The following is a 60,948-nucleotide window of genomic DNA, read 5'->3' as shown; positions in this document are numbered from 1 at the left end:
TTGATCAGGGAGGTTTTAACCCATACTTCTTGAAGCTAGATCACCATAGATACCTCATGGTTGATTTTTATGATAGAGTAGATGAAATAGTCAAAACCCAACTCATTTTCTTCTACCTACCTAATGTGTTAGAGTAGATTCATTCATTTTGATGAAGTATTTAGGATTCATTCTATACGGTAGCTTCTTAGACAAGGAAGATTTCCCTCTATGCTAATGGGGATCCAAAATATAGTATTATTAATGGGCAAAGTCGGTATAGAAATGAGATAAAAATAAATAAAAATAGCCCACATTTGAGAATTTAACAAGTGAGTCGCGTGCTAAAATTGAGTACCCCATGAGTTAAGGTCCTTGCCAACAACTTGCCAAAAAAGCAAAACGCAACCACCATTGACAACAAAAAGTAATGTTATCTTTAAAACCACGTGTTACAAAAGTAATAAGCATTGGAACAAAATAAGCCCAAAAAAATATAAAAACTTGGACTCCAAAATCTCCAAGATAAAGAATAAACTAAGTTATATATACTTAAAATAATTCCAAAAACGCGAAAAAGTCTTGTTAATAAGCAACTCCACAACAAGTAAGTCTTAACACAAATAGATAAACCCACATGTGAGACCAAGTGTCAATGCACAACTAAAAAGTACTCTCTCAACAACCAAAGAATAACACAAAGTTCCTAAAAAACAAACTGTCTTTCCTAACATGGCATTGCTCACATAACTCATATGAAGAAGAGCACTACCACACCAAGCATGGTACAGATCATAAAAAAAAAAACACTGCAACACCAAGCATGACAGAGCTCCCTAAAAAAGAGAGCACTGACACACTCAAAGTGGCATAGCTCAAATATAGCTCCTCTCCTCAAGATGGCGTGGCCAGGAGAGAAGTAGATTTTTCATGGCTATTCATTGTTTTGAATCGTATTGTTTATGAATCAATTCCTATTCATTAGTTGTATTTTTTTGCAATTTTTTGAAGAGTCACAAACCTTAACAAATAAATAGCTTCGAATTAACAGATTTGTTAAAATATTCTGTAAGAATAAGATATGTACCTACTGAAACTATCCCAATATATAAAAAACTCAAAAAATGCAAATGCTAAAGCATCAATGTAAACTTGAAATTCCTAGCAAGCACCATAACTATTTTGAGTTGTTCAGTCTTAATTGGACCTAAACTTTTTAAACACATCACCATTCAACAAACAATAAATGTAAAACAAAGACAAGCCCAGATCTGAGCAAATCTATCCATTATCTAAGCTTTGAGTCTCTACTTTTACACATAGTTCAAATCCTTATAAATGTTCATGAAACAAACAGCTCTGCATACAAAATTTCTTATGAATGACAATGTGATGACCATATATTACCTATTCAATCTTGGTTTATATATGATGCTCTCCCAAACTTAAAACTGCCATGATGGAGAGTAATCAACCTTCAAATTAAGATTGTCAGCTATATAATGATAAAAAATGATATTGATGGATGCAAAATAAATAAAGAACCACGTCTCTTCAAGTTTAGGAGTCACTGACGACCATATGGAGAAGCCATGTTGTTTTCGTGTTGGCCGAATGGAGGTCTAGGTCTTGCATACTCTGCAAATATGACCCAACCATCAAGAAACTGCAGAGCACAAGCAAACAGAAAATAATCAAACATTACAGGAACATTTTCAAAATATATGAAATACTTAAAAAAAAAAATCTTCAACTATATAAATAAGAACGTATTTATTTTATTAGGCCATGTTTGTAGCTGTAACTGAAATCAAGAGAATTGATTATCAGTGTTAATTCTTTGGTATTGAAACACATAATTGAGGGTTCCAAATTTCTAAATTTGAAGTTTATAAGGACTTGTTATAACGGAAGGGTGAAAGGATCGACCTTCAGTAGAGCATGTGAGGTCGACTCTTGTGAGTCAGGAATTGTTTAAATGGATCGAGTATTATATCACACCTTTAAGAACAACCACGTGTTTCTCTTTTTTGTTTCGTTTTTTTTTTCTTTTTTCCATATTTACTTTTCAAGAGAAAAAGGGATCATATTATTTAAGGGGTAACAAAAACTGACCATCAAAATATTGCAAGCAACTGGGTAAGCTGTACAATCCAGTCAAGTGTAATAATTTTAAAACTGCGTAATTATCGGTCTATACAGTAAAAAAGAGCTAACATGGATGGATGTACTATTTATGCCACAAGATGCATTTTCTATTCAATAGTCCATCACTTAAAAATTCTAAAGTTAATCATGCTTGACTTTGAGCAATGTTAATCAAACCAAAAAACATGTGAAGACAAAGCATGCTAGAAAACTCCAGTTGGTCGTAAAATCAGTCATCATTGCAGGAAGCAGCACCCGTGTATATACAAGGACTTAGAGTAGAAATATACACTATCAGCTATAACCCAAAATAAACACTAGTTAAAAAATGTGATAAAGTTACAATATCGAGCTTTCACCAGGCTCGTTTCTCCAAATTCCCAATCTTTCGAGAGGATTGGTCCTCCACATAGAGTCTATTCCTATTTAATTCCAATCTAGTTGAAATGAATCCCTCACCCCTATATTTATAGGGTTCAACCATAGTACAGGGTTCAACCATAGTACAATGGGACAACTCAGCCCCTTAATTTTAAAACAACTACTGATACAAAAATAGGGAAAAAAAAATACTAAAAGACCAGAATGCAAAATAATTCCATGCCAAAGCCATTCCCTTGGTCTCCTAGAGTAAACAAAGTGTATTGTGGCTTATTAATACCCCAAAAACCTTCATTTTGTCCTTAAGGTAAAAACGTGGAAATTATTCTTTAATGGAAGAGATATCTTCCTCTGTAGCTTCAAAATCTAAGATAGAGAGAGAGTGCCACTTGATCAACAATCCATATATTTTCGATTTGTATTCTCCTTTCTATTGTTTTTCCCTCATCAAAAATCCATTGAATGTAAAAAAACTCTCAGTGTATTATGCACCCCATTCATACAAGTTTCTTGGTCGACAAAGATCATCAAACTCTAAAATCTTAGCAGTTGTAGTGACACTACCAGTGGCATCTTTCTCTCTTCAAGCAGCAGCTGTCCATTGCAGTGCTACTTGGTAGAGAGCAAATGTGTCTTTCTTGCAACGAACAAGTGCTTTATGAACAATATGCAGGGGCATAAGCTGAGATAAAGACTTAGCTAGTTTGCGGCATGTTTTGTGTTTATGGGAACACTAGTGTTGTATGGGACACTGTAAGCCGAATGGTTCAGAGAGCATAAGCCGATGGGAGATAGCGGATTGGGATGACTTCAAGTCTGAAGAGTAAGACTTGGTGTTATCAAGTTTGTTAAAAGTTAGTGAGTCATCGGAGAATGAAAGGTTGATTTTGGAAAATGGACTTGTGACAGTTTTGAGAGCCGACACAAGCAGGAGCCACAAAGCAAATTTGTGGTTTTGGGTGATTGATAGATCATTGACCACATGAAAGTAGCTCAGAGGAGCGAGTATGCAGTTGTTCAAAGGGGCCTTTTGCATGAAGCCATGTGTGTGCGGTAGGACAGGAGGGCCAATGTTGAGAACTTCGCGAAGAGATTTTGTACAAGAGTGCACTTGGTGCTGCATTGGGTGCAGTTGGCTTGCAAGCCTCACCCATGTGGGACACACAATTTTATCCTGCCATCAGAGTGTCTTGCTCAATTGTCATCAGAAGGATGGTGCGCCATAGAGTTGGCGTGTGAAATTTCCGAAGGGACTTGGCTTCAGTGGAAGCGTGTTCTGTAGGTGCCGTTGGGTACGGTTGGTTTGCGAACCCACCCCGAGGGGTACACCATACTTAGTCCTTGTCAAAAGGAGTATGCATTGGACAATTGGCGGGTGAGCGACTAACAGAGGATGTGTTAGCTTCAAGGTCAGTGTTGCAAGGGCTACTTGGTTGATTGGAAGGACGTTGTGATTGACTCGGAGGAGTTCATGTTGGGGGAAGTATTCTAGTGCGGAGGCACTACTCCATGGGAGATTCTGAATAGTGACAGTGGCACAAGTTCTATGATCGAGTCCAAGAGTGAGCGAGGGAGTTCGCCACCAAGAGGGTGGTTCTACGGAGGTAGAGGGACAAGTGCAGAATTAGGATTCGGGTGAAGCTTGGAGTAAGCTTAAGAGTCGAGATCAGGTGGATTTGCCTGCGGTCCGTCGATGAGGGCATCGACATGTTAAAGTGGGGGAGAATGTAACGTGCATGCCAAGACGGCACGTTACAAGATAATCTACAACTGTACAGTATTGACTCTCGAAAATTTGGTTTCGATGGAGAGAAATGATCTAGATTTATTCAAGACAAGGAGAAATTAAAACATAGCTATTTTTTGGAAAAGACAAAACTTTGGATCGTTTTTTGGCTCAAGAGAGTATAACATTATTTCATTCTCCATTTCTGAATTAATAGGGGAATGGGAGTTTTTGTTATAGTTTGTTTATAAGCTATTTCGGATTCTGTTTTGGTTTTCAATTATGTTCGTAATCCTGAGAGGTTAGATGTTCGTTGCTCAAGCTTTAGGTTTAGGCATGCTGCCTAAGCCAATCTACTTTGTTTGTCACATATCTATACAATTCTTAAAAAAATCAGTCTCATTTGTTATAATAATAAAAAATAATATTAAATTAATGAAAGGCATAAGGAACGCTATAAACTCACCTTTCCATCCATACCCTCAATACCTTTCGCGGCATCATCTAAGGTAGCATATTTTACAAAACCAAAACCCTTTGAATATCCAGATACACGATCAGTCACCACTCTAGCTATAAACAGCAAAAGATTGGTGATTAATAGTTAATAAAAATAATATTGGGGTAATAGATTCGAATAAATGAAAGAATTATATACCGTGCACAACTTCTCCAAACTGAGAAAAGGCTTCCTGCAGTTTTTCTGTTGTTGTGCGTTTACTGAGTCCTGGATGAAAGTAGATAATAAGTTCCAACATTGAAAAGACAACAGCAGCAGAAAACATGTATTGTCAACATATTAAACAAAGAAAAAACATATAGTTTACACTCTGCAGAAGAAACTTATGAGGTTTACAACTAAATTTTTATTTAAGTACTGATTTGATTGTAATTTGGGCTCAGCAAAAGGAGAGTAACAAAGGAAAACTTGAATGTGAAAAAAAGTAGCATTAGGCTCAACTCAACCCAACCAAAGAAAGAACAACTTAACACTCATCCAGCTATTAAACATATTATTCTAGATTAAATAAACAATAATTTAAAAGAAAATTACATAAGAATGAATATCTAACCCAACATATAAGCTGGTGGGACAGAAAGTAAATGGTAAGAAAAACCTAACACTTTGTACTATGGACCTACATAAAATAAAACACCATGGTATGTTATTATGCAGTGTACATGAAATGGGGTTGTATGCGTCCTAATCACAGATTGAATGAGAAATATAGCAAAAGAAAAACAAAATACCATCTTTATTTATCTTAATACTATCAAAACACACAGATAGCCCAAATCAACGAATCACAAAACAAAGCTTTGAGCTATGTTTATAGAAATAGAATATTAAAATAACAATGACCCAGATAACAATGAACAGCATCAAGTGAAAGGAAAACAAAAATAGTTAAAAGGAACATACCAGAGACGAAGAGGTTGGTGCTGGGCTCAGCCTTCTCCCGAGCCTGAGCGGCAGCAGGGGACGGCGGAGGAACGAAATGAGAAGTTGAAATCGTGGAGAACAACCGTGATATTCCGCGAGGTGCCGCTGCTGCCGCCGATCTTAGAGCCATCTATTCTGTTGTACCTGGGTTTAACCTTAAACCCTCTCTTCTCTTACCACCTGATTGTCTAGAAGAAGATTTTGTGTTGTGTTTGGTCTGGGCCTTGGCCTTAGGGCCTTCCAATGAGCGGTGGGGAGAAAATATTAAATTACAGAGTTCCCTCTCTTTAAAAGATTTTAGCATAAATGTCCCTAATTTTCGTCTTGTTTGGCAGTTTAGTACCTAAAAAATAATTTGGTAAAATTGCTGGAGTTCCATATAGCAATTACGTCCTTTTTGTTTATTTTTCTTTCTCGACGCTGGAGGTAATAAAATGGAATAGAATGGAAATGAAATAATCTTCATTCCATTTCTTTATTTGGTTGCATAAATATTGGAATGTCATTCTAATGGAATAGTTTTTACACTATTTTTGTAGAATAACTATTTCATTTTGAAATGAAAGAAAAAATCATTCCAATGCATGATGAGAAAAAAAACATTAGTAATTTTATTTGTTTTTTTTTTTTGAGTATCGCGTAATGGTTTTTACAATCATATATTAGCTTAATAACTTAAAGGTCCTAGGTTCGAACCCATGACCTCTCCCTTTTTCCCATTCCTCCCTCACCACTAAGTATAGCGTAATGGTTTTTACAATCATATATTAGTAATTTTATTTGAGTTCATTATATTCCTATTCTCATTCTCTTTCCTATGTTTTCCTTCCTCTCAATCAAATGCCACATAAAATTTAGTTTTTCAAAGATTTTTTTTTTTTACTTTTCTATACAATATAGGAAATCTATGATACAAATACTAAAAGAGATATCTGTTTCGACATCCAATTTTTTTTTTATAATCATGTATGCTTTAATTATTACGATCACCTGTAAATATTTTAAAAAATTATGAATAGTTTATAGTGGTAAAAATAAGTTTGAAACAATTAATTTCCACACGTATAAGAAAAAATAGTTATGCATGCAATAAATATTTGAACTTTATTCTCACTATAAGTGATGCCTAGCTCTCACAAATCTAAATAGTTTCACTTGGGAACAGGACAAAAGTCCTGATCCGATAGGGAAATGACCATCTTAGCGAAACACAAAGCAGTAACAGCTAAGCTCACTGTTGAACAGATAACCTCTTGGAGCTTATATTTCCAAAAAGATTACCACCAAGCGTGGTCCCCACCAGTCAGCGTGGAAACAAGAAAAGCATTATAGCTTGTCCCTTTTGTACAAATGGCAAAACAAGTTTCCCATAAAGCAAAATAATCATTGGGATTCGCATACCCACTACTTTGACACACACCTTACCTATGTGCCCATAGGCGGCTCACACAGTCAACTGTCATATCATCGACGAGAAGATTAGCTCCACTCTGTTACGGTTATAGGATAATTTAGATATTTTGTTCCCTATTTTTCAATTGTCTTCTGTTCATTACATTCTGTCCCTTGTCTATCGATTGTGTCAGTTATGACAGTTATATTAGTTTTGTTAGTTACAGGTCAAGGGTAGTTTAGTCTATTCAATTGAATTATGTATCTATATAAGCTGTACTCATTTCCCTCTTTGATTAATGAGAAACTATTCTTGATAATTCATTTCGTTTAACATGGTATCAGAGCAGTATGATTCTCATTCTCCTTCTTGAAATTCGTTGATGCATAAACACTCTCCTTCTTCCTTGTTGATCATCCATGGAATCTTCTCCGACTCTCTCATCCGCAACCAGCCAGAACAGAGCAACATGTTCAGGTGATTCATCGTTCACTCCCGTTGTATTTTCACACAAATTAGCCACCAAGCTCGATCACGATAATTACCTGTTATGGAGACCTCAAGTTCTTTCCGCCATTAGAGGTCACAAACTCCAGCAATATATCTCTAAGACTTTCACCCCTCCACCACAATTTCTTTTGGAACAAGACCGAATTACTGATAACATCAATCTTGCGTTCATGGACTGGGATCAACAAGATCAACTCTTGTATTCTTGGCTTCTGTCTTCTATGACAGAACCAATCCTTACTCGGGTCGTCACTTAGCAAGATTATGGTCTGATCTATCCACATATTTTGCTTCACAAACAGAGGCGAAAATCGATCAATTCACCACTGAACTTCAAAATCTCAAGAAAGGTGCTCCTGCTCTCAATGAGTATCTTCTAAAGGTGCGTTCTCTAATAGATAAACTCAATTCTATTGGGCATAAAACTTCACCAAAAGAACACATTGCTGCTATTTTTTGTGGTTTGCCGTCTCCAGATTACGACACTTTTGTCATCTCTGTAAATTCAGGAGTTGAACCTCTCGATGTTACTGCCCTTGAAGCTCTTCTTCTGGCTCAAGAACATAGAATTGAGAGAAAGAATAGGGATCTTGATTCAGCCTCTGTCAATCTTGCAAACTCCAATTCTCGATCTCGAAGCAACTCTGGCTAGCCGGGAAACAATCATTGGAATCTGTTATCCCAAATTTTACACTCTGACGTGGCATCACGAGAATGGTGACACGTGGAGTCCACTTGGAACATCTGCTCGGGGAGATAGGCCGAGCAGGATGCCTCGCTGGCATGTCCTGAGTAAGATATTCAGCGATTTGTGCAGAGCAATCAACACTTAGCGAATTCAGCTTTCGCATCATGAGTCATCAGCTCAATCCCTATAACTCAGGGATCAATTTACGTGGATACGACATACACACGATCCCACTATCAGTGTACTCAGTCTCAATCCCACGATCCTTGCATTCAGCATTGATCCCACGATCTTTCTATTTATGCGCATTGTAACGAGAGAGGAAACTCTTCCTCCTCAAGTTTCCCAGCCCTATAAATAATGATACATGTTCACTGGGCAAGGGGACCGGGGGATTGAAAGTCGATACGCAGCTAAGCTAAGACTATATTATTATCTAAGAATTATATATTCAGAGATATTTTTGTAAGAGCTATAAGAAAAGGAATCTTCTTCCTTGTTCTTAAGTCAATACAAATAACGAGGATTAGGCTATTACTGAACTACTCGGGGCTGCACCTCTATAAAATTCATGTGTCTTATTATTGTTGATCATAGATATGGAATCTATAGCTTCTATAAGTATTTAGAAGTGAAACGATAATTTCTTTCGAGCTTGACTGAATAGAGATAAATGATTGAGATCTCATTTCAGTAATTATATTAATTTATTGAAATATCATTTATAAGTAGCTAAGTATTTTAATGATAAAATACATTGAAGGGTAGAACGGTAAATTTGTCCTATTTAGTGTTGATCATCTATAGAGGATCTTTGACTATTAGGATTGTAACAATGGATAATCATAACGTATCTATATCGTGGTACATATAGAGCGTTCTATATAATTGAGAGTGCTATTCAATTCCAAATCTATAGTGGTGCAATGCAAAATTAATAAGTTAGGGAATTTACTTGGTGAATTCTAAATCTACTTATTAAAATTCAAGTTATATAGACCCATGGTCCCCTCACTAGTTGAGATAATACTGCTTGCAGACTCAGTTAATTGATTTTAATTCATCAATTATAATTCTAAAATTAGACATGTCTTATTTATGAATTTTCACTAAGCAAGGGCTTAATTGTGAAGAAAAGAGGTTTTGGGGTTAATTTATTAATTAAGAGACTTTGCATGGTCTAATTAATAAATAATATAAATGGCAATTTTATTTAATAATTAATTATAATTATTAAATAAATAGTTCTGACATTTAAAGGATTGAATTGGAAAATAGGGTATTATTGAAAGAAGAATAATTCGTTGAAAAAATTGTGGCAAAATTATAACTCGAAAGTGGTCCAATATATGGCCGGCCTTAGAAGTTATTTTTGCCCAATAATTTATTCTTTTTTAATCCATATAATTCAGCCCTAAGCCCTAGTTGAAACACTATAAAAGGAACATGATGCTCTCACTCATCCAACTATTTTTTGGCTAACTATGTCTACTCCCCGAACTACTTCTTTGAGCTTTATAAATTCATCTGCACTGTCTAAGAATTCTCACATCGAACCCACACTAAGCCTCTTGATATCTTTCCACAATTCTCCCAAGGGTTCAATTCCTCCTAGGATAGCGACCAATCTTCCTTTTTAGTCAACCCCTTCACTTGTGTAGCCTTGGTAATAAATCTACTGAGGTATTCCTTTACAGGCTCCCCTGTATTTGATTTACTTCAACCAGGTCCTCTAATTGATCTAGGAGCTGCCTAGAGGAGGATAATTGTGCAACTCTGCCATAAAAGAGTTCCATGGATTGAACTTCCTTGGGGATAACTTGAAGTACCACTATTGGGCGGCCTCCGCCAAGGTAGCTGGAAAAATTATACACCGTACATAACCTGTTACAACTTGTAAATCCATTCGCATCTCAAATTACTTGATGTGAGAGAGTGGATCTTCTTTGCCCGTATACATTTTTCATACGAACATTTTGAACTTGTGCAGTAGATCGAGGTCATTGACTTGTAGTGAGAATGGTGATCCTCTTATTCGGTCAAGTTCTATGTTAGTGAGTTTTGGGCCAGTCGGGCTTTGTACGAGGCTCTTAAGTTAATCTAATTGGGCTTGCACCATTGGATCAACTTAACATGCCTGTTGATCAACCTGTGTCACTCGTGGACCCCTTAGAACTTCACCAAGCACATAGTTATCCACATTAATTGGTTAAACATTAGAAGGGATGAAATGTTCATCCTGACCTCCTCTTCTACGATTTAGATCGTCTCTTAAGTCCTGTACAAGTCCCAACATGTTGAAGGCTGATTCACTTGGAGGCATATTTGGTCGTTATCAACAGTTTATTGGTTCAGTATAACCGTCTAAATAAAGAAATTATATTGACCATTCCCCTGAGATAATGGGCTGGCAAAATGTTAGGCTAAAATTAGTCTAAGTTTTGGGACGTATTTTCGGTTAGTTTTCACTCTTTGTTTCTAGTTTTAGGACTATTTTACGCTTGATTCTTTTGTTTCAGGTCCCCGGGTGTTCAAAGAAAGTATTTACAAGAATTGAGGACAAGTGGTGAAAGAATTGAGAAGAAAAACCAAAAAAATATGTTGCTGCCAAATCCCGTCGCGACAGGACAATATTCCTGTCGTGACGGGGATTGGCAGAGAGAAGTTCGTGACAAAGTTGCTTAACCCCGTCGCGACGGGGGCATTGCCAGTCGCGACGGGGGCATTGCCAGTCGCGACGGGGACCCAGTGACGACGTTTTTGGGTAGTTTCGTAATTTCACGAATTTTAAAGATGAGACTTGGTTTAAATAGAGAGAGCTCGTGAAAATTAGGGATGATTCAGAATTGGAGCCCTAGGAACAAAGGAGGAGGGTAGAAGAGAGACTTGTGGCGACCCGGATCAATTGCTTCAACTAGTTCTTTCTCTTCTCTTTAATTTTTCTATGTTTTTTTCTATTTCAATGTTAATTATGGATGTTTTGAACTAAACTCCTATTTAGGGAGAATGATGAATGTTGTTTAAGTTTTTCCTAGTTAATGAATAATTGCCATTCCTCCATCTTGATTGTGAACACTATTCATATTTGTGTTTAATTTCCATGTGAAAGATTGATCACCTTTTACATGTTTTATGATCTCAATTCGAAATCTGAAAAGTGAGAATTGAGAATGCTAAAATTGAGTAGTCTAGGTTTTGATGTGAAACGAGAGTATTTACATAGCCTTTGTGACAATTAGATTATTGCTTAATGGTGATTTCATGTTAGTTTAATTAAGAGATTAATTAAAGAGCATGTGATTTAGAACCTAAAAGATCTGAAAAGAGTTAGGTTAATTTATAATCTGTCATTCACTTCAAGAGAAGGATAGCAATTAGACATTAACATTGGTAACTTAACAACAGGATTCGTCTTCCTATTTTCTTATCTTGATTAATCTTCCTTTGTTATTTTTAATTTTCTGAATTGTCTTATTTAATTCATTAAAAGTATTCTTTTACCAGATAGAATCATAAGTATAATTTAGTAGTAATTAGTCCAATTCCCTGTGGTTCGACCTCACCTGTGTGAGTTTACTACTTGATTGCGTATACTTGCGTAGTGATCATAATTTTTGTAACACAAAACTTGCTCGTTTACCATGTGGCCCACAGTTCAATCCAGTGGCCTTAGATTTAACGGTCCATTATCTTGGGTCTGTTGAGTATACTTGGTCAGATGTTCTTCTGGCCCATACTACGACATGTTTAGGTATAGGTTTCTTTTCCTCTGTTAAGATCCCGTATGAGTGGAGTGTATTCCATTGATTATTGTCCAATTAACTAATAAGCTCGTTGAATCAGCACGGTTGCCTACCTAGAGCGATTATCAATCGCTGCTTGTTGGGCTCCCATGATCTCCATCTGTTGATTCATCCACTCTTGGAATTGGCATTTTTACTGTTTGAATGCTGGATTCACAACTGATCGGGTATACTCCTGATCATGGTGAAGAGTGTTGGTATGTTATTTCATTTGCCCTAAGGCATCTCGTACGTTTTGGAACTCAATATCATCACCGATCACCACTCGAGGTTCTCTAAGAGATGGATCACAGGTACCCTGTCTAGTCTCTCCGCTATGAATACTAGTGGTTCTAGTATCCTCTCCACCTAGAGTGAACCTTGCCCGAGGGGTTGTTACTCCCTGTCTTGCTGATGGTGGAACTCGTGGTGGCAGACGGGTGCTCGGATCAGGATTTGCCACCATTTTATCATTCCTATTAATAGGATTTTTCACATTAGGATCCGTAGCCATCAGAATAGTTATTTCAGTGATTTGAGACCTTCTGGTAGTTACAACCATCTTTGGAGAGGATCAAAGCGATACGCAGTGTTCTTTTTGCTCTCAATGAAAGCACCAAAATATTAATCTCACTTTTAGCCAACGACGTCGAATCAATTAAAGCGATGAGAATTATAGATACTAATGAGAATAATAGATAATAATTAATAATAATGAATACTTAAGCAAATTAGAACACATAAAAATATAGAGGTTCGGCCCCGTGATAATGGTAATAGCCTACTCCCTTTTTTGTTGTATTGCTTTAAAGAATTAATAAGATCACAAGGAGCTGGCCAAGTGAGTTACTTAAGAGTTCTCAAGAAAAAGCTTACAATTATTTTACAACATAAGAGTTCTCTAGAAAGTATAATTTTGGATCCCTGTACAATGGAATTGCTCCACTATGTATATGAAAAAAAAAATACAATAGTTAGATTTCTCAAAACAGATAAAAGTAAAAAAAAGTAAACTAGGAAAGTTTCTTATTATTTCTTATCGGTGTAAGTCAGTCCCACAAAATTAGGGATGTGATCGGGACCTAAATGATAGAATATTTAAGGGAGGTATCTCTGAAGATCTTCTTACGCTGAATTACTCTACTTGAAAGACTCGGCATTCCCAGATAATATGGATCTGTACGGGAAATCACGCACAGGTTCTGCTCAAATGATCTCTATTGAAGATGTAACCTTGACAGATTCAAGTAGAAAGTTCTCTGGCCAAGCCATGAAGGTAAAATCACCCATCCAGATTTCTCAATGTTCTCCACGTGCCACCATGCTAAATGCCACATTACCCTAGTGAATTTGGGATAACAAGGCTGATCTAGAAGATCTGGTGTGGATTCTTCATCAAGCCCATAAAGTTGTGGATTGGATGTTTGAACATTTATACAGAAAGATTCAAGGATCCCCTATTAGACATCAAGAAGTAAAATCCTTATCCCAAGTAGTTAGATTTAATTTATGTTATATTGTGTTGAGATCCGGGGTTTATGCTTCATATCGAATTCAACAATTTTTTTTTTAAAACCTTAATCCAATTTACCCTTCCGTTGCGACTTTGATATTGTAGCAAATTTTCTCAGGGAGTATGGATAACTTGATTGATGCTCTCCCTCATGGATAACTTCCTTTGATTGGATGACCCTCCAATGGCATATTGTCTTTTAGAGCGAAGACTATGCCATTAAAATGACTTTAATATTGTAGCAAATTTTCTCAGGGAGTATGGAGGATTATAATCAAATACATAAGATATAAATAAAGTATTACATCAAGATTACAAAATAAATTAGAGAAGAAAAAGAAGAAGAATAAAACACAATAGGCTTGACCAAGGCTCAAGGACCTATGTCCTAAAAATTATTTCCTCCCTTGAATGGACACTTAGGAAAGCTCTAGAAATACTCTTAAGGATTTATCAAGCCTCGTATGCCTAGCCTTGCGTTTAAGGATGAGCATATCCTCACAAGCTTCTTACCACAGGAAAAATATTTCAAAAAAAAAAAAAAGTGTATTACAAGTGAACAATATGGCCTCTATTTATAGAGTGTTCACTCACATATGAACATGAATAACTAACATAAAGCCTTTGGATGTTACTAATCATAAATTAGGCCTTTATGGTATTAATTAGGTGATTTTGGGGAATTTTGAGCTATTAGAAAGGCTCCCATACGTTCAAAAATGCATTCAATTGTATGCTAAAAAACAGTAGCTAGTTACTAGTAACTATTTTTTTCAACTTTGGTCAATTCTTCTTCAAAGTGTTCCAAACCACTCCCACTTAATTTTAAACCATTTATACACCTTATAAATAATTAAATTAATTCTCCAACAACTATATTTTTAGTGACTATCATTCATTCACATCGAAATCCAATTAGTAATATCTTTGACTAATTTAAGAGTGATAAATGTGAAAACGATAATTACACAATTTATGATCATCATTTCTCAAAAATTTGCAACTCCTTTGTTTATGATTGTATTAATATAATGTAAATCCTATTGTTTATTACTATTTGATAAATTAATAATTTATCACACTTAATTATTTGTAACTTGATTATTTAATTTAAATATTATATTATATAAAATAATATAACACTACGAGTCAATATCAATATTGGTGCATTTAAGTATTGGATCTCATATAAATAATGTAATAACTTTTAGGGAGTATCACTAACCAATTGCAAAATGACACATCTAAAATGTGGTAGATACTACTTGTGCCCAATAGCAATGCAGTTTTATTAAAACATAAAAGTAATTAAGTTCTGATTTTTACGGTGCCACTCATATTTTGTTAGCTCAAGTTTGAGGTGGCGTTTGGTTGGAGGTAATGAAATGGAATGGAAAAGAAAAAAAATTAGGATTTTTTTTCAGTTTTAACCAAAAAAAAGTAATAATATTATTACAAAAATACTTCCAGCTGGCCAAATAAACAAATATAAAGCCCAAATAAAAATAATTACACAAATATCACTTACACACACCTTCAACCTAGGATCTATACTTCTTGGGAACTATCGTGCAATCACGTAGCAATCCAACGCAACCGAAACAAAAATTCAACCAGATTGAGAACCACTATTAATTTCGGCGACTTCACCTAAAGACGACTAGAATCAATCAAAACATGGACTGTTTTGAATTCATAAAAAAAGTGTAGAAAAACTACTACGAAACTTAAATTGAACCAAAAATTCAGTTTAATTGGCATAAAACTAAAGTCCTGACTTCAATTTTCAGATCCATAAAAGGCAGATCTCAAAAAGTTGAACTAGAGTTCCCACATAATCCAACTCAAGTATAATCTAAAAAAAATTACATCAATACTATTGTAAAATGTTTATCCTGGTGTATTTTCATTGTTTTCTAAATTTTTAATGGTAACTTTGTTCATATTAAATCATAAAGAGACATGCAGATAGAGTTACGTATGTGGAAACATTGTTCTGATTTTTAATGTTTCACAATAGTTGCATTATAATTGCATTACAGTTGCATAAATATTTTGCTAATAGTTATTTTGTCTTATTGAAACCTTTGTCTGATACAACCTTCAGCTAACCATCCAGCAACCACTCAGAAATTTTTGTCTGATTGAAACCTTCGTCTGATGCAACATTCGGCCAAGCACCCAGCAACCACCCTACAACCATTGTTTGATTGAAACTTTCGTCTGAGGTAACCACAACGCAACCACGCAGCAACCACCCTGCAACCATCGTTTGATTGGTGTAAGTGATAGTGTAAGTGGTATTTTGGTAATTAAAATCACATAAAAGGTATAAATGTTGTCCACACCTTATGAAAGTATTTTTGTAAATAAAGTGTCAATTTATATTTTTTATATAATAATTCTAAAATTTTATTTCATTCATTTATTTAGTTGTATTTCAAAATATTAAAATATTATTCTAATGGAATAATTTTTCTTTCATTTTGATAGAATAGTTATTCTATTTTAAAAATAAAAAGAATAATTATTCTAATATTAGATGAGAAATATTTTAATAATTTTTTTTATCAATTCATTGTATGTATTTTAATTTTGATTTTATTTTGTCACCATCAAAATCTGAACTTAATTACTCTATGTTAGCTTGCCAAATATACTTCCGCAAGCGTTGAAACTTAGAAAAATAATCAAAGTCAGATTGAAAGAAAAGGAATTGTACGCCTTTAGTTCTTAAACGTGTCAATCTATTTTTATTCCTCCCTTTGTGTCATGTTTCTTAGCAAACACCTATAAATTGAGTCTTCATAACGTGCAAACAAAGACCCTTTTGCCTTTTCTTCACTAACTCACCCTCTCAACTTCAACACCTTTCAATATAATACAAGCTCCATTTCTTCTTCTACAAAATTCGTTAACTTTACAACTAAGATAACTGAAACATTTGCTGTATTTGTTTTGCCTTAACAACTCACCATCTTGTATGGTTATGTAGAATTCACCATGAACCTATTGTGCTTGACCCTGTTTCTGATCATAGCATGTTTCTTGTTCACAAGTATAGAATCTCTCAGCAGAGCTAATTTCCCAGATGAGTTCATTTTTGGAACTGCTTCTTCAGCTTACCAGGTAGTACCCTTTTCTTATTTTTTTCTATTTTTTTATTCAGGAAGCATATTGGAACTGGAATAAGATTATATAAGAGTATTGTAGTTCAAGAATTTGATGTCTGTTTCAATATGGTAGTTTGAGGGAGCTGCTAATGAGGGAAATAAAGGAGTTAGTATATGGGATACATTTACAAAACAACCAGGTGAGAACTTTAAAAAAAATAAAAATAATAATAATTGTTAGCTAGCTTTAAGTAATGCATAATTGTCTTTTTAAGCATTAAATGAAGATATAGTGTTTGATGATTTGTTAATTGTTTGTTACAGGAAAAATTTTGGACTTCAGTAATGCAAACACAGCTGTTGATCAATATCATAGATTTGAGGTATAGTAAATTTTTCAAAAAGGATGATAAGAGTTTTAATGTCACAAGCATAAGCTGATTATTCCATTTTCTCTACTTCTATATTTTATAATTACATAAAAGTCAAATGTTGCGTGGAAAAGAAGTTTCAGCAATAAAATAACATGAAATTTGATTATTTCTTTTTCTGTTCGAGAATAATTGGAGCTAATTTCCATTTGCCCAAAATATTTTAAGGGCCCAGAATCTCACGGATATGAAAATTTAATGGCATTATTGTACTGTTAGGTGATGATGATGATGTCTTACTTACCCGACATTCTGATTATTATTGAAATAAAGATCATTATATATTATATATATAAATATGTGTATAAATAATTTTAGCTATCTCACTGACTGCATAGATATCAAAATTTGAAATGTACAGAGTGACATAGACTTGATGAAAGATTTAGGAATGGATGCTTATAGATTTTCAATATCATGGTCAAGAATTTTTCCAAGTAAGCAAGACTTAATCTTCCAACATTATCCCATGGCACATTTTCTTTTTCTTTCCTATTTTCTATTTTCAAATGCTATTGAAGATCAAATCAACAGATGGAACTGGAGAATCCAACCCAGAGGGGATAAGTTACTACAACAGTCTTATAGATGCTTTGCTTGAGAAAGGTCAAGTAATTGAGAATATTTTGAGTATTAGATGCAGTTTTCCCTTAAAAATATTACAAAATATATATTTATATATATTGAAAGGTTAAGTGTTCATTTCAATCAGGAATCAAGCCCTTTGTGACTCTTTATCACTGGGATCTACCACAGATGCTTGAGGACAGATATGAAGGGTGGTTGAACAATCAGATTGTGTGAGTATGAGGAAACCCTTTGAAGTCATTTTTCATAATATTGGTCATTAAGATTAATTTGATCTACCATTACAGAAAGGACTTTGAGCATTATGCTGTGACTTGTTTCGACGCTTTTGGAGATAGGGTAAAGCATTGGATTACCTTCAATGAGCCACATGGTTTTTCAATTCAAAGCTATGACTTAGGCATACAAGCCCCTGGCAGGTGTTCTATTGTTGGTCATTTGTTCTGTAAGAAGGGAAATTCATCTACTGAACCTTACATTGTGGCTCACAATATCCTTCTCTCTCATGCTGCTGCTTATCATACCTATCAAAGAACTTTCAAGGTATGATTTTTCTAACATTTGAAGAAGACATAAGTAAGAAATATATAAACTTTATCTTAACTATCTTTGATCTAACTCTGTCAAACAGAAGGAACAAGGAGGTCAAATAGGAATAGTCTTGGATGCCAAGTGGCACGAACCCTTATCAGACACTGAAGAGGACATTGATGCAGCAAATCGTGCAATGGATTTTGCACTTGGATGGTATAACTTAACTCCATTAATTTTCAAGTTTTTTCTTGAAAGTTGAAAGATTTAACGACATTATGGTGTAATAAAAACTTATCAAGCTTTACAAAATTGTGGGAATCAGGTTTCTTGATCCACTCCTCCTTGGTGATTATCCTCCTTCAATGAAGAAATTTGTGGGGGAGAGGCTACCAAAAATTTCACAAGCAACCTCAAAACTCCTTGTTGGATCATTAGATTTTGTTGGCATAAATCACTACACCACATTGTATGCTCGAAATGATAGGGCTAGAATCCGGAAGTTCATATTGCAGGATGCTTTATCAGATGTTGCTGTCATAACAACGCGTAAGTTGTTCATGTTCCAATTACATATTCCCTACACCTTAGAAATAATCTATATGACCAGTACTGATTGTTACTAAAATTTTCTGCTTCAGCATACCGAAAAGGAATTGCTATTGGAGAAAAAGTATGTGATCAAAACCACTGAGTAAGTATTAGATATCGATCATCACTTAAGAGATTTTAATCTCAGTGGGCTGAGTTGTTCCTCCTTTAGGCCGCTTCACGATGGTTACGCATAGTGCCATGGGGGATCAGGAAGCTGACAAGATATGTGAAAGACAAGTATGGAAACCCTCCAGTGATAATCACAGAGAATGGTAAGTAGTTTTAGTTTCAGGAAGTTCAACACAACATTTAAACTAGGTTTATAAGTTATAATCTTCATTAAGTTTTTCTCCACTAATTCTTTCACAAGTAAAGTTTTGAAACCACAACTAATATGAACCCTTTACAATGTCCTTGATTTATAAGTTCTTTTAGCATGTCCAACTCTTATTCTATAAATCTCTTTATAAGAACCCCATAATGTTAAAATTCATAACAGGTATGGATGATCCAAATAAACATTTCATTTCAATAGACAAGGCATTGAAAGATGAAAAGAGGATCACATTTCACAGAGATTATCTTTCAAACTTATCTGCTGCTATAAGGTGATCATGACAAATCCAACTACTCTCAGTCCATAGCTTACTATTTAACATTTCTTATGCTTAAACTGAATTTATAACAGGCAAGATGATTGTGATATTCGAGGATACTTTGTTTGGTCACTACTTGACAACTGGGAGTGGAACTTGGGATACACAGTCCGATTCGGGCTCTATTATGTGGATTACAAGAACAATCTAACCAGGATTCCAAAACATTCTGTTTATTGGTTCAAAAGGCTGCTCAGTTCGGAAGGAGATTTGAGTCACCTGATCATGTGATTAATTCTTTGTTTACAAAAATTTTAAAGAACGAGTTGAAAGAGAAAATTCATTGAAAATAATAAACAAAATGAGAAGTTTAGGCAAGGCAATAATTTCTCTGTACTATCTGATGCAACTCATACGTTGTCCATTCTTATATGCCAATAATATGTAATTGTGACTAGCAAAAATGAGTTTTAGATCTATAGATTTAATGCAATTACATATTACAAATTATGTTGGTTTTAAAGTAGATTGCAGCGAAAATAAGTGGAGGATTATTGTTAAATTTTAATCAATATGATAATGAAGAGGATTGCAACCTTGGTTACATGTTAGCGTATCTTTACTCTTCGACACGTAAGTCTTCTAATCCAAGCCTCACCAATGGATTGACATGCAGGAAAGATAATAGTCAGTAAAATCCAGCTTTTTTTTTTGTTGGGTATTGAAAGTAAAGAAAAGAACTCTATTAGAAAAATCAATTTGTTCCAAATATATGATTTCAAATGAAGGCCATAAAACCTCCAACACTCATGACATAATACATTAAAAAAAGATCTCTAAACTTCAAAAATCTCACACTCAATCGAATCAAAACTCTTAAATCCTCTCTGCAAATCTATATGCCAACCTTAAGAATTTTGAATTCCTAACAATACATTAGATATCTTAAAAACTTGCACCAATAAACTGAACTTCTAAGATTTTTGATGTTCTCGTACGTAACAAAAGGCCTTAAAACTTTCACTATATATTTGCCCTAATAACTTTCAGTTTCACCTAATGAAATTGAAAACTACAGACCTCGTTATTGAATTGCTCTACCAGTCACTGCTGCATAATTTTAGTTGATGTTATCCCAAAAAAAAAATGTACATTTGTAATTTTATAGTAAAAGGCTAAGAAACATACCTAATCGAACTCTTTAGCATTAGTGCCATATCTAAGAAAGTTCCTCATCATTGGATTAATTTGAAGTGGTTCAATGTGCCTTTCTAGTTATTTAATATATATATATATATGTATATTTATATATGAACAACTGATACATTCAATTCCATTTTAGAATAATTATATAATTGAAGTACTCAATCATTTTAAAAATCACACGTGTACTTCCACAAACAGGAATCAGTATTTTCTGTATATAAGCAAGCATACTAGGTACTATTCAAGTGTCTCATACCAGTCATTCAATACAAGCAAAAGAGCTGATTGCTATAGTAAACTAATTTCTGGACAGACATCATCAGAGCTTTACATTTCTTCAAAAGCTGAAAGGTACGTTTCCAAATATCAAGGTAAAAATCCCTTCTTAGAAAAACAACCACTTATATATAGGTAAACTCGACAAGTTTTAGAAAAGAACAGATCCAGCAGCACTAAATACGTCTGAGCATAATCACCATAACAGCAAGGGTCGCCAATCCCATGAAGGATGCTCCAAGGCTCATATCAACAAAAGTTGCTTTGGCGTCTCCCTTAGCATCTGAAGAAGGTCCAAATATGCTTTGAAAATAACCGGAAAGGCTGCTAACCATCTCAGTCACACTAAGCTTTACGTTCTTCAGTGCGTCCAAAAACCAATTTCCATCCTTAGCTTCCTGGCTCCCAGGAGAGGAAACCTCACAACTCTCACCAAAAACTGGCTCTTGAAAGTCAGCAACTGCAACAGAGCACTTCAAGTAAAAAATCCATGCAACAAGCAGCAGAGAAAATTCAACAATTTCTGTTCAACATAATAGATAATTATAGGAATCTTACTGGATTGGTTTGATTCCATGAAATCTTTAAGCACAGGATTTTGCAAAACAGCATTCCAGACATTGGGGTCACAGGCAATGGAGGCTACAACATTCTAAATATGGAACCCAAAAGAGGAAAATTAGTCAGTGTCTAGGTAGAGTCTAAAACAGAGATTAATTAAATATTACAAAGATCTCTAATATTTTATCTTCATGATAGTGAGATTGTATGTACGAGAAGAAAGTTGGTCATTCATTACCTGTGCTTCAGTGCTGGTACTTAAAAGCTTAAATGCCTTGAGAGCATGATTTGGTACAGTAGGGCCTCTAACAGTGTCAACAACAAGACAAGATTTAGTCTCCAGCTCAGGATTTGAAAACAGAGATAGACCAGACACCTGATCTCTAGCAGCTAGTTCCTCAGATCCAGAGGATTTAGGTGAAGACAGATATACCCTAAAACATCACGTATTCAAATATGCCATAATAGTTCTTCACAACAACATAAGTAATCGTTTTCGTATCAGTTCAGTAAAGAATGTAAACGATCATTTATGAAAACAAGTGCAAAATCTCAATCTAAAAAGCCAAGAAACAGTGAAAAGCACAAACTTTTCAAGCCATTCGAAATATATTTCATCCAATTCCATGGCTACAACCCTCATTGGCCTAGATATTATAACACCCGCTTATGACAATAAATGAAAGTTCTCAAAAAGAGCAATTCAATATTACATCTCTTAAAGTATCAAAATCAATCGACCGCACTATCTATTACTCACAAATTTATCAACCCTATATACACAATTTCCTTTGATAATCTCCGTTACGCCATTAAGAACCTTTCCACTCAAATTTCATACCACCATAAAATCATTCCTTTTAACTTTGTAACAAAAAAAAAAACAGTATAATTTTCTCAAAAAAAAAAAAAAAAAAAAAATCCAAAAAGGAAAGCACTTCCCAGAAAAGAAATCAATTACGAAATTCGAAATAATAATAATTTGGATAGGATACATACTTATCTAAAGCGTCTTTCAATTCAACGGTGGCCTCCTTAGCTTCCTGGAAGCTAGGGACCGCATCAAACACAACTCTCGGCAAGGGTTCACCCACCGCCATAACCATATCATCCTCGCCCCCGGCGAACTCCCAATCGTTCATCTCCCACGCCGGCCTCTGGATCCCCACCATGTCAGCGGCCGTAGCCTTGGCTGTCTGAGACGACGACGTAAGGATCGCGGAGACTGGAATTGAAGAATTGCGTACAGATTGCTCGACAGGCGGAACGACCGTGGTGCCGCGAAGACCGCCTTGATTGATGACACTGACGCCAACGCCGGCGACCTTGGAAGCGGCTCTCATAGCTGCTCCTCCTCCCATGGTCGAAAAAAAGAAGTTGAATGAAGAAGAACTCAAGCTTTTGAAAATATACGGGATTTTATTTCACAACTCGAGTTTTTGGGTAGAGAAGTAATGATTATATAGGCAGAAATAATCCGTACTACGGAAGGCGGTAGTACGCAAAATTAACTATTTTTTTTTTAATTAATCACGACATTTATTAATTAATAAACTCCCTCAGAATAATAGAACTCACTTCAAAAGAACAATCTTCCAACTAAAGCACACAACTTTTAGAGAAACAATAGTCTCTTGCCAAGTAATGAGCCAACTTGTTTGCAGATCGTTTAACAAAACATAACTCAACAAAAGATAAAGTCAAAAGTAAATTCCTAACATCTTGAACAATAAGACAAAATTTTGAGGACATAAAGACTTTACTTTGGACTACTTGGACGCACACCAAACTATCCGTTTCTAACACTACACTGTCACAGACTCACAGGGATGAGTCGCAATCTAACTCAACGCTTCTTTGATGCCTATAATCTCAGCGATTTCGGGTTGGACATACCCAACCTTTCCCTTCTTGCAAGGTTCTACCATAGTTCTATGATGATCTCGAGCTACACAGCCCACTCCAAATCGGCCCTCTTGTGCAAATAAAGCCCCATTAACATTAACTTTAATCTTGTTTAACACAGGTGCAATCTAACGCTCACAGTTCTGGCCCCCATCATTCAAAGGAGATAACGAAAAGCCCTTCCTTTCCTGAGCGAATTTGTATTGATCAAGCATGTTCCTAGCTGATGTTACAATATTTGAAGCAAGCCAACTCTTCTTTTGCCAAACAAAGTCATTTCGCGCACACGAAATAGCCCAACGCACCATTGCTGCTTCCTCTATTTCAACTACGTGCTCCCTGGTAAAAATTCCCAACAACTAGCTGCTGAACGTTGCAGCCCCAGCCCCGACGTCCACTATTCTGCGATGCCAAGCAGCCTTTGCAAACGAGCATTCCACCAACGCATGTTGAATAGTTTCAGTACTAGAGTTTCACAAAGGGCAATCGGCATTGATAGGAACATGACGCTTTTGGAGTTGAAAACAAGTTGGAAGCACACCCGAAACAGCTCGCCATAAAAAATTACTGATCTTAGGAGGAATTTTTAATGACCAAAGTCGCTTCCAAAAATTAGTATTAGCATCTCGACACCAAGTTGTTGGAATTTATTTTACCAGGATCTTAGATCTACTCACAAGTATGTTTATTAACACCCTAAATATGAATTTTCTAAAACGATGAAATAAACACGTATAAAGTTTAAGAAACCTTACATTGGGTGAACCGGAATTAAATGACTCATTCCGTTCAGATCTCTAACCCTTGTATCCTTTCTGTAGCAGAGTATTATCAAGATCTGAACCTGGATCTCTTTCTCTGAATCATTGATGCTGAAACTCCTTTGCTGATGATCTTTCTTCACGATCTTCCTCACTATGATTGAGGTATTGCTTGCTGTGTGTGGGCACTACTCTAATCACTAAGGTGTTTCGAAATTCTAAGGAAGAAGAGAGAGAGAGAGGGTGGCGGCCAAGGTAGAGAGAGAGCCTCAGGTTTTCTGATTAAGAAGTGTGTAATTTTCCTGAAGCCTTCACTATCTATTTATAGCATTCCACTAGAATTAGTTTTGAATTATTTAGCATTAAAATAATGAAAATATCAGTTTAAAATGCCTACAAAAGTGGCTGGCCATGGCTTGATGGATTTGGGCCTTGCTTTTTACAATTTTGCAATTTTAACACTTTTGTATCCGATTTTCTCAAAAACGCCAATTTTCTAATTCAACCATTTAAATGCCAATTCTAACTATTTAATAATTATTAAATAATATTGTCATTTGTCATATTTATTAATTGAACCATACAAAGTATCATAATTAACAAATATGCCCCTACTAACTCTTTCTTTACAATTTCGCCCTTACTTAGTGAAAATTTGACAAATAGAGATAGTCTAATTTGTGAATTATAATTGATTAATCAAAACCAATTACATGAGTCTTACAAACAATATTATCTCAACTAGTGCGGGGACCATGGGTCTATATAACCAAGCTTCCAATAAGTAGATCAAGAATTTAGCACTAAAATTCACTAACTTATTAATTGTTCGTTGAATCCACGCATAGAACTTAGAATTGCACTCTCAGTATATAGAATGCTCTATATGTTCCACCATATAGACGCATCATTAGTTATCCATTGTTATAATCCTAATGTGATCATCCTCTATATGAATGATCTACACTGTAAAGGGATTAGATTACCGTAACACCCTACTATGTATTTTATCCTTAAAACACTTGACCCCGTATAAATGATATTTCAGCTTATGTGAAATGAGTACTCCACCATTTATGTTCGTTTGGTCAAGCTCGAAGGAGATCATCCTTTGCTTACTATTTGCCAGATAGAAGCTATAGATTCCATGTTTATGCTAGCGCTCCCACTCAATTGCACTACCGTGTTCCCAAAATGTACGTATCACCCTGACCTAAAATTAGGCTTAACTAACAAATCAAAGAACACGAATAGCCTTTCAAGATTGAGCCTAATCATAACAGGATTAAGAACATTTGATCTAGGATCAACTTGGCGATATTGACTTGAATAGATTTTACGGTAAGTTTAATTAAATCTAAGTCAAAGTTCAATATCGGTCCCTTCCAATGCATACTCCATGCATCCAACCTGAGCTTTACTTTAACCAATATTCTGGAAAGAACATAGCATTTCTCCAAATGCAAGTAAACTCTTGTTGTAGATTATCATATCAGTAAAACCCTGTGTCTGATAAATCTAGGAAACTTTATTCACATAGTCATGTTTACTTTCCAATGTGATGACAACACAATAAACAGGATCAAGTATGTGAAAAGGGTTTAAGATGAATTTATGAATCAAATAGAGAAGCAATTGATAAGGTGAACCAAAACATACACAAATGAATGAAAAATACTTCTGTTTCTTTATTGATGTTGAATAAAATAGATTACATTGAAATGGAGTTTTATTTAGGGCATAAAACCTAACACAAGCACCCTTAGTTTCTTGCAAGAATTTATATGCACTCCTAACCGAATAATTCCCGCAAGTCTCAAAAGGCCAACTTTAACCATCATTAGCGGCCAAATCACTAAGCTAAATGGACAAAATAAGGTCCTAATCATGGGCAACAAATAGGTCCCTCACAACATCCGCATCCCACGCACGAGCACCGACTTGGAAGAGGCAGCTGGCCGACTTATTCACAAGAGCAGGGTGTCGTGAGACAACATAGTTGTTTGAATTATGTGGAAGCCAATGATCATTAAGAATGGATACATTTTCCCCATTAGCTATTGTTCTTTGAGCACAGGTGTAACGCCCTAAATAATTAGTGTAATACCCTGGGATTATGAAATAGATTAGCAAACAGGTCCCTCACAACATCCGCATCCCACGCGCGAGCACCGACTTGGAAGAGGCAGCTGACCGACTTATTCACAAGAGTAGGGTGTCGTGAGACAACATAGTTGTTTGAATTATGTGGAAGGCAATGATCATTAAGAATGGATATATTTTCCCTATTAGCAATTGTTCTTTGAGCACAGGTGTAACGCCCTAAATAATTAGTGTAATACCCCGGGATTATGAAATGGATTAGCAAAACCCTAATTAGATAATTATGTATTATTGTGAAATTATATTAGTATATAATTTAATATGTGAGAATTTATATGATTTATGACATGTTAAGGCCCCTTTGGTGAGCTAGGGGCATTTTAGTAATTTTGACCCGAGAAGGGTAAAACAATGAAATTAATTTATTTACGTGCTTATGGAACAATATTACTATATAGTATGTCTGTTTTGTATTTTTCAAGTGTGTTCTGAAAAGTTAGCGCGGTATAGTCACAACCGGATATTTCAGGCCGAACCGGATTCGGGCCCGAAATGCATTTCCTCTCTTCAAGACTTGCCTGGAAATCTGAATCAGTGTAGCCTATGGGATTTAAAGCACCACCCTTGTAGACTAACACAAGATTCCTTGTACTCTTTAAGTATTTCAAAATATACTTAACTGCATTCCAATGTTCATGTCCTGGATTAGACTGATACCTGCTCACAATTCCAACTGCATAGCAGATGTCAGGTCTAGTGCATAGCATTGCATACATTAGACTTCCAACTACAGAGGCATAGGGAATTTTTGCCATGTCCTCTATCTCTTGAGGATCAGTCGGAGACTGTTCCTTAGATAGACGAATACCATATCTAGAAGGCATGTTTGCCCCATTGGTGTTGTTCATGGAGAATCTCTCTAAGACTTTGTCTATGTAGATTGTTTGAGAGAGAGCAAGAGATCTGTTCTTCCGGTTTCTGATAATCTGAATACCAAGAACATAGGCTGCTTCACCCAAATCTTTCATATCAAATTGAGTGTTAAGCCATTCCTTGATGTGAGTCATTTTCTTGACATTGTTTCCAATGATCAAAATGTCATCAACATAAAGGACCAGGAATACTACTATTTGGTCTTCCTTGAGTTGGTAAACACAAGGTTCATCTTCATTTTGAAGAAAGCCGTAGGTCTTGATGATTTCATCAAACCTTTTGTTCCATGAGCGAGAAGCTTGCTTAAGTCCATAGATAGACCTATTTAATTTGCAAACTTTCTTTTCCTACCCAGGAAGAACATAACCTTCTGGTTGCTCCATATAGATGGTTTCTTCAAGTACTCCATTAAGGAAGGCAGTCTTGACATCCATTTGCCAGATTTCATAATTGAAAGCAGCAGCTATGGAGAGAAGAATTCAGATGGATTTGAGCATGGCAACAGGACTAAAAGTTTCCTCATAGTCCACGCCTTCTCTTTGGGTATAACCCTTGGCTACAAGTCTAGCTTTAAAAGTTTCGACTTCGCCTCCAGCTCCTCTTTTCTTCTTGTAAACCCACTTGCATCCTATCGGATGATAGTCGTCAGGTGCGTCTACATATTCCCAGACTTTGTTCTTTTTCATGGAATCCATTTCTGAATCCATGCCGGCTGACAATCATTTCCGTTGGGGACTAGCCATTGCCTGTTTATAGGTTAATGGATCGTCTTCAATACCGTCACCTACGACCATATTGATTTCACCATCCAAGCCATAACGAGCAGGTTTTGTTGAAACCCTCCCACTACGACGAGGTGCGGTGATCTTCTGAACAGAAACTTTAGTAGTAGATTTCTCAGTTTGTTCAACTGAGGGAGTGGGATTGTCTTCTTCACGAGTGGAAGAGGACGAAACATTGGAAGGACTTATATCTGATAGCAATTCCTCTAGAACAACTTTACTTTTCGGTTTGTAGTCATTAATATAGTTCTCTTCAAGGAAAGTAGCATTTGTAGAAACAAACACTTTGTTATCTTTGTGATTATAAAACAGTCCACCCCTAGTCTCTTTAGAATTTCTGACAAACATGCATACTTCGGTACGTGATTCAAGTTTGCCTTCTTTCTTTCTTAAGACATGAGCAGGGCACCCCCAAATTCTGTAATGGCGTAAACTAGGTGTACGACCATTCCAAAGTTCGACGGGTGTCTTAGGGACTGCTTTAGATGGAACAACATTTAAAATGTCATTTGCCATCTGTATAGCATATCCCCAGAAGGACGTAGACAGAGTTGAATAACTCAGCATAGACCTAACCATTTCCAAAAGAGTGCGATTTCTTCTTTCGGCAACTCAATTTTGTTGTGGAGTGCTTGGGGCAGTGTATTAGGATTCAATTCCAAGTTCAATTAAATGATCTTTGAACTGCATATCCATATATTCTCCACCCCTATCAGTTCGCAAGATCTTTAATGATTTACCTAATTGGTTTTGGGCCAAATCATGAAACTCCTGAAACTTTTCAAACGTTTCAGATTTGTTTTGCATTAGGTAAAGAAAACTATATCTAGAGAAATCGTCAATGAAAGTGACAAACTACTCATAACCACCTCGGGCTTTGACATTCAAAGGTCTGCAGACATCGGAATGCACTAACCCTAGAGGGATTTTGGCACGCTCTCCCTTTGCAGAGAAAGAACGTTTAGTCATTTTTCCTTCTAGGCAGGACTCGCATACTGGCAGTTCACCTAAGACGACATTTTTCAATGGACCGTCTTTGGTGAGCCTATTGAGTCTATCAAAGCCTATATGACCTAAACGTAAATGGCATAGATATGTTTGATCATCATTATCAATCTCTTTTCTTTTGAGGTTTCTAGGTCTAGCTACACTGAAAAGTTCACTATTTAGTGAGATTTGAGTACTCGGTCTTTAAACATAAAGCCCTTGTTCCATTATAGTAACACATATTTGAATTCCATTACGAGAAATTTTACAATTTTTACTCGAAAAATTCAATATATAAGATTGTGTTTGCAAACATGAGACACTAATCAAGTTTCTACTAAAGTTTGGAATAAATAAAACATTTTCTAAGATTAAAAATCTTTGTTGAAACTTGATGCGGGCTTTTCCTCTAGCTTTGACCGACACTAATTCGCCATTGCCAACTTTAAGCTTTAACTCTTCTGGAAGCAGATTTTCCCAAGTTTCAAGCAACTGCAGTGAAGAACATACATGGTTAGTAGACCCAGAATCAACAATCTAGACGGATTTGTCGTTCTCTAAAACACATGATTCAAAGACAAAAGCATTACCTTCGTTTGAATTGTTTAGAAGCCTGGGACATCGTTCTTCATGATGTCCCTTTTCATTACAATTCGAACATAGAAGATTATGTCTGATAATTGTACTTGAAGAAGCAGTTTTGCTAGATCCTTCATACCTAGTCCTTTTCCTTCGATTATGGATTGCAAACCCAGGGGGACCCATTGCAATCAAATTCTGTTCATGGGCTCGTAATTCTGCTTCGAGCTTGTCCATGTCGGAGGAGTTAGAATTGTTGATCATGTAAGAGATAACAAATTCATTATACTCCGGAGGAAGACTATTAAGGATGAGTTGGACCCATTGTTCTCTTGATAAATCAATTCCTAGTAGATTTGCCTTTTGGAACTTCAGATTCATCATCAAGAGGTGCGAGTTTTTGCAACCACTAGGATGCATTTTCACACTATAGAGTTCTTTTGCTAAGATATTAACTAGGAGAGGATCGGGGTGAGGGTTATTCATAATGACACTACAACACATCAATAAAACAGAAGTAAGGTTTTGGTTCATAAATTCATACACAGTTCAGAAAATAACAAGTAATGACATATGTTATAGAAATACTAAATCTAACATAGTTTATTTTCCAAGGTATTTCAACAAACTGATATAGTGTCCCGTTTAGGCGAGAGTCAAAGCATCATCCATTGAATAGAGTGTTGGAAATTATTTTACCAGGATCTTAGATCTACTCACAAGTATGTTTATTAACATCCTAAATATGAACTTTCTAAAACGATAAAATAAACACATATAAAGTTAAGAAAACCTTACATTGATGCAGCGGAATAAATGTCTCCTTCCACTCAGATCTCTAACCCTTGATTCCTTTACGTAGCGAGTATAATCAAGATCTGAGCCCGAATCTCCTTCTTCTTCAAGCTTTGATCCTTCACAGTCTTCCAATCTATGATTGAGTTACTGCTTACTGTGTGTGGGCACTTACTCTTTCACTAGGGTCACGAAAAAGATGAAGGAAAAGAGGGAGAGAGGTTTCGGCCAAGGTAGAGAGTGAGGGAAGGCTCAGTTTTTCTGAAGAGAGAAATTTCTGTCAGAAAGGCTTATGAAAACTTGTTTTGTGAATGAGCCATCACTTTCTATTTATAGGCAACTTACTAGGTTTAGGTTAGGATTTATTTGGCATTAAAATAATGAAAATATTAATTTGAAAAATCATATTAAGTGGCCGGCCATAGGTGTTGTAATGGGCCCCACTTAATTTTGCAATTTTATCAAATTTTATCTCTATTTTCTCAAAAATGCCAATTTTCCAATTCTAACCTTTTAAATGCCAAAACTAATTATTTAATAATTAAAATACATTATTAAATAATATTGTCATTTAATTTAATTATTAATTAGACATATAAAGTCCATTAATAAATAAATAAACCCAGAAAACTCTTTTCCTTACAATTTCACCCCTGAATAGTGAAAATTCATAAAATCAGACATAGTCTAACTTTAGAATTATAATTGATCAATCACGAATCAATTAATGAGTCTTATAAGCAGAATGTTCTCAACTAGAATGGGGACCATGGATCTATATGCTGAGCTTCCAATAAGTGAACCAAATTTACCAAGTAAATTCCTACTTATTAATTCTTCGTTGAATCCACTCTTAGAACTTAGAATTGCACTCTCAGACTTATATAGAGCATATTGTATGTTTCACGATACCAATATACTATCTCATTTAACCATTGTTATAATCTTATTGTGATTTAAAGATCCTCTATATAGATGATTTACATCGAGATGGGATTTCTTTACCGTTCTCACCCCTCAATGTATTTTGCCCCTTAAAACACTTAGCTACCTGTAAATGGTGTTTAGTGATCTAATAATTAGTCAGTTAAACAAGAGCTCATCCATTTACTTCTATTTGCTAAGCTCGAAGGGAATCATCACTTAACTTCTATACACCGGTAGAAGCTATAGATTCCATATTTATGTTCAAGACTCCCACTCAATCATACTATCATGTTCCCAAAATATACGTATCACCCCGACCCAAAAGTAGGCTTAACTAATAAATCAAAGAACATGAATAGCACTCCCGAGTTGAGCCCAAGCATATCGGGATTTAGATTCTTTTCAATCTTAAGATCAACTACGATATTGACTTGGAAAGATATGTATAACGGTAAGTTTGTAATATCTTAACTTAGTTGCAATATCGGTCCGGTCCAATGTATACTCCATACATTCGAAACTAGTATACTTTACTAATGTCCTGGAAAGAACATAACACTTACTCCAAGTGTAAGTACACATCATCGCTGATTATCACATTAGTGTAAATCCAATAACACTGATGAAACAGGGACCAAAACTTTTGATTCATATGATCACAAACACATTCCACTGTGTTGACGATACTGTAATTGTGAATAAACATATGATCTGGATTTAACCGATTTTGTGTGTATGAATGTAATAAACATATTAAACATATTAAACCATTAGCATGTAAAATTCATGCAAACATCAATCACTTCAAATTTCTTATATTGATAACTAATCGGATTGTAAAGAGTTTTATTTAGGGCATAAAACCTAACAAACTCCCACTTGCACTAATATAAAACAAACCGCGCAAATAGGTCAATTCGATGTCTTGATCTTCGGATCAAGTGTAGTATATTTGAATCCACCCAAACTTCGGAAACTAGTTCATAAATACTCTTATGAAACATCCTTTACTATATGCTTTACTCATCAAGGGATACCGAGATCTTTACTTGTTTTAAAAGTACATCCGAATTAACGAGAGGACATATCTCTCATATTTTAAAATATGTAATTGAGATAATACGTTGTAGACTTTTCTTCGGTGATATAACTTTACTCGGTATTTTCGAATAGACCAAGTTATAGTTCTTCTGGTAGAGCTTGAATTATTATACAATAATTCCTCCACCCCCAAAGTAAGCACCATCTTAAGAATTTCGAAATTAGATGGTGTGATACAAAGACAACTGATACACAGTTCCTTAATATCTGACATATAGATCACTTTCATAAATCCTTCTTGAATATCTTCTAATGTTCCCTATTTGATTACATCTCAGATAGCTCCCACTCAATAGCAGATGTCTGGTTAAATAATACTTTTAACCTCTCGATTGTTTGGAGAGTTACCTAGTTGTGACTTTTGTATTAGTACGAAACTTTAAGTTAAGACTAAGTCATCAACATGGCGTACTAGTATTTGAAGTGAAAAATACATGCCAGAGATAAAGTAATCAAAATTAAGATACCATCAAATTTTATGAGGATTAAGAATTCTTGGCTCAAGTCATTCGAATGGACTGAACTAGAGTTCTTTATCTTATTCTCATAATTCTGATAAGCTATACCTATCCATGTGAATGGTTAGATTTGCTTTTCAGTAGTGTTCTTAAGTACCTATCACAATTATCAACCTAATGAAGATGGGTATAGAACTTTAAAATTCTCCCACTCAATTAAGGTAGTGTGAAACTTTAACAAAGAACTTTCAAAGGTATCATGCTTTTACTTACAACAGTAAAAACGAAATGGAACATACAATCAAGATCAAGAATTTATATTGACAATAGCTGACTCATTATATTACTTCTATGTTTAAACAAGATATGTGTTTCATAGGGAATTGTGGAATAGACTCCACCCCTAAGAATATACATTTAGGGTACTATGGAAAATCTCCACCCCTAAGTATATAGAGATTATGATCCACCCCTAAAGGTTGTAAAGATCATGATTCTCTGTGTGATAGAGTTTATGTGGAGTTGAATACTATCCGAGTTCATTAGATATAAAAGATCGTTGAACTCGCATAGTTTTCTTAACTTTTCTCCACCCCTATCAGATCATAAGATCCTTTTATTAAACAAATTCTTAATAATTGTATGAGAATGAACAATTATTGATAAACATAGAAATAATTTCTAGTGTTTATATAATATAACTCTATGAAGAGTTGTAAATATTATAGAATTTGCATCAATAATAAAAACACTTACACATACAAACATATAAATATAATGTGGTAATAATTGATGAAGATAGAATTAAATGAAGCTCAATCTCATAAATTGCAATAGGGAATTTCGAAAAAAAATAAAACTTTATTAATGATAAAAAAAAATATTGCAACAATATGAGAGAAACAGGGATAAATATCCCTAACTAAAATTTGAAATCCAAATTGTCTTTAAACTAAAACAATTAATTCAAAAAATAAATTGAAGAGCTTCATCTTCATCTGGACGATTTCACCCTTGGTCCAAACTTTGCCGATCCAACTCAATTGAGTTCAAGTAGCTTGGCCTATAAGAAGAAGAAAACAAATAAACAAAGTTAGTCCGAGAATTATAAATCCAATTGGATAATAATTCACTAAAACTCTTAAAGTTTATGAAAGGAAATACCTTGTTTCTTTGCAAGAAGTTTAGGACATTAGGGTTTCCAATGGCCTTTTTCATTGCAGTGGAAACACTTTCCTTTAAGTGTAGCATCACCGAAGGAGCGAGTCTTTTTCATGACTTTTGTTCGCTTCTTGGTGTTCTTCCACTTCTTCTTCGATTTGGGCTTTGAAGCTGCAGGCGACATTTGCTTCGGGTTTCATCGTCCCATTACCATTACCGGGATGAGGTTTACTCCCTTTCTTCTTGGGTCCTCCAATCAAATTTTCAGAAGTTTGAAGGTCATTGACTAATTCATGAAAGTCAATTTCCTTCTTATTCATGACATAATATGATGTGTATGGTAGAAATCTTTGGAGTCGAGAATTTGTTCAAGATAAGACTTACTTGAGTAGCACTGTCCATTTCAGCACCATGATCCTGGGCTTCTTGGAAATAACTGGACATGAGGAGAACATGATCACGCACGTTTTGATGAGGTTCCATCCGTGCGTTAATGTACTTCTTAGTCGCGTCAAAGCGTGATCGAAGTGATGCCTTACCGAATAGCTCATTTAACTTCGTCATAACTTCGGCGGCCTTCTCGCCTTTAGAAAACCGAGTTTCGAGGGTGTCAACCATGCTAGAAAGCATAAAGTATAGAGCTTTGTCATTTGCCTTACGCCAACGCTCATACTTTTCTTTCACGGCTTTGGATGCATTATCCCTGTGCACTTCGAGTGACGGCTCGGTTAAAACAAACAAGGCACTTTCTCCTATGAGAGCAATATTAATGTTCTCATTCCATTTATTAAAGTTAGATCCATTCAGCTTATTTTCAGTCAACAGTGATAACATGGGATTCATTTTGACAAACAGGATACTACAAAATAATAGAAATCAACAAATAGAAATTAATAATGGTTTAACACACAAAATCAATTCAGAAATTATAAGCACATAGCAAGTAGGAATGATATGAGAAAATACTTAAAAATTCAATCCTAAATAATTTCCAAGGTTTTCAACAACCGATATCGTTGTCCCGTTTAGGCGAGAGTCAAAGCTACCATCCATTGAATAGAGTTGTCAGCTCATCTAAAATGTTAAACATTCTAGCAACCTTTTATTCGATCAAGATCAGAATCCAGCGTTGTCCCGTTTAGGCGAGAGTCAAGGCTATTCTATCTCATGAGCTTCTACCATTGTTTCGCAATTTGCAAGTCAAATATGGTCGCCACCATTAGGGTGATCTATACCATATAAAACACTTACAAACCACTTATCATGCGAGATTAAACGGTGCGAAATTGCTAATGAACGTTCCTCCATTAGGGAGGATTACTCACTAAAACAAACGCGGTGTAAAACCCACAATGGAGATCGAATATCTTAATAATAATAAAGCTCATTGTTTAAAATGTATTTTCTTATTATTCTAATAAATAAATCTCATTAAATTCTATTTAAGAATTAAAATTCAAAAATAAGAATTTAATATAATATTTATAAAATTATACTAGATGGTGATTGAAATAAAATTAATTATTTCCATCTTAGTAATAATCTTAAATATAAATATTAAGGAAATTAATTTAAGATGAATTAAATAAATAATTAACAACTTAAAAATTTCCTTTGAGAATATATTTATTGGGTTCGAAAATTAAGTATAAAAAAAATTATACAATTTTCGAAAATAATAAAAATAGAAAAGCAATACTTCAAGCAAAAATATCACCTATCTAGATATTCTTTTGACTAGTTAATTCAATTTCTAATAATATATATATTTTAAATTCACTTATTTTAAATTAATCTATTAAATGAAAAAATCATTGACTTGAGTTGGTCCAAGAATTAATTAAAATAAATAATTAATTTACAACTCAATCTATTTTTCAAAAAAAATTCGAAAATATTGCATAATTAAAATGCAATTTCGAAATTGATTAATAAAATAAAGAAAAATATATATTTTGAAAATTATTTAAATTTAAGTTGAAAAATTAAATTTCAACCTAAAATTAATTTTCTATTTAATTAAGTGTCATGAAAAATCAATAAATATTTAAGTATCATGATGAAAATCAACTTAGATATTTAGATTTTTCAACTTAATTAATTGTATTAAATTCAAGAAATAAATAATTAAGTGTAGAGAAGCCTTAATTATTAATTTCTATTTAATACTAGGAAAAATATACTTAATAAAATTGTACCAAAATTAATTATTTAAATAATTAATTTCACAAAAGTATAATATTTTCCTATATAAGTATTAGAAATAATAAGTAGTCTAGAAATTACTATCTAGAAAATATCTTATTTGACTAAGTATCTTTTCAAAAATTTGAAAAATATCTAATTTAAGTTATATAGAAAAAATCTTAAACTTAAATAATTTCAAATCTAGATTTAATTAAATATCACAAATTAAGTTGTAACCACTTAATTTGAAGATATCTTTTAAAGTTAATATTTGAAAAGATATTAAAAAAAAATATCTAAGATATTCCATTTCAAGTTAATATTTGAAAAGATATTAACTTAAAAAAAATATCTTAAGAATCTTTAATAACTAATGCCTAAGATTCCTCAACTTGATTTAAAATTTAAATCAAATATTCAAATTTAAGTTAGTTAAGAAAAATCAGTTGATACAACTAATTTATAACTTAAATAGGAATATTTAATTAAATAAGCTCCAGAAAGAATCTTAGTTAGTTAAAATTCTATATTTAATTAAATACAAGAAAAATACAAATAGTTTATCTAGAAATAATATCTAAACTAAAAGTGTTTTTCTTAAAATTAACTTTAAAATATTAAAATGAAAATAAATTTTCATATATTTTAAAAGTTAATTATGTTGCTAATTCAATTTTATTAGGTCAAACTATTATAATTAACCTAGTACAGTTATTCAAATCAGGCAAATGGGCCTTCACAATTGGGGTAGTTCATGTGAGGGGGTGCTGGGTTCACTATGTCGTACCCACTTCTATGGCACCCAACTCTCACACAAGGCCCAAAAGAGAGGAATTTAACCTTAAAATGAATAACTGTTATTAATTGAATAGGTCCAATAACTAAATGGACCTAAATAAAATCTATCATGGTGTGACATTTTATTTAGCAACAACCTATATGCATCTATATAATAAAATAAACATATAGGCTCACACAGGCACACTTTGGATGGATCCTATCATGTTGCTAGGTCATACACAGATGAAAGAAGATTGTAAAATTTACCTGTTACAAATTATTTACTTGACCAAGGGAGCCATCAGATCATTAGATCTGGCAAAAAGTAACCATGGCTATTTGCAATCAAGTAATAATAGGTTTTTAAAACTTACATACAAGCTAAAAACACATACTCCTGCAACAAGGTTAGCTGGATAGTTGGAAGTAGGATTTATTTAATTTTAAATAAATAATTTCGAAAAATAAATAATTAAATAAAATATAATTAATTTCGAAAAAAAATAAAAAAAATTAATTAATTTAAAAAAAAATAAAAAATATTTAAAATTTCGAAATTATTTTTTTTTAAAAAAAAATTTAAAATTAAACCTACTATTTGAAAAATTAGGTTTCAACCAACCTAAATATCATTTCAAAATTTGCTAACTACTTTTTAAAAAAATTAAATGTTATTTTAAAAATAAAAAATTAAATAAAAATTAGAAAAGATAAATAAAATATCTTTTCAGATTTTTAAATTTAATTTAAATAAATAAAATAACAAAATTTAAAAGTTAGCAAAATATCTTATATCTATTTAAAATTACATGATTATAAATATCTTATTTTAAATTTAAATAAGGTCAAAATATCTAAAAAGATTTAAAAAATCTTAATAGATAAGATATTTTTAAAATATCTTAAAAGATAAGATATTTTTAAATATCTTAAAAGATATTATAAATATCTTTAAAAGATATTATAAATATCTTAAAAGATAAGATATTTTTAAATATCTTAAAAGATATTATAAATATCTTAAAAGATATTTTAAATATCAAAAAAAATATCTGACCTTAAATTTAAAAAAAATATAATCAAATTTAAAAATAAGATAGATTTTTAAGCAAAAAGATAAATACTAGTTCTATTCAAATTCAAATTACACTAATATCTTGAATTAAATTAAAAAAAAATTAAATTAATTCAAAATGATAATTAGAATTGAATTAGGAATAGTAATAGTATATATATAAAACCATACAAAAAATTGGAAGTTAATTCCATGAAAAGGTATGAAAAATTGAAGAAAATTGAAAAAATTCGAAACTGTACGGACAGCTCTGCGATCGTGTGAAACTATCAAGACAAAATTTCCCGATTTTGTCAAATCTTCCAAAAATCATAACTAATTCAAATAAAATCCAAATTGAGTTCTGTAAAAGGCTAACTTGCTTAATTTTTTCCATACTATCCAATAAAAATAATTCCAGAACCGAAATAACAATTATTTTTCACGAAAATTTCATAATCATCAATCAATCATCAAATAACACTCAATACAACATAATACCATCCAAAGAACATACAAATAATCGTTTTAAAGTCCAAATTACATGCAAGTAAATCAATTACCATGGCTCTGAGGCCAGTTGTTGGAAATTATTTTACCAGGATCTTAGATCTACTCACAAGTATGTTTATTAACATCCTAAATATGAACTTTCTAAAACGATAAAATAAACACATATAAAGTTAAGAAAACCTTACATTGATGCAGCGGAATAAATGTCTCCTTCCACTCAGATCTCTAACCCTTGATTCCTTTCTCGTAGCGAGTATAATCAAGATCCGAGCCCGAATCTCCTTCTTCTTCAAGCTTTGATCCTTCACGGTCTTCCAATCTATGATTGAGTTACCGCTTCTTGTGTGTGGGCACTTACTCTTTCACTAGGGTCACGAAAAAGATGAAGGAAAAGAGGGAGAGAGGTTTCGGCCAAGGTAGAGAGTGAGGGAAGGCTCAGTTTTTCTGAAGAGAGAAATTTCTGTCAGAAAGGCTTATGAAAACTTGTTTTGTGAATGAGCCATCACTTTCTATTTATAGGCAACTTACTAGGTTTAGGTTAGGATTTATTTGGCATTAAAATAATGAAAATATTAATTTGAAAAATCATATTAAGTGGCCGGCCATAGGTGTTGTAATGGGCCCCACTTAATTTTGCAATTTTATCAAATTTTATCTCTATTTTCTCAAAAATGCCAATTTTCCAATTCTAACCTTTTAAATGCCAAAACTAATTATTTAATAATTAAAATACATTATTAAATAATATTGTCATTTAATTTAATTATTAATTAGACATATAAAGTCCATTAATAAATAAATAAACCCGTAAAAACTCTTTTCCTTACAATTTCACCCCCGAATAGTGAAAATTCATAAAATCAGACATAGTCTAACTTTAGAATTATAATTGATCAATCACGAATCAATTAATGAGTCTTATAAGCAGAATGTTCTCAACTAGAATGGGGACCATGGATCTATATGCTGAGCTTCCAATAAGTGAACCAAATTTACCAAGTAAATTCCTACTTATTAATTCTTCGTTGAATCCACTCTTAGAACTTAGAATTGCACTCTCAGACTTATATAGAGCATATTGTATGTTTCACGATACCAATATACTATCTCATTTAACCATTGTTATAATCTTATTGTGATTTAAAGATCCTCTATATAGATGATTTACATCGAGATGGGATTTCTTTACCGTTCTCACCCCTCAATGTATTTTGCCCCTTAAAACACTTAGCTACCTGTAAATGGTGTTTAGTGATCTAATAATTAGTCAGTTAAACAAGAGCTCATCCATTTACTTCTATTTGCTAAGCTCGAAGGGAATCATCACTTAACTTCTATACACCAGTAGAAGCTATAGATTCCATATTTATGTTCAGCACTCCCACTCAATCATACTATCATGTTCCCAAAATATACGTATCACCCTGACCCAAAAGTAGGCTTAACTAATAAATCAAAGAACATGAATAGCACTCCTGAGTTGAGCCCAAGCATATCAGGATTTAGATTCTTTTCAATCTTAAGATCAACTACTGATATTGACTTGGAAAGATATGTATAACGGTAAGTTTGTAATATCTTAACTTAGTTGCAATATCGGTCCAGTCCAATGTATACTCCATACATTCGAAACTAGTATACTTTACTAATGTCCTGGAAAGAACATAACACTTACTCCAAGTGTAAGTACACATCATCGCTGATTATCACATTAGTGTAAATCCAATAACACTGATGAAACAGGGACCAAAACTTTTGATTCATATGATCACAAACACATTCCACTGTGTTGACGATACTGTAATTGTGAATAAACATATGATCTGGATTTAACTGATTTTGTGTGTATGAATGTAATAAACATATTAAACATATTAAACCATTAGCATGTAAAATTCATGCAAACATCAATCACTTCAAATTTCTTATATTGATAACTAATCAGATTGTAAAGAGTTTTATTTAGGGCATAAAACCTAACATAGAGTTGTCAGCTCATCTAAAATGATAACCATTCTAGCAACCTTTTACTCGATCAAGATTGGAATTCAGCGTTGTCCCGTTTAGGCGAGAGTCAAGGCAATTCTATCTTATGAGCTTCCACCATTGTTTCATAATTTGCAAGTCAAGTATGGTCGCCACCATTAGGGTGATCCATACTATACAAAACACTTACAAACTACTTATCATTCGAGATTAAACGGTGCGAAATTGCTAATGAACGTTCCTCCATTAGGGAGGATTACTCACTAAAACAAACGCGGTGTAAAACCCACAATGGAGATCGAATGTCTCTTGATTAGAAGCTCATTATTTAAAATAATATGTATTTTGTATAATCATTTTATTCGATATTATAATAATGAAAAATTACAAATTAAAGTTGATTTAAATAAAAAATCAACTTCAATTAATTTTCAATTATTATTTAATTTGAAAAATAAATTCAAATATATATCGAACAAGTTCCATAATATAATAATGAAAAATTAAAAATCAAAGTTCGTTTAAATAAAAAATCAACTTTAATTAATTTTCATTTATTAATTAAATTCGAAAAATAAATTCAAATAATAAATGGAACAAATTTGAAAATATCTTGTTTAAGTTGTTTTAGATGAAATCAACTTAAATATCTTTCAAATCAGATCTAATTAAATTAAAATTAAGTTGTAACCACTTAATTTGAAGATATTCCATTTTAAGTTAATATTCGAAAAGATATTAACTTAAAAAATATCTAAAGAATCTTAATAACCAATGCCTAAAATTCCTCAACTTAATTTTGAAATTTTAAATCCAAAAGATATTCAGATTTAAGTTGGTTAGTTGTAGATAACTAAATATCAACTTAAATAGGAATATTTAATGAAAAATTAAATTAAGCTTCAGAAAGAATCTAGATGGTTATAATTCTATATTTAATTAAATACAAGAAAATACATATAGTTTATCTTAGAATATAAAATTCTTTAAACTATGGTTTTCTTAAATTAATTTCAAAATAAATGAAATTAATTATGTTGCTAATCAATTTTATTAGGTTAAACTAGTGTAATTAACCTAGTACAGTTATTCAAATCAGGCACATGGGCCTTCACAATTGGGGTGGTTCATGTGAGGGGGTGCTGGGTTCAGTATGTCGTACCCACTACTATGGCTCCCAACTCTCACACAAGGCCCAAAAGAGAGGAATTTAACCTTAAAATGAACAACTGTTATTAATTGACTAAGCCCAAAACCTAAATGGGCCTAAATAAAATCTATCAAGAACTATGACATTTTATTTAGCAACAGCAACCTATATGCATCTATAATGAAATTAAACACATAGGCTCACACAGGCACACTTTGGATGGGCCCTATCATGTTGCTAGGTCATACACAGATGAAAGAAGATTGTAAATATACCTGTTACAAATTGTTAACTTGACCAAGGGAGCCATGAGTTAAAATCAGATCATTGGATCTGTCAACAAGTTAACCATGGCTATTTGCAATCAAGCAATAATAGGTTTTGAAAACTTACACATAAGCTAAAACACATACTCCTGCAACAAGGTTAGCTGAATAGTTGGATGTAGGATTTATTTAATTTTAAATTAAATAATTAATTTCGAAATAATTAATTAAATAAAAAAAATAATTTTCGAAAAATTAAAAAAAATTTGAAAAATTCGAAATTTTAAAAAAAAATTAAAATTTAAAATTAAACCTACAATTTTGAAAAATTAGGTTTCAACCAACCTAAATATCATTTCAAAATTTGCTAACTACTTTTAAAATTTAAATGTTATTTTATAAATAAAAATTAAATAAAAAATTAAAAAAAGATAAATGAATATCTTTTTCAGATTTTAAATGTAATTTAAATAAATAAAATAACAAAATTTAAAAGTTAGCAAAATATCTTACATCTTTTTAAAATTACATGATTATAGTTATCTTATTTTAAATTTAAATAAGGTCAAATTATTAAAAAAGATTTAATTTAAAATATTTAAAGTCTGACCTTAAATTTAAAAATAAGATAAGATATAATCAAATTTTAAAAAATAAGATAGATTATTAAGCAAATAAGATAGATACTAACTATTTTTAAATTCAAATTACACTAATATCTTGAATTAAATTTAAAAAATATTAAATTAATTCATAATGATAATTAGAATTGAATTAGAAATAGTAATAGTATAAATACAGAACTACACAAAAAATCGGAAGTTAATTCCATGAAAAAGCATGAAAAAACGAAGAAAAACGAAAAAATTGCGAGCTGTACGGACGGGATGCTGTGCATACCCGTCCGCACGCGCAGGAGGGTGTCATGGGCGAGTTTGTGCGGCGAAATCATGTCGTGCATGATTTCCGCGCGCGCATGCAAGTTTCAGCACAACTCCGATTTTTTCGAATCTTTAAAAAAATCATAACTAATTCAAATTAAATCGAAATTGAGTTCTGTAAAAAAGTAAATTGCTTAATTTTTTCCATACTATCCAGTAAAAATAATTCCAGAAACAGATATTCAATTATTTTTAACGAAAATTCACAAAAACCAATCAATCATCAAATAACACTCAATACAACATGATACCATCCAAAAACAAACAAACAATCGTTTTAAAGTCCAAATTTCTTGCAAGTAAATCAATTACCATGGCTCTGAGGCCAGTTGTTGGAATTTATTTTACCAGGATCTTAGATCTACTCAAAAGTATGTTTATTAACACCCTAAATATGAACTTTCTAAAACGATGAAATAAACACGTATAAAGTTTAAGAAACCTTACATTGGGTGAAGCGGAATTAAATGACTCCTTCCGTTCAGATCTCTAACCCTTGTATCCTTTCTGTAGCAGAGTATTATCAGGATCTGAACCTGGATCTCTTTCTCTGAATCCTTGATGCTGAAACTCCTTTGCTGATGATCTTTCTTCACGATCTTCCTCACTATGATTGAGGTATTGCTTGCTGTGTGTGGGCACTACTCTAATCACTAAGGTGTTTCGAAATTCTAAGGAAGAAGAGAGAGAGAGGGTGGCGGCCAAGGTTGAGAGAGAGGCTCAGGTTTTCTGATTCAGAAGTGTGTAATTTTCCTGAAGCCTTCACTATCTATTTATAGCATTCCACTAGGGGTTAGGTTTGAATTATTTAGCATTAAAATAATGAAAATATCAGTTTAAAATGCCTACAAAAGTGGCCGGCCGTGGCTTGATGGATTTGGGCCTTGCTTTTTGTAATTTTAACACTTTTGTATCTGATTTTCTCAAAAATGCCAATTTTCTAATTCAACCATTTAAATGCCAATTCTAACTATTTAATAATTATTAAATAATATTGTCATTTATCATATTTATTAATTGAACCATACAAAGTAACATAATTAACAAATATGCTCCTATTAACTCTTTCTTTACAATTTTGCCCTTACTCAGTGAAAATTTCACAAATAGACATAGTCTAATTTGTGAATTATAATTGATTAATCAAAACCAATTACATGAGTCTTACAAAAAATATTATCTCAACTAGTGCGGGGACCATGGATCTATATAACCGAGCTTCCAATAAGTAGATCAAGAATTTAGCACTAAAATTCACTAACTTATTAATTCTTCGTTGAATCCACGCATAGAACTTAGAATTGCACTCTCAGTATATAGAATGCTCTATATGTTCCACCATATAGACGCATCATTAGTTATCCATTGTTATAATCCTAATGTGATCAATGATCCTCTATATGAATGATCTACACTGTAAAGGGATTAGATTACCGTAACACCCTACTATGTATTTTATCCTTAAAACACTTGACCCCGTATAAATGATATTTCAGCTTATGTGAAATGAGTACTCCACCATTTATGTTCGTTTGGTCAAGCTCGAAGGAGATCATCCTTTGCTTACTATTTGCCAGATAGAAGCTACAGATTCCATGTTTATGCTAACGCTCCCACTCAATTGCACTACCGTGTTCCCAAAATGTACGTATCACCCTGACCTAAAAGTAGGCTTAACTAACAAATCAAAGAACACGAATAGCCTTTCAAGATTGAGCCTAATCATAACAGGATTAAGAACATTTGATCTAGGATCAACTTGGCGATATTGACTTGAATAGATTTTACGGTAAGTTTAATTAAATCTAAGTCAAAGTTCAATATCGGTCCCTTCCAATGCATACTCCATGCATCCAACCTGAGCTTTACTTTAACCAATATTCTGGAAAGAACATAGCATTTCTCCAAATGCAAGTAAACTCTTATTGTAGATTATCATATCAGTAAAACCCTATGTCTGATAAATCTAGGAAACTTTATTCACATAGTCATGTTTACTTTCCAATGTGATGACAACACAATAAACAGGATCAAGTATGTGAAAAGGGTTTAAGATGAATTTATGAATCAAATAGACAAGCAATTGATAAGGTGAACCAAAACATACACAAATGAATGAAAAATACTTCTGTTTCTTTATTGATGTTGAATAAAATAGATTACATTAAAATGGAGTTTTATTTAGGGCATAAAACCTAACACAAGCACCCTTAGTTTCTTGCAAGAATTTATATGCACTCCTAACCGAATAATTCCCGCAAGTCTCAAAAGGCCAACTTTAACCATCATTAGCGGCCAAATCACTAAGCTGAATGGACAAAATAAGGTCCTAATCATGGGCAACAAACAGGTCCCTCACAACATCTGCATCCCACGCGCGAGCACCGACTTGGAAGAGGCAGCTGGCCGACTTATTCACAAGAGCAGGGTGTCGTGAGACAACATAGTTGTTTAAATTATGTGGAAGCCAATGATCATTAAGAATGGATACATTTTCCCCATTATCTATTGTTCTTTGAGCACAGGTGTAACACCCTAAATAATTAGTGTAATACCCTGGGATTATGAAATAGATTAGCAAACAGGTCCCTCACAACATCCGCATCCCACGCGCGAGCACCGACTTGGAAGAGGCAGCTGACCGACTTATTCACAAGAGTAGGGTGTCGTGAGACTACATAGTTGTTTGAATTATGTGGAAGGCAATGATCATTAAGAATGGATATATTTTCCCTATTAGCAATTGTTCTTTGAGCACAGGTGTAACGCCCTAAATAATTAGTGTAATACCCCGGGATTATGAAATGGATTAGCAAAACCCTAATTAGATAATTATGTATTATTGTGAAATTATATTAGTATATAATTTAATATGTGAGAATTTATATGATTTATGACATGTTAAGACCCCGTTGGTGAGCTGGGGGTATTTTAGTAATTTTGACCCGAGAAGGGTAAAACAATGAAATTAATTTATTTACGTGCTTATGGAACAATATTACTATATAGTATGCCTGTTTTGTCTTTTTCAGGTGTGTTCTGACAAGTTAGCGCGGTATAGTCACAACCGGATATTTCAAGCCGAACCGGATTCGGGCCCGAAATGCAATTTGAGTTGAATCATTGGCATTTTACTTATTGGTGAATAATCTAGAATTATCTGGGTTTAATTATGTGAGAAATAACTTAAACAACCTTAATTGTTTATGTATATGTTATATGGCCCAATGGGCATTTTGGTAATTTGGCATGTATATCATTTTGTTGTAAAATGAATTATTGAGGAGAAGAGATTTAATTTTCTTGCATTTTGCCTCAGCCCCAACAGACCCCCCATCTCCTTCTCAAACCCTCTTTTGATTTCATCTTTGGTTTGGTGAGAATTTGGCTTGAATTGAAGCATAGTATTGGTGGATCTTTGAGCTTGCCTTGAGAGTGATTTTGAGGTAGCTTTTATAGCTTTAATTTCTGTTATTGTTGCTGAATTTTTTTAAATGTTGAAAGCATGAAATAGGTTGATGAGGATGGTATGTAGCATGATGATATTCTTGTGTTGAGTTAAGCATATTTATACTAGGATTTATGGTTGTATGGTTTATGGATGGATTTGATGCATGGAATATGTATTTTAAACTCTATGTATGATGATTAAAAACCTATTTGATGGTTTGGGAGTTTTGGTTAAGAATTGGGTTGTTTGGATGTGATTTAAGGGCTGAAATTTGTGGTTTATTGCTGGTTTTTCTGGGTTTTAAACCCAAGTGTCGCGACATGGTTTTAGCATGCTGCGGCCCGCCCTTTTCTTTCTGGGAAGATCCTTATGCAAACTTCAAATAGCCATAACTTTGTGATCCGGACTCCGTTTTGGGAGTTCTATATACCGTCGGAAAGCTCGTTGTGAGCTCTATGTAAATATTTATATTTTGAATGCCGAGTATATATTTTGTAAATGTAGAATTAGGGATTAACCCTATAAGTGTAAATCTCAAAATTGTGACTAGGATTACTAGCACTTGGTCCGGAGCACCCGGGGATTTGGAATCTCCTCTTTTGTAGGACATTAGGTAAGACAGTAGTTAGCACGTAGAGTTATGCGCGGTGGCGCTTATATTAGAAAAGGGATATGTGAGTATTTAGTAACCCGAGATTAGGGTTACTACCCTATAGTGAGCGGTTATTTGGTATAGGGTTATTACCCTAGTACTTAAAAGATGTTGAATCTTATGCCATGTTAAATATGTTAGAATTAAGAGTTATGCGTCTAAGGCATAATTAAGTTAGACTCGGCAAACTAGTACCTTGAGTTTAATTTTAATGCGGTCTAGGGTCATTACCCTAGAATATTATGAAGGTAAGAAAGCGTTAATATATGGTAATATTATTAATCCAATGAAAATATGAGTTAGGGTTAATACTCTTAGTAAATATTATTTGAGTATATAGTAATGTATTATATGAGTAATTACTTAGTATGCAAGTTAGGGTTATTACCCTCAGATTTTATATGTTATGGTAAATATTGAATACACGCATGTATGTTAAGAGTTATGTGTATAAGACATAACTGGGTTAGACCTGGTATATATCACCAGGATAAACCACCAAAAGAATGTAATGTATGGATTACGTATATATATGAATAAGATTATGCGAGCAAGGCATAATCAAGTTAGGCTCGGTAACCAAAACTGAGGTAAACCCTACTAAAGCGTTACTGTATATAGACGTGTAAGAGCAACACGTAGGTCTATGCCACATAGACATATATAGACGTGTGAGCGTAACACGCAAGTCTATAGAAAATAGACAAATATTGCAGTGGCACCATTAATTATGTGTTATATATACTGAGATTAAGGGTTATACTTTCAAGGCATAATCAGGTTAGACTCGGTAACCAGAACCGAGATGAACTATTCTAAGGCCTTATTGTATTTAGACGTGTGAGCGCAACACGTAGGTCTACGTCATGTAGGCATAAATAGGCATGTGAGAGTAACATGCAGGTTTGTATCTTATAGACATATGAGAATGGCATTACTGTTTATATAGTGTGATAAACATGTTATTAATATATTATGTTGTCTTGTTGGGCTTGGCTCACGGGTACTCTACTGTGAATGAAAGGGTAAAGCTGTTTCTGATCAGCCATGAGTATGGGAGCTGGACGACCAATGTTCATGTTCGGGGCACACTAGACCAAGCGGATTGGGGTCTACTAGTGATGTATTTTGTGACTCTGTTTTGCCGCTTAGGTCGGCCAATAGAAAAGCACTTGTAATAGTGTTTTGTAAATATTTTTAGGATCCCGACTGTTGTAACTTTTAGTTTGTAAAGTTTAAATTATTACAAGTTTATTTTCATTCCGTTTGTTATTAAAGTTTAATTTTTGGGCTATTTTTATTAGTAATCCCGTTTCGGGGATTATGGTTTCTTAAGTATCTTGGGTGGCGTACCTAATTATTTAGGGCGTTACAATTTGGTATCAGAGCGCCAAGGTTTTTAATCTTCCTGTAGACCAGCCGAACATGTATATTCAACGTCAGAGACAAGCTCGACTCATGGTGCAGTAAGTGTTGAGAGTAAATACTTTACTGCTTATGTGATCATCTATTTACTGCTTTCCATTTTAGGCAGTATACGAGCATCTAGAATATATATGTGTTATGTGATGCCATGCTTTAAATGATATTTGATTAAGTGCTTATTTATATGGGGTAAATAGCTAAGTTGAGGCAAGTTACTGTTTAAAGGCAATAAGTGCGTAAGTGTGGTATTAGTGTCTGACTCGCTAGGGTTGTTGATTATTGGGCTATTTGTAGAATGGACCCTCTTTAATCATCTAGAACACAGGGCGAGCTAGTAGAGCCTGGTGTAGACCAAACCAATCCACCGGCACCGCCTGCGCCTCTGCTGAATCCGGGGGATAACGCCGGGGTCGGTAATGCTAATCCGCCTGCTGATTGGCAGTAGATGTTCCAAGAAATGCGAGGTATTATACTTCGTCAAGAAGAAGAGTTGCGACGATTAAGGCAACCGACACCGATTGCCCCTGTTGAACAAGTGTTACCACCAGCACCTGTGCAAGTGGTAGTAACCAGGGGTTTATATTGTCGCATAGAGATTCCGTGTTTGAACGGGTTGTGAAGCTGCAACCTCCGACTTTTCTGGGAGGTACTGATATAATTAAAGCCGAACAGTGGATGCGTACAATCACTCGTATCCTCGATAATATGGGGGTGACGGGAACAGAGAGAGGAAACTGTGCAACTTTCATGTTGCAAGATCATGACCTCGTCTGGTGGGATATTGTGGAACAGACTCGAGACGTCAGTGTAATGACTTGGAAAGAGTTCAAGAGTCTATTTGAGGAAAAATTTATAACATCGCTATGAGGATTGAATGCCACGATCAGTCGGGACTTGATAATTACCACTACTCATGACACTTTGTACAAGAAAGTGGTAGAGCTAGCCTTACTTTTTGAGGAGGCTGAGCAACATGTAATAAAGGAGCAGATTGTAATGGATGCCGCCATGGCATCAAACCCTCCTGCTAGTGGTAATATCAGTAAGGGGACTGACAGTATTAACCCTTATCACAAATGGAAGACTGAAGCTTTCAGAACATCAGGGAGTATTAGAAAGCTTCGGGGAAAATTGAGGTGGCTGTTAAGGTCATGGATCCTCTTTCAGATCATATCTAAAATATTCAAAATGCAAAAACACCACCAGAGTGAATGACGGGACCACAAGCTATATGCTAAATTCAAAAAGTGTGAATTCTGGTTATCTCGTGTCTCTTTGTTGGGTCACATAGTAGATAAAGATGGGGTCATGTTGGATCCGATGAAGATTGAAGCTGTTCAGGATTGGCCAACACCAAAATCGGCTATTGAAGTTAGAAGCTTTCTGGGCTTAGCTGGGTATTATCGTCGGTTTGTTGAGGGTTTCTCAAAGATTGTTGTACCCTTAACGGAGCTGACCTGAAAGAACTTGAATTTTGTTTGGACTAATCGGCGTGAGAAAAGTTTTCTAAAGTTAAAGCAGTGCTTGATTACCGCTCCAGTACTAACTCTTCCTTCAGATAAGGAAAAAGTTTATGGTTTATTGTGATGCCTCGAGACAAGATCTCGGCTGTGTGCTTATGCAAGCTGGAAAGGTAATAGCCTATGCTTCTAGGAAATTAAAGGAGTACGAGCAGAAGTACCCTACTCACGATTTAGAACTCGCAGCAGTGGTATTTGCACTAAAGATTTGGCGGCATTACCCATATGGCGAGAAATGTGAGATATACACTGATCATAAAAGTCTAAAGTACTTCTTCACCCAGAGAGACCTGAACATGAGACAGAGACGCTGGCTAGAGTCGGTGAAGGATTATATTTGTGAAATCCTTTATCACCCTGGTAAGGCCAATATGGTTGTCGATGCCTTGAGTAGAAAGGGGTAGAGTCAAATAAATATTGTGAAACAAATCTCCCAGTAATAGGCAAATGAGAGGACCCGAGCTAAAATCGAGTTGGTTGTAAGGAAATTGGCTAATATTACCCTGCAATCTACTCTTTTAGAGCAAATCAAAGAGGCATAGTTGCAAGATCCGAAATTAGTGAAATCCCAAGATAGGGTTTCGGCTGGGAAGATTAGTGATTTTACAGTGGATGAAACGGGAACGTTGCGATTCATGAATCATGTTTGTGTGCCTGTGGATGATGGTATTAAAAGAGAAATTATGAATGAGTCTCATGCGACTCCTTACTCAGTTCATCCAGGGTCAACGAAGATGTATCAAGACCGAAAGACCATGTTCTGGTGGCCAGGCATAAAGAATGACATTGCTTAGTATGTTGCTAAGTGTCTAACCTGTCAGTAAGAAAAGGCTGAACATCAAAAGCCTGCAGGGTTGCTGCAGCCATTAAACATACCAGAGTGGAAATGGGAAGATATTGCTATGGACTTCGTGGTAGGTTTTCCTAGAACCACGGGACAATTTGACTCTGTGTGGGTCATAATGGATAGGTTTACAAAGTCAGCGCACTTCTTACCTGTTCGGACGAATTTCTCCATTGATAAGTATGCTGAGTTATATGTCAAAGAAATTGTTCGTCTTCATGGTGTCCCAAAGTCCACTGTTTCGAATGGAGATCCAAAATTTACATCAAGATTCTGGGAGAGTCTACATCGAGCTATAAGTACTCAGTTAAAGTTCAGCACAACATTTCATCCTCAAACGGATGGGCAATCCGAGAGCACTATTCAGATCTTAGAGGACATGCTACGAGCATGTGTGCTTGACTTTGAAGGATCATGGGTAAAGTACCTTCCCCTGATCGAGTTCTCTTATAATAACAGCTATCAGGCAGCAATCGTGATGGCCCCTTATGATCTTTTATATGGAAGGAAATGCAGATCACCTATTCACTGGGATGAAGTGGGTGAAAGAAAGTTCTTGGGTCCTGAAGCTGTTCAGAGGACAAGTGAGGCATAGCCCGAGGTTCATTGGACCTTTTGAAATCCTCAAAAGGATAGGGCAAGTAGCGTACAGGTTGGCTATGCCCCCAGCGCTGGCATCTGTACATGATGTGTTCCATGTTTCAATGCTTCGGAAGTATGTTTCAGACTCGTCCCATATTCTAAGTTATGAAGCATTTGAACTTCAGCCAAATTTATCGTATGAGGAACAACTTGTACAGATACTTGATAGAAGAGAGAACGTCTTGAGAAACAAGATGATTGCACTGGTCAAAGTATTATGGAGAAATAGTAAAGTGGAAGTGGCAACCTGGGAACTCGAGATGGATATGCAGCAGAAATATCCGGAGTTGTTCAGGTAAATTTCAGGACAAAATTTCTATAAGGAGGGGGTAATTGTAATACTCTGGGATTATGAAATGGATTAGCGAAACTATAATTAGATAATTATGTATTATTCTGAAATTATATTATTATATAATTTAATATGTGAGAATTTATATGATTTCTGACATGTTAAGACCCCGTTAGTGAGCCAGGGGCATTTTAGTAATTTTGACCCAAGAAGGGTAAAACAATGAAATTAATTTATTTACGTGCTTATGGAACTATATTATTATATAGTATGTCTGTGTTGTCTTTTTCAGGTGTGTTCTAACAAGTTGGCGCGATATAATCATAACTGGGTATTTCGGGCCGAACCAGGTTCGGGCCCAAAATGCAATTTTAGTTGAATTATTGGCATTTTAATTATTGGTGAATAATCTGGAATTATTTGGGTTTAATTATGTGATAAATAACTTAAACAACCTTAATTGTTTATGTATATGTTATATGGCCCAATGGGCATTTTGGTAATTTGGCACGTATATCATTTTGTTGTAAAATGAATTATTGAGGAAAAGAGATTTAATTTTCCTGCATTTTTCCTCAGCCCCAATAGATCCCCCCTCTCCTTCTCAAACCCTCTTTTGATTTCATCTTTGGTTTGGTGAGAATTTGGCTTGAATTGAAGCATAGTATTGGTGGATCTTTGAGCTTGCCTTGGGAGTGATTTTGAGGTAGCTTTTATAGCTTTAATTTCTGTTATTGTTGCTGAATTTTTTTAAATGTTGAAAGCATGAAATAGGTTGATGAGGATGGTACGTAGCATGTTGATATTCTTATGTTGAGTTAAGCATATTTATACTTGGATTTATGGTTGTATGTTGTTTTGGAATTTGGTTGAGGTTTGGATTGGATTTTTAGAGTGTTTTTTAGCTTAAATCTATGTATGTTTATTGCTTTGATTGCTGGAAAATAAGGTTGTATCATGCTTGAAAGTTTAAGGTTTCAAATAAGAAGTTTGGTTGAGTTATGTTCTTGAATGAAGCTTGATGTTTATGGTTTTGTAATCTGAATTTTGGTATATTTTATAGATGGATTTAATGCATGGAATATGTATTTTAAACTCTCTGTATGATGATTTAAAACATATTTGATGGTTTGTGAGTTTTGGTTAAGAATTGGGTTGTTTGGATGTGATTTAAGGGCTGAAATTCGTGGTTTATTGCTGGTTTTTCTGGGTTTTAAACCCAGGTGCCGCGGCACGCAATTTTTTCTTTTTGGGCAGATCCTTATGGAAACTTCAAATAGCCATAACTTTGTGATCCGGACTCCGTTTTGGGAGTTCTATATACTGTTGGAAAGCTCGTTTCGAGTTCTATGTAAATATTTATATTTTGAATGCCAAGTATGTATTTTGTAAATGTGGAATTAGGGATTAACCTATAAGTGTAAATCTCGGAATTGTGAGTAGGATTACTGGCACTTGGTCAGGAGCACCCGGGGATTTGGAATCTCCTCTTTTGCGGGACATTAGGTAAGACAGTAGTTAGCTCGTAGAGTTATGTACTGTGGCACTTATACTAGAAATGGTATATGTGAGTATTTAGTAACTCGGGATTAGGGTTACTACCCTAAAGTGAATGGTTATTTGGTCTAGGGTTATTACCCTAGTAGTCAAAAGATGTTGAATGTTTGGCCATGTTAAATATGTTGGAATAAAGAGTTATGCGTCTAAGGCATAATTAAGTTAGACTCGATAAACTAGTACCTTGAGTTTAATTTTAATGCGGTCTAGGGTCATTACCCTAGAATGTTATGAAGGTACGAAAGCGTTAATGTATGGTAATATTATTAATCCAGTTAAAACATGAGTTAGGGTTAATACTCTTAGTAAATTTTATTTGAGTATATAGTAATGTATTATATGAGTAATTACTTAGTATGCAAGTTAGGGTTATTACCCTAAGATTTTATATGTTATGGTAAATATTGAATACACGCATGTATGTTAAGAGTTATGTGTATAAGACATAACTGGGTTAGACCTGGTATATATCACCAGGATAAACCACCGAAAGAATGTAATGTATGGATTACGTATATATATGAATAGGGTTATGCGAGCAAGGCATAATCAAGTTAGGCTCGGTAACCAAAACCGAGGTAAACCCTACTAAAGCCATATTGTATATAGATGTGTGAGAGAAACATGTAGGTCTATGCCACATAGACATATATAGACGTGTGAGAGCAACACGTAGGTCTATGCCACATAGACATATATAGACGTGTGAGCGTAACACGCAAGTCTATAGAAAATAGACAAATATTGCAGTGGCACCATTAATTATGTGTTATATATACTAAGATTAAGGGTTATGCGTTCAAGGCATAATCAGGTTGGACTCGGTAACCAGAACCGAGATGAACTATTCTAAGGCCTTATTATATTTAGACGTGTGAGCGCAACACGTAGGTCTACGTCACGTAGGCATAAATAGGCATGTGAGCGTAACATGCAGGTCGGTGTCATACAGACATATGAGAATGGCATTACTGTTTATATAGTGTGATAAACATGTTATTGATATATTATGCTGTCTTGCTGGGCTTGGCTCACGGCTGCTCTACTGTGCAGGCAAGGGTAAAGCTATTTCTGACCAGCCATGAGTATGGGAGGTTGACAGCGAGTGTACATGTTCGGGCCACACTAGACCAAGCGAGTTCGGGTCTACTAGTGATGTATTTTGTGACTCTGTTTTGCCGCTTAGGTCGGCCAATATAAAAGGACTTGTAATAGTGTTTTGTAAATATTTTTGGGATCCCGACTTTTGTAACTTTTAGTTTGTAAAGTTTAAATTATTACAAGTTTATTTTCATTCTATTTGTTATTAAAGTTTAATTTCTGGGCTATTTTTATTAGTAATCCCGTTTAGGGGATTAGGGTTTCTTAAGTATCTTGGGTGGTGTGCCTAATTATTTATGGCGTTACAATTAGGCACGCTACCCAATAAACTTATGAAACCCTAATCCCCTAATTGGGATTACTAGTAAAAATTAGCGCGGAAATTAAACTTTAATTACAAACAGAATGAAAATAAACTTGTAATACTTTTTCACTTAATAAAATAAAAGATACAAGTGTCGAGATCCCAAAAACATTTACAAAATGTTATTAAAAGTCTTTTTCTTTCAGCCGGCCTAAGCGGCAAAACAGAGTCTCAAAAACACAACACTGGTAGACCCCAACCCGCTTGGTCTGATATGGCCCGGACATGTACATTCTTCGTCCAGCTCCCGCACTCATGGCTGATCAACATCAGTCTTACCCTTTCCTACACAGTAGAGCACCCGTGAGCCAAGCCCTGCAAGATAGTATAAAACATATAAATAATATGCTCATCATATAATATAAAAAGTAATGCCATTCAATTCTGCCTGTGTGACAAAGACCTGCATGTTGCACTCACATGCCTATTTATGTCTACGTGGCGTAGACCTACGTGTTGCGCTCACACGTCTATTTATGTCTACGTGGCGTAGACCTACGTGTTGCTCTCACACGTCTATTTACAATAAGGCTTTAGAATAGTTCATCTCAGATCTGGTTACCGAGTCCAACTTGATTATACCTTGAACGCATAACCCTTAGTCTCATTATGTATGTCACATAATTAATAGTGCCACTGCACTATCTGTCTATTTGCTATAGACCTGCATGTTACGCTCACATGCCTATTTATGTCTACGTGGCGTAGACCTACGTGTTGCTCTCACACGTCTAAATACAATAAGGCCTTAGGAAGGTTTACCTCAGTTTGGGTTACCGAGCCTAACCTGATTATGCCTTGCTCGCATAACCCTATTCACATATATACGTAATCCATACATTACGTTCTTTCGGTGGTTTATCGTGGTGATATATACCAGGTCTAACCCAATCATGTCTCATACACATAACTCTTAACATACATGCGTGTACTCAATATTTACCACATCATATAAAATCTTAGGGTAATAACCCTAACTCATGTTTTCACTAGATTAATTATATTACCATATATTAATGCTTTCTTACCTTCATAATATTCTAGGGTAATGACCCTAGACCACATTAAAATTAAACTCAACGTACTAGTTTACCGAGTCTAGCTTAATTATGCCTAGACGCATAACTCTTTATTCCAACACATTTAACATGGCAAAATATTCAACATCTTTTAACTACTAGGGTCATAACCCTAGGCCAAATAACCGCTCACTTTAGGGTATTAACCCTAATCCCAGTTCTTAATTGATCACAATCACAACATACAATATGAGCACCACTGTGTTTAACTCTATGTGCATACTAATATCTTACCTAATGTCCCGCAATAGAGGAGATTCCAAATCCCCGAGTTCTCCTGACTAGGTGCCGGTAATCCTAGTCACAAATTCCGAGATTCACACATAGAGGGTTAATCCCTAATTCCACATTTACAAAATATATAATTGGCATCCAAAATATAAATATTCACATAGAGCTCGAAACGAGCTTTCCAACGGTATATAAAACTCCCAAATCAGAGTCCGGATCACAAAGTTAAGGCTATTTGAAGTTTGCAAAAGGATCTGCCCAAAAAGAAAAGGGTGGGCCTGTTGGGTTTTGTGCCCTAAATAAAACCCATTACAATCTGATTAGTTATCAATTTAGAATTTTTGAAGTGATTTATGTTTACATGTATTTTACATGTTTATGGTTTAATATACATATTTAATATATGCACAAAATCAGTTAAGTCCAGAACATATATTCATTCACAATTACAGTATTGTCAATACAGTGGAATGTGATTGTGATTATATGATTCAAAAGACTAAGTCCCTGTTCATTAGTGTTTTGGATTTACACTGATGTGATAATCAGCGATGAAGTATACTTACACTTGGAGTAAGTGTTATGTTCTTTCCAGGACATTGGTAAAGTACACTAGTTTCGAATGTATGGAGTATACATTGGACTGGACCGATATTGAACTGAGACAAGATATTATAAACTTACCGTTGTATCTTTCCAAGTCAATATCAGAAGTTGATCTTAGATTAAAAGAATCTAAATCCTGATATGCTTAGGCTCAATCTCAGGAGTGCTATTCATGTTCTTTAATTTATTAGTTAAGCCTACTTTTGGGTCAGGGTGATACGTATATTTTGGGAACATGATAGCATAACTGAGTGGGAGTGCTGAACATAAATATGGAATCTATAGCTTCTACTGGTGTATAGAAGTCAAGTGATGATTCCCTTCGAGCTTACTTAAATAGAAGTAAATGGATGAGCTCTTGTTTCAGTGACTATATATTAGATCACTAAAACATCATTTACAAGTAACTAAGTGTTTTAAGGGGCAAAATACATTGAGGGGTGGAATAGACACATATAGGTTGTTATTGCTAAATAAAATGTCATAACTTGATAGATTTTATTTAGGCTCATTTAGTTAATGGGCCTATTCAATTAATAACAGTTGTTCATTTTAAGGTTAAATTCCTCTCTTTTGGGCCTTGTGTGAGAGTTGGGAGCCTTAGAAGTGGGTACGACATACTGAACCCAGCCCCCCCTCACATGAACAACCCCAATTGTGGAGGCCCATTTGCCTGATTTGGATAACTGTGATAGGTTAATTAAATTAGTTTGACCTAATAAAATTGATTAGCAACATAAATAATTTCATTCTTCCTTGAAATTAATTTAAGAAAAACATAGTTTGATGAATATTGTTTCTAGATAAACTATTTGTATTTTTTCTTATATTTAATTAAATAAAGAATTTTAACTAACTAAATTCTTTCTTAAACTTACTTTTTCATTCCTATTTAAGTTATAAATTAGTTATTACTAATTTTCCTTATTAACTTAAATTTGAATATCTTTTGAATTTAATATTAAGTTGAGGAATTCTAGGAATTGGTTATTGAAGATTCTTAAAAGATATTTTTTAAGTTGATTTTAAACTTAAAATGGAATATTCTTAAATTAGGTAGTTACCACCTAATTTTGATATTTAATTAAATTTTATTTGGAAAATTTTAAGTTGCTTATTTTAGATTCTTCCTATAACAACTTAAATAAGATATTTTCTAAATCTTGAAAAGAGACTTAGTTAAATTAAGATATTTTCTAGATAGTTATTAATATACTAATTATTATTTCTAATTCTAAAATGGGAAAATATCATTGATTGTGAAATTAATTGTTTAATAATTAATTTTGGTACAATTCAAGTTAAGGATATTTTTCCTAGTATTAAACTGGAAATTAATAATTAAGTCTTCTCTATACTTAATTATTTATTTCTTGAATTTAATACATTTAATTAAATTGAAAATTAAATATCTAACTTGATTTTCATCATGATACTTAAATATTGTAATTTTCATGATATTTAATTAAATAGAAAATTATTTTAAGTTAAAATTTTATAACAACTTAAATTTGAATAATTTTCAAAATATATTTTATTTATTTTATTAATCATTTTTCAAAATTGCATTTGATTATGCAAGATGATTTTGAATTTATATTGAAAAATAGATTAAAGTTGTAAATTAATTATTTTAATTAATTTTTGAATCAACTTAAATCAATGATTTTTTCATTTAATGATTAATTTAAAATAAAAGAACTAAAATATATTATTAGAAATTGAATTAATTAGTCAAAAAAATCTAGATAGATAATATTCTTGCTTGAAGTATTTTTTCTAGTAAAGATTAATTTTTTTTAATGTATTTCGAAAATTGTATATTTTTATACTTTAATTTTTGGAAATACAATATATATATATTTATAGAAAATTTTAATTTGAGTTGCAAATTAATTTAAATTAACACAACTTAAATTAAGTAATTTTCTTAATATTTATTGGAAAATTAATACTAAGATGGAAATAATTCATTTTATTTTCTTAACCATCTAAGTTTAATTTTATAAATATTAAATTAAATTTTATTTAGAGTTTTATTCTAAATTTAAAATTTAATAAATATATATATTTTAAAATAAATAAATAATAGAAGAAAATACATTTTAAATAATGAGCTTTATTATTATTAAGATATTCGATCTCCATTGTTGGTTTTACATAGCTTTTGTTTTAGTGAGTAATCCTCTCTAATGGAGGAACGTTCATTAGCAAGTTAGCACCGTTTAATCTCGAACGATAAGTATATTTGTAAGTGTTTTACATAGTATTGATCACCCTAATGGTGGCGACTGTATTTGACTTACAAATGTATGAAACAATGGTGGAAGCTCATGAAATAGGAATGACCTTGACTCTCGCCTAAACGGGACAACGTCGGATTCCCCTTTCGATCGAATAAAAGGTTACTAGAATGTTTGTCATTTTAGATGAGCTGACAACTCTATTCAATGGATGATAGCTTTGACTCTCGCCTAAACGGGACACTGATATCAGTTTATTGAAAACCTTGGAAATTATTTAGGATTGTATTTTTTAGTATTTTCTCTAGTCATTCCTACTTGCTATGTGCTAATAATTTCTGAATAATATTTTGTGTTAAACCATAATTGATTTCTATTAATCATTTTGTAGTATCCTGAATTGCCATGTCAAATCCCATGTTGTCACTGTTAACTGAAAATAAGCTAAATGGATCTAACTTCCCAAAATGGAGAGAGAACATTAATATTGCTCTCATAGGTGAAAGTGCCCTGTTTGTGTTGATTGAGCCGTCTCCTGAACAGCCAGGTGACAATGCAACCAAAGCTATTAAAGAGAAGTTCGAGCGTTGGCAGAATGCTAACAACAAAGCTCGATACTTCATGCTTTCCAACATGGATGACACCTTGAAAACAAGGTTTCCTAACGCTGTCACGGCTGCAGAAATCATGACGCAGTTAACTGAACTATTCGGTTTGGCATCTATCCAGTCTCGCTTTGACGTGATTAAGAAATTCATCAATGCACGGATGGAACCCCATCAGAACGTGCGTGATCACCTTCTCCAAATGGTAGGTTATTTCCAGGAAGCCCAGAATCATGGTGCTGAAATGGATCAGACAACTCAAGTGAGTCTCATCTTGAATAGTCTGACTCCAGCTTTCTGCCCTATACATCAAATTATGTCATGAACAAGAAGGAACAAGACTTTCACACGTTAGTCAATGACCTTCAGACATATGAAAATTTGATTGGAGGACCCAAGAAGAGAGGGAGTAAACCTCAGAATTCTGGAAATGGTAATAGGATGAATAATCCTGAGGCACACATTGCCTCTACTTCCAAATCCAAGAATAAGAAGAAATGGAAAAATGCCAAGAAGCGAGCTCAAGCTGCGAAAGCAACTAAGAACAAAAAGGCTGCAGCTTCTAGTGATACACCGAAAGGAAAATGTTTCTACTGCAATGAAAAAGGCCATTGGAAACCCCAATGTCCTAAGCTTCTTGCAAAGAAACAAGGTATTTCTTTCTATAAACTGATGTGTTTTAGTGAATTATTATCCATTTGGATTATTAATTCTGGACTACTAACCTTATTTATTTTTCTTCTTATAGCTCAAGCTTCTTAAACTCGGATGCTGTCTTAGCAAGTTGGATCTGAAAGCTGGATAATGGGATGGAGTTCGTCAAGATAACTAAGTGTTTTAAGGGGCAAAATACATTGAGGGGTGGAAACGGTAAATTTATCCCATCTCGATGTAAATCATCTATGTAGAGGATCTTTAATCACATTAAGATTATAACAATGGTTAAATGAGATAGCATATCTATATCGTGGAACATATAGTATGCTCTATATAAGTCTGAGAGTGCAATTCCAAGTTCTAAGAGTGGATTCAACAAGGAATTAATAAGTTAGGGATTTACTTGGTAAATTCGGTTCAACTTATTGGAAGCTCAGCAATATGGACCCATAGTCCCCATTCTAGTTGAGACCATACTGTTTGTAAGACTCAATAATTGATTTATGATTAATCAATTATAATTCTAAAAGTTAGACTATGTCTAATTTGTGAATTCTCACTAAGAAGGGATGAAATTGTAAAGAAAAGGGTTTCTAGGTTTATTTATTAATTAAGAGACTTTGTATGTCTAATTAATAATTATATTAAATGACAATATTATTTAATAATCTATTTTAGTTATTAAATAATTAGTTTTGGCATTTAAATGGTTAGAATTGGAAAAATAGCATTTTTGGGAAAATAGAAATAAAATTGTGGAGACTGCAAAACCCAAGTGAGGCCCAAGTCACACCTATGGCTGGCCACTATTGTGTGTTTCCCAATTATTATTTTCAATTTTTTAATTGCC

General features: G+C 34.0%; 3 protein-coding genes across 7 annotated transcripts; 1 reads left to right on the top strand and 2 right to left on the bottom strand.

The window, feature by feature from the left end:
• Nucleotides 1-1,228: 1,228 nt before the first annotated feature.
• On the bottom strand, nt 1,229-5,977 carry LOC115694772 (organelle RRM domain-containing protein 2, mitochondrial). The gene is made up of 4 exons (XM_030621858.2): nt 5,658-5,977; nt 4,893-4,961; nt 4,701-4,807; nt 1,229-1,645 (listed from the first exon to the last, which is right to left on the bottom strand). Exons 1-4 carry the CDS (start codon nt 5,806-5,808, stop codon nt 1,547-1,549), a joined length of 426 nt encoding a protein of 141 aa, XP_030477718.1. The 5' UTR covers nt 5,809-5,977; the 3' UTR covers nt 1,229-1,546.
• Nucleotides 5,978-16,267: 10,290 nt separating this feature from the next.
• On the top strand, nt 16,268-20,021 carry LOC115695748 (putative beta-glucosidase 41). Of its 4 annotated transcripts, XM_030622826.2 has the most exons (13): nt 16,268-16,693; nt 16,811-16,877; nt 17,002-17,060; nt 17,470-17,545; nt 17,643-17,714; nt 17,821-17,908; nt 17,984-18,239; nt 18,328-18,443; nt 18,553-18,776; nt 18,869-18,900; nt 18,991-19,093; nt 19,321-19,429; nt 19,510-20,021. In XM_030622826.2, the coding sequence occupies exons 1-13, from the start codon at nt 16,568-16,570 to the stop codon at nt 19,706-19,708; spliced, it is 1,527 nt and encodes a 508-aa protein (XP_030478686.1). In that variant the 5' UTR covers nt 16,268-16,567; the 3' UTR covers nt 19,709-20,021. The 4 variants fall into 4 exon arrangements, with proteins under 4 accessions (XP_030478686.1, XP_060973162.1, XP_030478687.1 ...); XM_061117179.1 differs by lacking the exon at nt 16,811-16,877 and having other exon boundaries at nt 16,556-16,693; XM_030622827.2 differs by lacking the exon at nt 16,811-16,877 and having other exon boundaries at nt 16,556-16,693; nt 17,630-17,714.
• Nucleotides 20,022-20,809: 788 nt separating this feature from the next.
• Nucleotides 20,810-22,937, bottom strand: LOC115725306 (uncharacterized). Of its 2 annotated transcripts, none has more exons than XM_030654773.2 (4): nt 22,460-22,937; nt 21,699-21,894; nt 21,458-21,551; nt 20,810-21,359 (listed from the first exon to the last, which is right to left on the bottom strand). In XM_030654773.2, the coding sequence occupies exons 1-4, from the start codon at nt 22,819-22,821 to the stop codon at nt 21,076-21,078; spliced, it is 936 nt and encodes a 311-aa protein (XP_030510633.1). In that variant the 5' UTR covers nt 22,822-22,937; the 3' UTR covers nt 20,810-21,075. The 2 variants fall into 2 exon arrangements, with proteins under 2 accessions (XP_030510633.1, XP_030510634.1); XM_030654774.2 differs by having other exon boundaries at nt 21,699-21,765; nt 22,460-22,910.
• Between the last annotated feature and the right edge of the window lie 38,011 nt (nt 22,938-60,948).

Source organism: Cannabis sativa, chromosome 6 (genome assembly GCF_029168945.1).
Source record: "Cannabis sativa cultivar Pink pepper isolate KNU-18-1 chromosome 6, ASM2916894v1, whole genome shotgun sequence".
Lineage (NCBI taxonomy): Eukaryota > Viridiplantae > Streptophyta > Magnoliopsida > Rosales > Cannabaceae > Cannabis > Cannabis sativa.
Note: the sequence above shows the minus strand (reverse complement) of the source record. Positions and strands in the feature narration are given on the sequence as shown.

Coding starts and splice junctions, on each gene's coding strand:
- LOC115694772 (XM_030621858.2), bottom strand. CDS start 5,808: ATGGCTCTAAGATCGGCGGCAGCAGCGGCACCTCGCGGAATATCACGG. Junction 4,962..5,657: donor CACCAACCTCTTCGTCTCTG/GTATGTTCCTTT, acceptor ACTTTCATCCAG/GACTCAGTAAACGCACAACA. Junction 1,646..4,700: donor TTGAGGGTATGGATGGAAAG/GTGAGTTTATAG, acceptor TGTGCTCTGCAG/TTTCTTGATGGTTGGGTCAT.
- LOC115695748 (XM_030622826.2), top strand. CDS start 16,568: ATGAACCTATTGTGCTTGACCCTGTTTCTGATCATAGCATGTTTCTTG. Junction 19,094..19,320: donor AGTGATAATCACAGAGAATG/GTAAGTAGTTTT, acceptor AATTCATAACAG/GTATGGATGATCCAAATAAA. Junction 19,430..19,509: donor AACTTATCTGCTGCTATAAG/GTGATCATGACA, acceptor AATTTATAACAG/GCAAGATGATTGTGATATTC.
- LOC115725306 (XM_030654773.2), bottom strand. CDS start 22,821: ATGGGAGGAGGAGCAGCTATGAGAGCCGCTTCCAAGGTCGCCGGCGTT. Junction 21,895..22,459: donor TTGAAAGACGCTTTAGATAA/GTATGTATCCTA, acceptor GTGATGTTTTAG/GGTATATCTGTCTTCACCTA. Junction 21,360..21,457: donor CATGGAATCAAACCAATCCA/GTAAGATTCCTA, acceptor GCTCTGTTGCAG/TTGCTGACTTTCAAGAGCCA.